The sequence below is a fragment of the Prosopis cineraria genome, unplaced genomic scaffold (assembly GCF_029017545.1).
Source record: "Prosopis cineraria cultivar Desert tree isolate PC_DT_omini unplaced genomic scaffold, ASM2901754v1 PC14, whole genome shotgun sequence".
NCBI classification, from domain to species: Eukaryota; Viridiplantae; Streptophyta; class Magnoliopsida; order Fabales; family Fabaceae; genus Prosopis; species Prosopis cineraria.
Window position 1 is genome coordinate 12,634,718 of NW_026555345.1, and position 72,089 is coordinate 12,706,806.

The 72,089-nt window shown below is 32.8% G+C and overlaps 3 protein-coding genes across 4 annotated transcripts; 2 read left to right on the forward strand and 1 right to left on the reverse strand.

Annotated features, from left to right (window-relative positions):
* The first annotated feature begins 6,087 nt into the window (after positions 1–6,087).
* On the forward strand, positions 6,088–10,826 carry LOC129293901 (protein NDL1-like). Of its 2 annotated transcripts, none has more exons than XM_054932024.1 (11): positions 6,088–6,380; positions 7,886–7,985; positions 8,088–8,185; positions 8,288–8,376; positions 8,635–8,695; positions 8,790–8,876; positions 8,960–9,037; positions 9,142–9,198; positions 9,341–9,396; positions 9,519–9,654; positions 10,257–10,826. In XM_054932024.1, the coding sequence occupies exons 1-11, from the start codon at positions 6,321–6,323 to the stop codon at positions 10,476–10,478; spliced, it is 1,044 nt and encodes a 347-aa protein (XP_054787999.1). In that variant the 5' UTR covers positions 6,088–6,320; the 3' UTR covers positions 10,479–10,826. The 2 variants fall into 2 exon arrangements, with proteins under 2 accessions (XP_054787999.1, XP_054788000.1); XM_054932025.1 differs by lacking the exon at positions 6,088–6,380 and adding an exon at positions 6,404–6,810.
* An 832-nt stretch (positions 10,827–11,658) lies between these two features.
* On the forward strand, positions 11,659–14,510 carry LOC129292121 (uncharacterized). The gene is made up of 7 exons (XM_054929643.1): positions 11,659–12,076; positions 12,194–12,304; positions 12,557–12,625; positions 12,811–12,942; positions 13,405–13,482; positions 13,724–13,837; positions 13,923–14,510. Exons 1-7 carry the CDS (start codon positions 11,879–11,881, stop codon positions 14,100–14,102), a joined length of 882 nt encoding a protein of 293 aa, XP_054785618.1. The 5' UTR covers positions 11,659–11,878; the 3' UTR covers positions 14,103–14,510.
* A 5,450-nt stretch (positions 14,511–19,960) lies between these two features.
* LOC129292674 (uncharacterized) lies at positions 19,961–50,831 on the reverse strand. The gene is made up of 16 exons (XM_054930271.1): positions 50,667–50,831; positions 50,519–50,568; positions 50,071–50,131; positions 49,197–49,292; positions 48,958–49,107; positions 48,590–48,721; positions 47,753–47,880; positions 43,179–43,222; positions 41,436–41,518; positions 30,305–30,346; positions 29,998–30,068; positions 27,170–27,223; positions 26,958–27,063; positions 26,173–26,241; positions 21,913–22,056; positions 19,961–20,258 (listed from the first exon to the last, which is right to left on the reverse strand). Exons 1-16 carry the CDS (start codon positions 50,802–50,804, stop codon positions 20,112–20,114), a joined length of 1,515 nt encoding a protein of 504 aa, XP_054786246.1. The 5' UTR covers positions 50,805–50,831; the 3' UTR covers positions 19,961–20,111.
* Between the last annotated feature and the right edge of the window lie 21,258 nt (positions 50,832–72,089).

Below are 72,089 nucleotides of genomic sequence, written 5' to 3' on the forward strand. Positions count from 1 at the left end.
GACTGAAAGGTAAAGAGAGAACCTAAATATAGAAAAATGAACATAAATAACTAGGCTAAGATAGTTTTAGAAACTTATGGTGACTTAAACTATAGTTTTACAGTTTAATTAGTTACTTGGGTATCGTGAGAATGAATTCAACGCTAATTAAAAAGGGACTAATAATTTGAGAGAATATTAGGATACTTTAAGAATAGTTATTATTATAATTGATTAAGGAATCAACTCAAAGGGTAAAAACTAGCAACCTATAGGATGAATCCTAAACCCCAATGCTTCAAGTAATTTTTTTTCATCATCATTGTTTTATTGATTTATTTTTAGTATATTTTCATCAAATTATCTATTTTATCTATTTTTCTTGAACTATTAATTATTTAAATTAGTAAAAGCACAACTTTCCTATGGGTTAGACAAATGGAATACTCCAGATAATTTATTACTATGATCTCGTACACTTGCGAGAGTGATCACTAAGGAGCGAAAATCTCCAACACTGTACCCTACATGGGCCTTAAGAAGATAATCTATAACGCTATACCTTACTTGGTACTAAGAAGATAAATGTCATATAGGCTTCCACTACTCCTTTCTACATATGAACTCCTACCCTCTATCATAATCATGCTCATGTTAGATATCGCAACACACCTAAGAGGGGGTAGATTGGATATTTAAGGAATTTTTGGTTCTTCGAAAACCTTTTTAGTAAAACTAGGTGTAAAGGAAAGTTTAGGCAAATTTGAGTTCTAAATTTATTTGTAAGAGTGCTAAAGTAATCTTCACAAGTTTAATATGTGTAAAATCAATTTATAAGTGGAAGTTTAAGTAAAAGCATGTAGATATATCAAAATTAAAATTTATATACTTAAATATAGCATTAACTAAGGTTGCTGAAAATATAAAAAATTAAGGAAAGAGAGAGTGCAAATTATGATTTATCCTGGTTCAGCTCAATCACTTAAGTTTACGTCCAGTCCCTAAGCAATCACTTGAGATTTCTCTACTATAACAATGTTTAAGTGGGTGCTTGCCATATTAGTATAACCACAAGTTTAGCTTAGGCATTTGTAAGCCTTCACAGCAACTCACTTTACCAGTAAGCTTTTTTGCCCAAAAGAACAACATTTCTTGATTACAAGAAAAATCTCTACCTTACCTTTACAATAATTTTGATTATGTAAATCAATCAATTGAAACTCTTCCTAAGAGTAATAATAAGTATAATGAAGTTTTAATATTCAAATGATGAAGATATATATGATATCGGCTCAAGAACAATTATTTTCATATAATAAGAGTAATATGAGCATGAATTTCATAACTTGATGATTTCTAAGGCTTATCACTTCTTAAGATAAATTTAAAATGTTATATTTATAGCCCATGGAGTGAAACAGGTGTTAGAGACTTAATATAACCATTTATAGCTGTTGCACAGTGATTATAGCTATTAGTAACGTTTCTCATGTGGAACAAAACTCATTCATACATGAAATAGACATTCCATATGCACAAGTGACAAATCTCACTTGAAACGTGATAAATCACGCTTGAAATGTCATGTGATATTGCCCAAGTGACAAATCACATATGGATAGAAAGTGATTCAGGCTTGATTTGGACCACAGAAGCTATTAGGTCAAAAAAAGACTTCTCGGTGACATTTCACAAGTGTATGGGAAGTGGTTCACGCATTAGTTAGACCATAGAAGCTATTTAGTGAAAAACAAGGCTTTTGGGAGATGTTTCACACATGTATGAGAAGTGATTTATGCATGATTTGAACATTAAGGTTTTTTAAGGATGCTTCACGCTTATGTCTTAGTTTCAATCACGCATGTTTTGGAGGTTGCCACTATGCAAAATTTCATAAGGCTCTAACTCACTCAATACAACTCTAAATATAATAAGTTATATATCATTGGAAAGCTCTTGAAGTTTAGTTTTCAATAAAAAAAAAAGTTCTAAACTTAAATTCAATGTAACGTTTAAGATATGATCAAACGAGTAAATGAAGGTCAACTTTAAATACTGTGCAAAATTAATATCCCAATACTCAATTTCTAAAATTCATATCTTTCTCAATAGAACTCTATTTTGAATAAATAAACTATTATTGAAAACCCATTAGAGACTATTTTCAAATGAGATATATTTCACATTAAAATAATCTATGTAATGAGAGATATGATAAAAAACATGATCAAAGGTCAAATATGATTGTTTGCACAATTGACATTTTAAAGCTTAAACTTCAAGTGTTCATAACTTTTTCAATTTAACACCATTTTGAGTGAATAGAACAATTTTAAAAACTTTATGAACTTAATAATCAAAATATTTCAAATTTTGTGAGATATATGTGATTAAAGATGAAAAATATAATTATAAAAAAATTATATCTTACTCTTTTTCTTAAGAGATAAAATGCATATTTTGATTTAAAATATCTTGAGTCAATATTTTATATCTAAATTAATGAGTTTAACACAAAGACTTCTACTCTAATGATATTATACCTAATAGGTCCAAGGTTTCCAAGATGTATCCAAGTTTGTATAAATGTCTTTAATCTTTTTAAACTCTTATTGAATTATCCTTCTCTCTATGTTCTCTCATCTTGAGTGTGGCATGCATGCTAATGAGTCTTTAGTTTCTTCCTCTTCATACTCGTTCTCATCTTCATGTTGAACAACCTTAAATGATATATCATGAATAAAATGGTTAATCCAAGTATCAATATATATCCAAGTTATGAAAGATGATGCAATGAACACTCTTAGATATATAATCAATTTAATATAAGAAAAAAATATAATAGTATAAAATAAATTTAATGCATACAAATTATTTTTTCAGATCTCATGTAATATGAAACAACATAAGTAAAAATACTTTAAAGCACTTATTCCATAATTATAATTAACTACTATAAATATATGAAAACAATTATGTATAAGTAGATAGTTAATTTTTTTTTATATTTTTCATCATCAAAATTTAAGCTAAATATAATATCACAAGTCATTATGTCCAACAATTCACACTTCTCATAGTTATCCCATACTCATACCAAAACTATAAATTACTCATATAAGAAATTTTCATAAATTCATTGTTTTAAAAATCATTTCAAATGTACAAAATCCTTCTTTTGCAATATGCAATACTTTCAAAATACACGTATACAAACTACATATTTACTCATAAACAGTTAAGTATTTAATCAAATAGAGTAAATTATTTCATTACAGCAACTCTTTTTATCACAAAAAGGGTTTTCATAGTCTAACATTTGCTTCACACGGTCCACAAGCACAACAATACTCAAGCAATACTAAATCTACATGATTAAGTGATAATTGTCAATTATCACTCTAATTAAACCTCGAAATTACTAAATTTTGGTACTTATTATACCTAAAGTCTCATTTTATCAACATCAACCCTTCCAACACATTTCATTAATCTCATTTAGCACCCAAACACACTAATATCACTAATTATTTACCCACATTGTTTCAAAACTCTCAATTTTCACATAAAGTTTGTCCAAACCCTAATCAAAAATTTTAAATCACTACAAAACTTATAAACCTAGGTTTAAAAACTTTATTTAACTCTCCAAGACCTTAACTAAACTAATGGATTTGGTCAAAACCTAAGGAGAGACAAAATCAAGCCCCAACTATACCCAAAACTGTTAAAATTCATATAAAAGAGAGAGGGAGATGTGTAGGAAGCTTACCCAATAATGTTCAAGTTCTAAATGCATTCAAGATGATGTTAAGGATTAGCCCTAGCAGCCCTCAATGTCTCCTTCATTGCCTCTCTCATTTCTCTCTTTTTTTTCTTTTGAAACAGACATGATTTCGTATGTGATTTAACCCAGATTTTGGCTGCGTGCCATGACACATGGCATAACAAGCGCCACATGCCATTTTGTCTTCCCATTCAAGCCTGATTATACCGTACACCATCTTAGCTCATTTTCAAGGATTTCCAAAGGTCTAATAACTTTATTAGTGTCTCAAAAACACCATCAATTTATAAATCAAATTTTTTTGACTAACTTACCTTTCTTAAATATTTAAAGTTTTAAGTTAAAAACTTAGGATGTTACAATTTTAAAGTTGTTGGGTCATACGCCACTTACTCAAACGTATATTTTAGCATAATCAATTATATTATGCATAAAAAAATTAAGATTAAGGTGTAAACCAGCCTATAAAGTAGTGAAGGGTGTCTGGTATCCTTAAATAAGGAAAAGAGCAATATCTTCCTCCAAGTTTCGAATATAGTACAATGTCATCCAATTTTAATGGACCCCAAATATTAACCATTAATTTGACTAAGTAATGCTTAGTTAGTGATCTATGTGGCATCCACCTCACTTTTTATTAGGGTTAAGATCAAATCTACCTCTAAAGTATTGCACTAAGGGTATCTGGTATTTTAATTGATCAAAAGTGTAATATCGCCCCTAAGCTTTTTAACACAATGCAATGTCATTCAAAGTTAACAGAATGATATTTTTGACCATTAGTAATGTCCATTAGTGACTTATATTTCACCATAAGGAGAGTCTCATTGGCAAGGTTTAGGTTATCCCATGATGTCTTGATTGAAAGCTTGAGGGTGGAGAGTCACTATTGAACCTTCCAGGTTAATTCCATCAATTTGGAGATATTGCTAACTTCATCACAACAATTAGGGATTCATTCAATAAGATGCTCTCGTTGAACACGAAGTTCATTTGGTTAACTTAAGATGTAGAAAATCTTTGAGATGCAGGCCTGAGGATATGCCTTGTTTTAGTGCTCTATGGTGGTTGTTGGAGGTTGTGTGGTTGTGGTCAATGGTTATTGAATTTGGCTTATATGATAACTTTTTTTTTTAAATTTTGAAAGGGGAATATTAGGCAACATTATTCTTTTTTTAAAAGATTGGTGACAATATTGCCCTTTTCATAAGTTAAGGACATTAGATGTTTTTGGTGCAATACTTCAAGGACAAATTTACACATTAACGAATGTAAGGTGGATGCCATGAGGGCATGCCACTTAGAGTCAGGTCAACTAATAGTGAACCATTTAAGTCTATTATAATTAGGCAACATTGCTTTGTTTTGAAAAAAATTATGACAACATTGCCCTTTTCTTTAGTTAAGGATACCCCCTTGCACCATGCTTTAAATGTAGATTTACACCTTAACTCTAAAAAATAATGTAAGATTTTTTTTAAAGTATATTTTAGTTATTAATTTAGTCCTTAAACTTACAACTTTTATGATGAAATCCTTATATTTTAAAAATACAATTTGTTCTTATGATTTGAAAAAGAAACAATAATTTAAGAACTAACAATTTATATGATTATGAAATTACATAAACTTGATTGATAAAAGATTAAATTTCTATAACTAAATTTATACTTAAAGCAAAGTTGAAGGACCAAGAGTTTTATTATTCAAAATAAATATTAAACATGGATTAATATAATTAATAAAAAATATAAAATTTTTAAAAGGCTTTTATAGATATATCCCATGTTATATAATTAAATCAAACAAATAACTTAATATTTATTATATTTTGCATTATTGTCGATTTATTATATTTGTCAATGTCAATTATATACTGTTGTATATCAATGATAAACAATTTATAAATTTTTAAATTTTTAATAATAAATTTTTTATATATCAATAATAAACCCTTAGTAATTAATGTGAATTAATTATACTTTTAATTTTTTTTTAAAAAATAATCCATTATTTTTTAGTACAAGAATTTTTCGGCTCATAAACTGCCATGTTTTTTAAAAAACCATGCACAATTTTTATTCTTTCAATTTATTTTATCAGTCTGTAATAAAAATTAGAAAGATAACTTTCCTTTAGAAAAAAAAAAATAAATGTATATTCAGTTTTTATTATTCATCTCCAAGGGAAAAAAGAAATGTAATATGCCCCGGGTTAATTGATTAGATCTGGTGTTGGTGTCAATGGAAGCGTCGGTGGTGGTTAACCGCATAAGAATATAAATATAATGAGTTTCTATGGGGAGAGAGAGGGAGGGAGGGAGGGAAAGACACAGGAAGGAAGGAAGGAAGGAAGGAGTCCTAATTCCTATATTGTGAGATAAAGAATCGCTTCTTACACAAGCCATTCGAATCCCACCATTCACCTTCCAATTCCATATCCATTTCACCATTTCTCGATTCTGGCCCAGACACCCACCACTGCACGCAGAGCTCTGTCTTAGGAGCCTTTTCCGGTTCTTGGGCTTCTAGACAATTCATAATAGCTTCCGGCCATGGCAGACTCAAATGATTCCATTCCTCTTCACTCCGAGAAGATCTATCTCGGTGGAAAGGTTCTCCCCCACCCCCCTGGGTCCCAGTTTGATCCTTTCGTGTCTTGGGATTTAATGGTTAAAGCTATGAAATGGATCGATTAATCCGTCTTTATTGTTGTTTTTAGTTTATTCTAGAATGATTGTGGAAAGTTTGTTACGTTGCATTTCAATTTCTGGGTAATGACATAAGTTTGCTGGAGAAAATAAGTGCAGAAATTAAGGGTAGTCAGTTTTCTACGTCACTTGGGCAGTTTGTCTTCATGTAACTTAACATTGATTGCGTAAGTTTTTTGATTTGCTATGTGATTTTCGACGTCAGGAAGAAAAAGAAACAGTTCATCCCAAAATAGGATTGGCGTTGGGTTCTTTTCCCCTTTGTTTTCTTGATCATCCTCTTTTTGGTAATATTTTTTCCTTCGCCAAGTTCTAGGGATTCTGAAGAAAAATGGTGGGTGACGGGGATCCTTATTTGCTAAATGTTATTTTCTTCTTCCATCATCCAATTGTTGAAATATTGATGTTGATTCTTTGCATTTCCATCCTCGTTATCTTTTCCGGTTTCGTGTTACTTTTTTTTCCTTTGTTTATTTTGGAATTCTGTTCTTAACTTCTGTTTTTCTTGCTTGCGATCTTCCTATACCAATGTCTCTCAGATGTACGTTTAGAGTCTTTATCATGTAAGGGTTGAAAATTGATTTAGTGAGTTTTAGAAGTACGGAAATTTGTCTTCACAGCTTTTGTTGCTTTTCGGGTGAAGGAATTTATCTCTTTTCTCTGCGACGATGAGGGAACTTTTGTCCCACCATACTTTGTTTTTGCTTTTACATTTTCGCCGTTTCTTATACGAAGTTCAAGATTATTAAAAAAAAAAAAAATTTGATTCCTTTGCTCTTTGGTTTATCTCTCTGTTTCTTTAGAAGCGTTTTACTTAGTTACGGTCTATTACTGGTGCCTGTATAATTACGTTCGGGTTTACACATCAGGTTGATTGGTTTCTAGATCAGCTAAAGTATTTCATGCTTTAAAAAAGTTGATTATTTTTTCCCTTTTCACCCAAGATAACTGGGCCAGGTTTAGTCTACCCGGATAGATAGGTGGTCTATGAGTCTAGAACGCTATAGTATTGCCAAGGGAACAGAACCTCCACCTCTGATGTGTTTGTATAGCTATTTCACATTAAATCAGTGTGCATCTCTTGGGAAGTTAATTCTACTGAAGATTTTCTCTGCTTTTACTGTTTTCTCCTTTCTTTCTTTCAAAAACTTATTTTGGAGCGTATGATGAATGTCATCTGGAGTTCTTGTTTAATTATCCTTTTTAAAATTGGCATTGTTATTGATATGCAGTTGCTTGTAACTTTGGTTTTCTAGAAAAAGGGTTAAGGCACATGGTATCCATGTTAGGGGATGATGATATCCGTTCCTTAAGGACAGGGTTTTCTTTCTTTCTTTTTCTTTTTGGGTGCCTTTCTCTCTAGTTTTTGTCCATGTCTGCTCCAAACTCACTTTGGATTTCTCTTTCAGGAGCATTGTATTCAAACTGGCTGTGGTTCGGTGTCTGTTATAGTATATGGGGATCAGGATAAGCCAGCACTTATCACTTATCCAGATTTAGCGCTAAATTGTAAGTGTGTTCAGCTTACTTTCAAATAATCAATTATTCTATTTTTTGAATTTGATATGAATTAACCTGTTTGAGAATTTATTGTCCTTTGTTTTGATGCAGACATGTCATGTTTCCAAGGATTATTTTTCTGTTCAGAGGCAGCATCTTTGCTACTTCACAACTTCTGCATATATCATATCAGTCCTCCTGGCCATGAGGTCTGTAAGTTAATTAATTTGATTGTTCATTTATTTCTCTCAGTTTGAAAAATTATTATTCACGAAATTTCTCCTCTGAAACTTTGACAAGATTTCTTGCAGTTGGGAGCTGCTGCACTTGGTCCTGATGATCCTGTGCTTTCTGTTGAAGATTTAGCAGATCAAATAATTGAAATTCTGAATTATTTCGGGTAACTACAATTTGATTCAATGTGCTATAGCTTTTCACATTTGGAATTTTCTATTTTATTGAACTCAAATTGAGCTTTCAAGATGGGCTATAGAAGACATTTCAATTGTTCTCTTGAGTAGCATCATCCAACTTAACACTGGCTCTAAACTAAGTGGGATTAGAATGGCATTTCCTTACTTTATTTTAGAAGCAAATCTAATGTTTATACCATAATTATTGTTAGTTTATTACTAATGGTATGAACACCTTTATCCAGGCTGGGTGCAGTGATGTGTATGGGGGTAACAGCTGGTGCTTATATACTTACTCTATTTGCTGTACGCACTCTAATTGGCTAATAAGTTGAGCCTTGTGCCTATATGAACTATGAACTCAGTCTTATTTCAGTTGATTTTTTATGGTTTGATACAGATGAAATATAGGGATCGAGTTCTTGGCCTAATACTTGTATCTCCTTTGTGCAAATCACCTTCCTGGACCGAATGGTTATATAACAAGGTTCGTTTTATTGGCCTGCCAACTAATTGATTCATGAGTTTAAAAAGCTCACCATTTTACCTGAGGTTATGTTTGATTTTTAGGTGATGTCAAATTTGCTTTATTTTTATGGCATGTGTGGTTTGCTGAAAGAGTGCTTGCTTAAACGATATTTCGGCGAGGTATAACAATGTAATGCCAGGTTGTTAGACCTGTAGCTTGCTTCTCTTTCTCTTGCATCTTTTATTTGGCTTGCTATGAATTATTGTTTGGAAATCCATTACAGGAAGTGCGTGGTAATGATGAAGTTCCAGAATCGGAGATAGTTCAAGCTTGCAGAAAAGTCAGTTCCATGCTAATTTAGTTACTAAATTGGCCTTGTATTGCCCTCTTACTTAATTCTGATTGCTATTTCAGTCTTTTTTGTTATTTATTTAATATTTTACTAAGGCTTACACCAGATTACTTGCATGCTTCTTTAACAGTTGCTCGATGAGAGGAAGAGCGCAAATGTCTTGCGGTTTCTTCAAGCAGTCAACCGGTAAAATCTACTAACAGAGCTGATTCTGATGTATTGTTTGTCTTCTGTGTGCCTTTGTTTTTCTTCACCCTGTGAATTGGCGGTCATATCGTGTGCATTAAGTCTGTTTTGTCAACTTGCAGGAGACCAGACCTTACGGAAGGATTGAAGAGACTACAATGCCGTACACTTATATTTGTTGGTGAAAATTCTCCTTTCCATGCCGAGTCTCTGCACATGACAGCGAAACTCGATCGGAGATTTAGTGCCTTGGTTGAGGTACGGAGTGTGAAAGTTCGTGTGAGGTTATAAATGCTCATACATTATAAAATTATAATGGAGTTTTCATGACTCTTTAGCTCCCGTGCAGTACATATAAAAGAACAAAATGGAAAAAAGAAATGAAATGGAGGAAATGATTTTGTATGAGAAATGCCCTTTCTATCATTGAATAAAAGATTAATGAAAACAGACTGTTACTATTGAATAATGATAATGTTGGTACGATAAATAAGTTGATTCAAGTGGTTTGGCCCTTGTTTCTTAAACAAGTTCTCAAGTTTTGAATCTTGTCCTCTGGAGAAAGAAGTTGCTAGGAGAGCTACATTCATGTGGTTGTATCAGACTTGTCAGGGCTTAATGTGGTTTCCAATGAAATCTTGCATAGCTGTATGGCTTGAGTAGATGACATCCTGGAGGCTTTACATGCATAATAGCATAATTACTATGTACATGTAACAAAGCCTTTTGGCCAAAAAAAAAAAAAATAGCCTTGTTCTTAGGTGGGGCCGGTGAGAACATAATTACTAGGTGAAGAGGATATATTCATGAATAAGCAGCAAGTTCAGGTATGAGAGTGGGGGCTGATTTTGATTTTGCAGGTCCAGGCTTGTGGATCAATGGTGACAGAGGAACAGCCACATGCAATGCTGATTCCGATGGAGTACTTCTTCATGGGCTATGGGCTTTGTCGGCCGTGTCAGCTCAGCGATAGCCCAAGGAGCCCACTCAGCCCGTCTTGCATCTCGCCGGAGCTCCTTTCTCCGGAAAGCATGGGGTTGAAGCTGAAGCCTATAAAGACCCGTGTTTCGCTCGGAGTTTAAGCCTACCAGAGAGATTTTTGTAATCTGAAGCTGACTTGTTTTGTGCTTCTTAATTTTTATTTTATTTTGTTAGTAATTGTTGAAAGGATAGAGGAGGAGGATTTGTAGATAAAAGGGGATTAATAAGTCAGAAGATATATATATATATATATACACACACACACACACAATAGGGTAGATGTTTGCATCATTCATTCATTTGGAGCTAGCCAGTCAGCCTCAGTCAAATGTCTCGTAGTGATGGAGGAAAAAGGTGTTAGAGGAGCTGTGTCTGTAAATTCATGTTGGATTTTTATTGATTTTTTTTGTGATACAAGTAATCAATAACCAAGAACTCCCAATTTATGATGTCGTGCATGCTCTTTTAAACCCCCTCCCCCAAAACAAAAAAAAAAAAAACTATTTTTTTAATTAAAAAAATTAGATAGAGAGGTGCCACAAACTGATAAAAAATGTGTGAACAAGTATTAGCAAAGAAACTGCTATATATTGCCATTGTTGTGGATCAATAATTAATTCCTTTATAATAATAATCAGTATATAATATTAATCAATATAGTACTATCTTCATCTTAATTTATAAAACATTTTTAGATACAATAATTTATATCAATAAAATTTATTAAAAAGTGCTTTATAAATTTATCTTTTCAAGAGAACAAATATAAAATTCTAAAAATGTTTTTATTTAAGTTCTATATGAAAGAATATTAAAAGAAGATAATATTAAAAATATTATTAATGAAATTTTATTTTAATTAAAGTATCCTATATTTTGATATGTCAGACTTTTTCAAAAGTATATTATACATTGGTAAGAAGAATATTAAATTTATAACATGTGTAAGTCATGATGTACTTTACTTTCTAGATTTCATGAATTATGTGTGTAAATATGTTCACTTATGGAGACCAAGATCTTAAATAAAAAAAAAAAAAAAAGGAAATGAAGAGAATCGTGTGATAACTATAAGGAATTCAGTGAATGAAATAAGGGTGTAATGACAAAACTGAAAGTTCCAAACACTGTTTCATTTATTCGCGGTCAATCGACAATCTGCAATATTTTCATAATGCGTAAAGACGACGATGGACGACCTACTACTTCATAATTTTCCGGGAAAACTCTTGAAATCAAAATCAAAGCGATACGACGTGTTATGTTGCACCTTATTGGTCGAAAAGAAGAAGGGACCCACTGTTCCCTCACCCGATTGCATGCAAGATTTGCGAGTATGATACATCTCCAACAAACTCGATCGTGATTATAAATTAAAATGCCTCGTCATAGCTTCAATTTGAAATATTCATTTGTCCAATTCAAAGGGTCTCTTCTGGGTGACTCGCTTTTCGTTCTTCAGTTTCAATAGAAGAAGAGACTTAGACTTACTCTGGAGAAGATGAAGGGATTGCTTTATGTTATCGTTGTCTCTGTCATAGTTTCAGCTTGCGTTCCAGTTTTGCAATGCTCCAAGAAGCCCGTGGGAAGCGCTAGAAAGGAAGACATTCCGTACATCAAATGCCGAGTCTGTGAAAAGCTCGCGAAGCAATTGTATCTGCAGGTTCAGAAAAAGCAAGTAGAGATCATCCCAAAGAAGGTATACTTTTTGCCCTCTGGCCTTGCCTCATTCAATCGCCTCATCGTGTCTTTCTGATTGATAGCATTTGGGTTTTTTCATTGTTTTTAACTAAACTTTGAATGATTTACGCTTTAGATATCAGAGTACCAGGTCATTGAGATAGCAGAGAATGTTTGCAACCTGAAAAAGGCAGGAGCAGATTGGATTTTGCATATAGATATTGTAGAAAAAGAAGATAGGTTAGAGGTGAGAGCATTGAACTTACCAAGTTGTTCTTTTTTATGATGCATCTTGAAAGTTGACAATGTTATGCTTTCTCGGTGTTTGCATTGCACTTTGATTGAATAAAAGTTAAGGTATAATTGTTGGTTGAAGTCATTTAAGTTTAACCCATACAAATGTGAAGAAATCAGAAGCACTAAATGCTACATTTTATATTAAATATTGATATTGATTAGCGATAGCCGGACATTTGCTTTCAACTTTTTCTCTTATCAGCTGGTGGAGCAAGAGTCTGAGGGACAATGCAATTCTGAATGCAAGACAATCGAGCGTGCTTGTCAAGAGGTATGACACTTTTTCGTCTGAACTCTATTGACTTATCTGAAACTTGGTCGATCATGTTTGTCTAAATTTTGCTTTCTCTGATGATTCGATATGCTTATCAGCTCATGTAATTTTACTATATAAGTCTATGAGCAGGATTGCAGGAACATGTACTATCTCATCACTTGCTAATTTGGAAATTGCAGGTAATTGGATATTATGATACAGATGTTGCTGAATATCTTTACAACTCCAAGCCTAATATTGATTCGCTGTTCAATTTCCTGTGTAAAGACATCACTAAAGCATGCAGTACCAAGCCACCTCCTGTCCCTATGGTAACTCCATTCTGAAGAGTAGCATTTTATGACTTGCTAGTGAATTATGATTACTGGTTCCACTTAGATTGTGATTCATCTTAACTTGGAGCCTCTTTTATCATATTGCGTCTAGCATCTTTTTTGAAGGAGTTATACTATCTTAGGTTTTTGACCTAGACTAATCTGGTCAACAGCTCGTGGCCAATCCTTTGAGAGGCTTGCTTCCTATTGAGAATTCAATAGCTGTAGCATACTCAAAGTTTAAACTCAAGGCCTTTGATTAAGCTAGATCAACTCTCTTACCAATTGATCCAAGTGCTTAATGGTTATTGAATTTGGCATCTGCTAGCATAGATTATCATACTTTTTTGTCAGAGCATATTCCCACTTGCATGAGGACTGGAATTTTAAGTGCCCCTAATATTTTTGTTGGAATAACTATATTCTTTACTTCTCATCAGATGATGATCTGTGATGCAGGACAGGAGTGCTGGAGAGCCCTTCATTCCAAAGTCGTCAAAGGAGGCTGAAATGGAAAAGCTACAAAAATCTATGGAGGTTTTCTTATTTCCATCTTACATGTACGCACGTGTGAGAGTGAGAGAGAGAGAGAGAGAGAGAGAGAGAGAGAGAGAGGAGAATATTACGTACAGATTGAACTTAACATGAACAAAACCATAGACCAGCCCTCCACCCTAACCTCTTTACCGCTTGAATTAAAGCCTGGGCTTGGGGGTCATAGCATTTAATTTCTAGCCATGGTTGTAACATTGTTCTTACTGTAATTCATTTGGTTCAGGGCATGCCAGGAGCACCGAGTTTGAAGATGTACTCAAGGGATGATTTGATGAACATGCAGAATTTTGGCGCTGATGATGACGATGATGACGAAGCAGATTTACCATTAAAATTGGTACTAACAATATATCCTAATTTCCCATTTTGCTTGCAACCTTTGTTTGGAATTACTGATCACTGAAGAAACCCATATCTTACAGGGAAAAGTTTTGAGGGATAAAGATGGTCCAAAAAATTACTGGAAACAGAAGCTAAGAAAAGGATTTGCAGAGGCAAGCATGACACTGAAGAAACATGCAAATAAGGTCTCCAATCGTATACGACCGTGGTGGAGGGGAAAAAAGACAACCTCTTCAAAGAAGGGCAAGTCGGAACTCTAATTCCCGCACTAATCACCTGATTGCCGAACCACTTTAGGCTTTCCTGATGATAAGTTGACAAAGCTTATTATAGGCCTCTGTTGTTTGTTCCCAGGATTGTCGAGTGGTTAGTGCAAAAGAAAGACTGAAAGAATGAAAGAAAGATTTTCGAGTGAACAAATAGAAAGGCAATCAAATTAATTCACCGAAAAAGAAAGGCAATCAAAGTAGAGTTTCACAAGTTCTACCTTAGCAGTGAAGACCTCTGTTGGCCTCTTAAAGAGTGCTTTGGTGGGTGATAGTAAAGTAACTGACCGAGACGAGAGAGAAAAATATAGTTTTTTTTTTCCCCCAAGCCTTTTGACTAAGATAAAGTATTTATTGTAGGCTTAATTGTAAACTATCAATGAGATTTCAAAGTTCTCTTCATTATTAGAGCTCTCACAGACAGTAGATTCTTTGAAAGAGAGGTAAGCACCGGCTGTTAAATTGTTGGGAAAACCCATCAACCCCATGTTTTTAAATGCGTTACAAATCGGCAAATTGCATGGTCCTGTTCCAATGAACTTGGCTCAGTGCGTCTCTTAAATGTTGAAGCTTTGAAACAACTGTTCAGTGTCGACCATGTAATGAAAAACTTGAGCATTATCTCAGTTCTCCATATTATGATTCTTTTTAATTGGAAACAGAAGCTGTACATTTCTTGTTCTTCCATATTTAATTAAGATCTCTTCTTAAATTCATCTTCTTAATCCTTTCTTCAGAAAGTCTTTTCTTTTTCAAATCATCTCTTTAACTTGGATAAATCTATGTGAACAAGTTCTGCTCCATATACAAGTTATTAGTTCAAGTAAGCATTATATAAATATTGATAGCATATAGGGGAACCAATATCATGCAAACTTTGTGCTCTACTATTTGGCATCAAAATGAGCGTATCGGTATTTTTTTTAAAAAAAAAAAATCCTTTAAAGAAAGCATAAAAAAAATATGAACACCTTGTTTATTTGAATAATCGTTCTACCCGTCATCTTTTAAAATTATTAGGTTAAATGGGTTTCCTTTTAATATTATTTTATTTTAAATCTCCATCTAAGAAAAAAAAAGTAGAAAATCAAAAATTGAAAGGAACAAATGAAAAGAAAATGAGGACTAAGAGTTTGGTTTGGGTGCTCATCATTGTGAGCACCATGGTGCTCATCACTATGATAAAATTTAGAGTATCTGGATGGTTCAAATTTAAGTCATCATTATATATTACATTTTTTAAAATAAAAATTTATAAAAATTATAGAATGATTTTAATAAATTTTTTATTTTTAATGTGATCTAGATTTAATTTGGAGGATCTAATTTAATATTAAAAATTTTATAATTACTATATATGGACTATTCAAATGTACTATGTATAGTCCAAATTAACACCTGATTAAATCTAAGCTATGCAGAGTACATTTAGATAGTTAATATATATCAATTATAAAAATTTTAATATTAAGTTAGACCCTTCAAATTAAATCTAAACTATATTAAAAATAAAAATTTATTACAATTATTTCATAAATTTTATAAATTTTTATTTTAAAAAATATAATACATATTAATAATAAAAATCTGTTTAAATGGTCCAGATCTCATCACAGTAAGAAGCCCTAGTGATGAGCATCCAAACCAGGTCCTATGACCAGGAAGGATACTGGCTAATTATCATGAGAAATGAAAATACTATATTTAATGAATGAAAAAAAAAATCTCAGAAATATGGATGGGTCAAAAATCTTTTTTGGAAGCCAATTTTTTTCTCATGTTCAGAAAATATTTTTAGAGAAACAAAATAAAAATAGTTTTATAGAATTTTCAAGTTGGTTGTCTTTTCCAAAGAAAGAGAGGCAAACAACAAATGATCATATGAATATTCTTTTTAAAAATACATATTTTAAAGAAAGTATAGAAAAATCTGAACAACTAGCAATCAGTCCTTTGTGTCACATTTTACCTTTTATATTAATTTTTACTAGAGGTGTTTATAGGACGGTATAGAATCAGGACATTTCCAAAATGAAAGCAAGACACCCTATGCTAAAAAATAATTGAGACTCAAATTTTGTCCGATTCAAAATGGGACTGGGATGTCCAGGTAACCTCCCTTTATTTGGCAAAATGATTCAGCTCACTCAAATTTGTCTTGTGCATTCCAGAAGTTAAAGTCCCTGCCGCAACTAATGGAATGTACAGTAAGGGAAAAAGCTAACCCTTTCTATTTGCCTATGGTAAACCTGTTCCCACTAATATACATAACATAAGGCATTTTCCAAACAATAATCTTTTTCAACAAAATACACACAATTAATTAAGGGTGAATGTTGGTCGGTTCAGTTCGATTCTTTCCTAAAATATATAGAACTGATTGATCAAATAACACTAAAAATAAAAACCGAATTGAACTAAACAAACTAATCAAACCGAACAAGGATTGAATCGAAATTTGATAATTCGGTTTGGTCGGTTAATTTAATTTTTTAGTTTCATATTGAGCTATTGAAATTGAGCCCATTTTTTTAAATATTAAAACAAACAACACTATAAAATTGAGCCTTTTTTCTATTCATTTTTTTTTTCAATATGAGCCCATTTTAATTACACTCATATGACATAAAGTCCAAATATTATAAAGGCATGGATAATCAAATAAATAACCACAAATAAATACCAATGATTAAATAATAGCCTCATAATTCAGTCATAATACCATAATCTAGTCACAGCCATGCTAAATATATAATTGTAATAAAACAGACACGTGAGTGATGAAAAATAAAAATAAAATAAAATAATTTATAAATTAGATATAATTTATAAATTAATAAATTATATGTAATTTGGTCGGTTCGGTTTATTCGATTTAAATTTTTACTAACCAAGTCGAATTGATCAACCGAAATATTTAAAATAAAAAAATTTAATCGAACCGAAAAATCAAATAGACCGAATCAAATAGATAAAATTCGATTCGATTCAGTTTCATTTTCAATTTGGATTCGATTTTGCTCACCCCTACAATTAATGACAAGACATACATACCATAACAAATTAATAAATGTTACCTTTGCTTCTAGTCATCAAAGTTCCTCAAGTAAGTAATTTCTCACTACCTATACTTTCAACACATTTATCTGCACATAACACAATACTAAGCATAATTAATATTTGTGCTTAGAACTAATCACACCTATTTAACCATCAAATATGTTTGAAATATTAATAAATTTAATCAAATATGAATCAAATTCTATTCTTATTTACTATCAAATGTGCATTTATAGTCAGGCTATTACCAATGGCCTTTTGTTTGCGGGGAAATGATGAAGACCAGACCAAACTCATCAAGCCCAAGCGAGTAATGAGTCCTAGCCCAAATGTGGAGATCATCTTGTAAAGTCCAGTAGGCTTGAAAATACGTAGTACAGATTCTTTATGTATTTTCTTTATATTCTTTATTCAATATTTGTTCGCGCTTATCAAGTTGCTCTCTCTTTCTTCTGACGTGTTGAGCTGTCAAAACAAACTCTATACGCTCCCTTCATCTTAAATTATAAAATATTTTTAAATAAAATTTTATATTTTAATAAATCTTATTGAATACACTTAATATCTTTATTTTTTAAAAAAAAATATAAACTTTTAAAAATATATATCATTTAATATATCAAAGAGAAAGAGAATGGAAACTAATTATAAAAAGAAAAAAGATAATATTAAAATTAGTATATTTAATGAAATATTAATCTATTTAAAATATCTTATATTTTGAGATAGAGAAACTTTTTTAAAAATATTTTATAATTTGAGACAAAAGTAATACTATAAATGACTATAGAGTCTATACTTCACCTCATCTATCATAAGAGTGATCATATTTTCTAAATATTCTATCTTGGTAAATTAATTAACATAGACCATGGAACAATGGGGAAAATAATGAAGAGCACGACGAGTCCATCGAGGGTGCATTATCAAGGTATGCTCTCCAAACATCTAGGCAGCATTTACCAGCTGAAATAGAACGTTGTCACCATTGAAGAATTGAAGACAAAATGGGAGGAACTCATAGAGCGAGAGGTAACATTATTGAAATTCCAAAATAGCAACAGTATACTTATCAAAGAAGAAACATAATCTGCACCAACAATTTGTGCCGACGGAAAAAGGGAAAACAAATAAGACAAGAATGGCAGGAATTAAAAGCATTCAAATCATTTGGAGGGAAACAAAATTGGGTTAACTAGCCAAAGTGAATTGTAACATGTAGCCGAAGACAAAGTCACCACTATTTATCCTAGCCATCATTGATCATCCTGGCAGTGAAATGTTTGAAAACGACTTAGCATCACATCACAAGTATTGATAAAAAAAACATTGATAATTTTTAGCAAACTTAACAGATAAATCATTATAAAATAAAGAAATGACAATTTAGTCTCCCTTTCAAGTTCCAAGAGATTTTATCTGTCAATAAATTTTAAGGTGAAATGACATTTTAATCATACAAATCTAATAAAAAATAATAATTTTCTAAATATAATAATTTTCTAAATTAATTTAATCATTTGTGGAGTCACACTTGCAAATTTGTATGTCAAACTTGTGAACAATATAAAATTAGTTAGACTTTATTGATTGAATTTTTTTATTTATAAAAAGTTGTAATTTTTTAAATTATTTTTATCATTGGTAGAACCACATTTATGAATACTTTTACCAAACTTATAAATAATATAAAATTAATTAGATTTTGTTGATTGAAGAAAAACGCTGATATCATTCACAAGAGCATAAACTAATTTTTAAAATTTATTATTTAAAATTTAATTTAAATTAATTAATTTTTTTAAAACCTCTATATATCATTCTCTGTAGATAAATCCCTCGTGGGCCTTGTGAAGGTTTATAAGAGCATAAGCTTTTGGAACTGGGCTCAAGAGGGAAAGATCGTTTTGAATTTCCTTCCACGCAGTGGAAAATTAGTTGGCTATCGTTCAACTTGTGAATGATTTTCATTTTTCTTGATATCGTTCATGAGCAGAGACAGAGTAAAAGTAACAATTTTGTTCTTCACCTACGGCGAACATTCAGGACACCCCCCCCCCCTTGATAGTTTTGATTTTGTTCTTCATTTAAATAAATAAAAGAAATAAAAAATTAAAAGGAACAGACGTGAACAAATGGCCACAGAATCTGGCAAATTACATTAGAAACAAAAATACTATTTAAAACGTGAAAAATTCTCGAAAGACAAAATAAATTGAGTGGGCAACGGATTTTTTTCCTGTTCGATATCTATCTTTGGAGAAATAAAATCAAAACAACTGTATAGAATTTAAAAATAGTTTTCTTTTCAAAAGGAGAGTATAAAATAATCATATGGATTTTTTTTAAATGTTATTTAAGAAAGCATAAAAAACCTGAACACCACCTTCTATAGAAATAAATCATCTTTGACAATTATTAGGCTAGATGACTCACCTTTTTGTACTATTTTATTTCAAACCTCCCATTTTAAAACCAAAAAAATTAAAAGAAAAAAAAAAATTAACCACAGAACCCAACAAATTACAATGAGCAATGAAAATATTATGTAGAGAAAATTTTCTTTTCTAGAGAAAGAGCAGGAATCAAATGATCATAAGGATGATAAAATATCATTTTAAAATTTTTCTGATTTAAAAGAGAAAAAAATCAATCCACCACCTTATTCATAGTAACCATCCTTTTAAAAATCATAATATTTCCAAAATCATTAGCTTAGACAAATCTTCCTTTAGGAAGAATTTGCATCTAAACAAACAAAGCTATGTTTTCAAAGTGCTGCACAAATAGCATAAACATAAGATTGGAGTAATTTTATTCTAATTTTTTTCCAACATCCATTCAGAAATTACATTATATGAAAAGAACACACAAGATTTGTTCTGTATCTATCAAAAAACTAGTAAGAGATGGGAGGGAGCCTGTTCACATCAATGAAGCTGATCAGATTAGCTCTTTAATGTTTAAGCTATTGCCTACATTCGTAGATGTGTTCTTTAGTGGCCATGGTGCTCCGGACATCACTGCCTCAATTTCATGTATTTCTCGTGGACAATTGGTCATATTCTTGCAACCATCGGCAGTAACAAGCTGATTACATCAGATTGAAATAAGTACAAATAACAGAGAAAGCCAGTAAGTATCAGGGGCCAAAAACAAAAAACAAAGAAAAAAAACTAGAGTACTGTCATAACATTTCTTTAAAAGGAAAATTAATCATTTGATTTTTTTAATTTTGAGTCAATTGTAATTTAATATCTAAATTTTAACTTGTAACTCAATTCTTATAGTTTTGACTCATTATATCTTAGTCTTTAAATTTTGATTTGACACAACTCACTAATATTGGTCCCAATATTTTTAAAAATAAAATTATATTAGACTAGGTTTAAAATAAATTTAATCATTATAATTTTATTTTCTAAAATATAGGGGCAAGTATTGTAAATGGTTAAAATTATGGAGAATATATTTCATCAAATTAAAGTTCAAAAAATGAGTTACAACTGAGTCAAAACTAAAAGAATTAAGACATTGAATTATAACAAGTCAAAGTTTAAAGACTAAATTACAACTGAGTCAAAATTATAGAGACTAGAAAATTAGTTTTTCCTTCTTTAAATAATTGGTAAAATTTCAAAGGTAAAAAAAAAAAAAAGTCCAAATGTCCCAACTACTGAACAATTTTTAACGAGTAAAAATGCTGAATTGAAGAAACCAACAGAGGGAGAGATTTCTGGAGGAAAAGGCAGCATAAGCACTCAAGCTATTTTCCAAATCAAATCTACGTGAATTTTAAATTTAAAATTACGGCATTCATAACAAGAGTTAGTTACAAAATAAGTGGTGTTAAAAACCACTTATTTTGTTTTGAATAAAAAAAAAAGAAAATGTGGAAAGTAAGACAATATAGTCCTAACACATGATCAATATATATAACAAAATCCAATGTCACTATTTTATTATTATTTATTTGGGATAATGAAATTTTCTGCCCTTCAAGTTTGCCTTAGTTCTTGATTTTGCTCCTCAAGTTTAAGTTTTATTAAACTAGTCCCTTAAATTTTCCTCGATTATCAATTTAGTCTTTATTGTTAAAAAAAAAAAAGAGCAACACTATTAAGATATACTGACACAGATAATAGAATATCAATAATAGCCATGTAGGTTAATAAAAATAAATGTAATTATTTAAGTAGGGGAAAACATACTCAATTTTTTTCTTCAAAAAAAGAATAAAATGTAACATAATGAGCTATATTGATAAAAATTAAAATGATTTAAAGACTAATTTGTTTTTATTTAATTATATATACATGCCAAGTCATCATTATACTTACACATTAGATTAATTTAAGAGTTAATTTGTGTTTTAAAATATAAGGGACTAATGTGATAATTTATGAAAATATAGATGTCCAAATCAATAAAAACTAAATTTAAGGAAGTAAATCAATAAATGAGACAAACTTGAGGGACAAAAAGTTTCATTTTCCCTATTTACAGAAATGAAAAATTTTTAAATGTCAAAAAATGTAATGCTCTTCCAGACTATGTGTTTAATTAAAAGAATTGAATACTTCCATGCAGACGGGTTTCTTGTTTAAGTCAGAGATGTGATGTGATTGCCAGAAACTTGTTTTTTAATAAACAAACAAGCATTGCTAATTTTAACATCTATAAGAACAGTGAAAGCTAAATTATAAATTTGGCTGCCCTCAAAAAAGTTAAGCAGACAAAATACCATATCGCTCTCGATTCGAACACCACCAAAACCTTGAAACCTTTTAATCACTCCCTGGTTGAAGAATTTTGAAGTTTCCGAACTATTCATGGCTGGAAGCAACAAAGCATCAATGAAGTAGCATCCAGGCTCCACCGTGATAACCTGAAAGTGTAAAAGATGCCAAATGTGACCCACATCATCATCTTGTTTTTATTTCTATATTGCAATAGTGATAGAAACTTTATAGGATACCAAATTCTACATTGAGTAATATGAAATGTTCAATAAGTTATTTAAGTGAGTTGGTTTGCCCACCTCAATCACTAGCTTTTGAGACAATGTTCCCCATCTTACTTAGGTATCATTAATTGATATCAAAGTTAGATCATTGGCAGTTCTAGAGAAGGCTACCTACAAAGGATTCTCACCAACAGAAAGCCGAATTAGGTGCTATAGAGTGCAACCGTTGAGACATTGGTTTTTCATGGGTAGGCAAATTAATGAAGACTTGATGGTATGGGATACCAAGTCCCACATTGAATAGTATAGGATGCTCAACAAAGTATTCAAGTGAGCTGGTTCTTTCAACTCAACAGCTAGCTTTTGGGATATGGTTCCCATCTCACTTAAGTACCATCAAATAGTAATTAGCAAGGGATGAGTAACCAGTGGAGCATCCAAGGCAAAGAACCAAGGCTAACCAAAACAACTAGCGGCTAACAAATAATTATAATTGTTTTGAATTCAAATTTCACCACTGCCATGGAAATTTGTGACACATGACCCCTATAAACATAATCATCTTGTGATGACATGCAGATACTAGACACAACTAGACCATTCAATACAAAGAGAAAGCTCCACTCATGAAGTGACCAAAGTTTTACGTGCATCATCACTGAGCCATCTCAGGGAAGGGGGAAAGCTAATGGAAGAGATGCGTAGATAGGATCCAACATAGACAAAGAAAAATGAAGAAAATAAATCTTCATTGAAATATGAAATAAAAATCTAACTTCATAAATTAATAAAGATTAAAGGAAAATATTTAACAGAAGATGAGCAACAACAACAACAACAACAACAACAACAACAAGCCTTTATCCCACTAGGTGGGGTTGGCTACATGGATTGCAAGACGCCATTGTGCTCTATCATTTATCAAACTTTTAGGAATATTATTAATTAAGAGATCGCGTTCAACAACTTCCAAGAGTGTTCTTTTAGGCCTTCCTCTACCTCTCTTAATCGGACTCAAAGTTATATGTTCCATTCTTCTCACTGGTGCCTCTCTTGGTCTTCTTTGTACATGCCCAAACCATCTCAACCGATTTTCTACCATTTTTTCCTCAATAGGAGCCACTCTCACTTTTTCGCATATGTGCTCATTTCGAATTTTATCTTTACGTGTATGTCCGCACATCCATCGTAACATTCTCATCTCTGCTACTCCAACTTTATGCTCTTGCTATCCCGTTAGAGCCCAGCATTCACTACTATATAACATTGCCGGTCTGATAGCAGTGCGATAAAACTTTCCTTTAAGTTTATTAGGCACCTTACGGTCACAAATAACTCCTTTAGCTTTTCTCCAATTAAACCACCCAGCTTGAATTCTATGTGAAATATCTCCACTGATTTCGTCATCATTTTGAATAATGGCTCCCAAATATCTAAACTTTTCCACTTGAGGTATAATTTGATCTCCCAATTTCATTTCCAAATTATTTTTGAATAGTCCTTTACCAAATTTACAATATAAATATTCTGTCTTACTTCTACTCAGACGAAAACCTTTCGGCTTCAATGTCCTCCTCCATAACTCAAGTTTGCAATTAACCTCTTCTCTTGTCTCTGCTATAAGAATTATATCATTCGCGAAGAGCATACATTTCGGGATTTCCTCTTGAATATGTTCCGTCAAAACATTTAAAATCAAGTTGAACAAATAAGGACTCAGAGATGATCCCTGATGTAGTCCAATCTTTATAGGAAAATCCTTTGTTTGACCACTAGGCGTTCTTATACTAGTTTTTACCCCCTCATACATATCTTGTATGGCTTTAATATAAGCAATCCGTACTTCCTTTTTTTCCAACGCTTTCCAAAGCACTTCTCTTGGTATACGGTCATAAGCTTTTTCCAAATCAATAAAAATCATGTGTAGATCTTTATTTTTACAACGATACTTTTCCATTAATCCCCTTAGTAGATAAATCAACTCTGTAGTTGATCTACCTGGCATAAAACCAAATTGATTCTCAGAAATACTTGTCTCCAATCTCAACCTGTGCTCAATTACTTTCTCCCACAATTTCATTGTGTGGCTCATGAGTTTAATCCCTCTATAGTTAGTACAATTCTGAATATCTCCTTTATTTTTATAAATAGGAATTAATGTACTTCTCCTCCACTCATCAGGCATTTTCTTAGACCGTAAAATCATATTAAATAACTTAGTTAACCATCTCACCCCTTCTTCACCTAAACATTTCCACGTTTCGATAGCTATACAATTAGGTCCGTTGGCTCTACTATTTGCCATTTTCTTAAGAGCTTCCTTTACCTCCTTATCACGTATTATTCGATAGAATGACAAATTTTGTTCTCCTTTACCAGTTATTAAATCCTCCAAGTTACTAGATGAATCCTCTCCATCATTGAAAAGTTTAGAAAAATAAGTCTCCCATCTATTTTTAATTTCATCATCTGTAACTAAAATTCTTCCCTCTTCATCTTTAATACACCTTACCTGTTCTAGATCTCTTGATTTTCTTTCCCTACTCTTGGCAATCTTATAAATATTTTGCTCTCCTTCCATTCTTCAAAAGCTTTAGAACGAGCTTCACCCACAGCTCTCTTAGTTTCCTTCTTAGCCATACGGTACCTCTCCCAATTTTTCTCATTGTTACACAAATGTATGGCTTTAAAACAGTTCTTCTTATACTTGATTTTGTCCTGTACACTATTATTCCACCACCAAGACTCCTTATCTCTCGGACTAGAACCTTTTGATTCTCCCAAAACTACTTTTGCAACCTCCCGTATCTTTTTCGCCATATCCTCCCATATGATGTTAGCACTTCCCTGAGAATCCCAAATTCCTTTATCCAAAAGATTTCGCTTGAAAATATCTTGCTTATCACCTTTTAATTGCCACCACCTAATCCTTGGTGTTACTACTTGTCGACGTTTTTGGATTTTACTCATAATACATACATCAAGGATTAGGACCCTATGTTGTGTCGTTACAGCATCTCCAGGGATCACCTTACAATTTTTACAAAGTTTTCTATCAGTGTTCCTAACCAAAAGAAAATCAATCTGTGACCTTGAGGCTCCACTTTTGTAAGTGATGAGATGCTCATCTCTCTTCTTGAAACAAGTGTTGGCAATCTTAAAATCATACGCCAATGAGAAATCAAGAAGAGTTTGTCCTTCATTGTTTAGCTCTCCAAAACCAAAACCACCATGCACCCTCGCATACTGACCAGCTTCCCTCCCGACATGCCCATTAAAGTCTCCTCCAATAAAAATCTTTTCACTATGTGGTATGTGTCAAATCAACCCCTCCAGATCCTCCCAAAATAATTCCTTAAGGCTGGCTTCTGTCCCGACTTGCGGCGCATAAGCGCTGACAATATTAACAGTCTCATGTCCAATTATCATTTTTAAAGAAATAATTCTGTCTCCAATTCTGCTAACTTCTACAACGTTCTTCTTCCACTCCTTATCTATAACAGAAGATGAGCAAGAATCTTAAATTCATACAACTAATAAAACCAAAGGAGAATCTCCACAGATAAAAATGATAATTTTACTTCTAGATGATTTCTACATGTTCCCCAATACTTATAAAATAACTAATAATTCCTAAAATACTCAACTAATCAATAACTCAGATAATGAGGCATAATTACTTGATAAAAAATAAATAAATAAAATGGCCAACATAATCTACAATACCCACTACTACTAAATTTAAGGACCACTCAACTAAACAGAAAAACAATCTATAAAATATTGTTAAACAGATAATATCTAAAATAACTTGAAAATAATAATTGTTCTTAATATTTCTTAATCTCCCCCACATCACCCAATATCACACACTATTCGGTACCCTATCATGTGTGCAGTTACATGTGATATCTGACATCACACAGAAAGAGAGAACATAAATTTCTAGTTGAGATTAATCCAATGTAAAATATAATCCAGCCAGTAAAACTCATGTTTGTCACTCAAATTTTGGTGACTGAGAAAGTTAGAACTGACCATTCTTTCCTCGAGCTCTCGGCATGTACGCAAGGACTTTAATCCAGGTTCCTTTTGTCTTTGCATCCCCTGCAGAAATGCCAAAATTTTAGAAGACATCACATGAAAGACAATTTGCAGGAGCTTATGATTAAATGGTCATTTAGAGAACACGAAGGAGGGGGCTTTAAATTGGAAAAATCAAGCTCAACGACTGCTGGAGGAGGTTATTTTCAGTAAAAGATCAACACATCCTGAAATTACACTGCAAGACTAGAGGACCAAATTGAAAATACGTTTAAATGAGAAAAAGTAACATCCTTGCTTCTTCTTGTTGTTGTTGTTGTTTAAATCTACCCTCCTGTCATTTCTGTCATTTTTTTAAACAGAAAAATCACAGAATCAAGAAAAATAATCAAGGATATTGCTGTCATTTCTCATGTAAACATATTTTTAATTTGGTCCTACAGTGTAATTTCATTGTAAACATATTACTATTATCATTATCATTATCATTATCATTATTATTATTATTATTAAAATCTACCCTCCTTTCATTTCTGTCATTTTTTTAAACATTAAAATGACAGAATGAAGAAAAATAACCAAGGATATTGCTGGATTTCTCATGTAAACGTATTTTTAATTTGGTCCCACAGTGTAATTTCATTGTAAACATACTTTCAATTTGGTCCTGCAGTGTAATTTCATAATGTGTTGGTCCTCTTTGAAAAATAACCTCCTCCAGCAGTCCTTGAGTGCAATTTTACCCTTTAAATTTGACTGCATGTGAATTTTTTTAAGACCTTCAAGTAGCCTCCAGGATCGTGTGTGTCGATACCAAGGAAATGTCCCAAGCCATGTGGCATAAAAACAGCACCCAAGCGTTTGGTCATCATATCATCAACATCACTATCCCAGAAGCCAGACACATATTATCATGGCACAGAAAAATAATCGTTATGTTTAAACAAATTGCAACTGAAACAAGAAATAATAGGGATAAAATAAATGTCACCCAATAAGGATTCCTCCTCTCTTCAGTGACTCCAGAATAACTTTTTCTGCTAATCTACAATTTTTTTAGAGAGGAAGTGAACGTCAATAATGCAAATCACTAGGCAGAAGATGGAAATAAACCATTAAAACAATCAAGACAATTTTTTTTTTAATGAATATAAGAAATTCTGACACATTTGATCTGGGTTAATTAAAAAACTCATACAGACTTGTAATTTTGGTCAAAAGTGCATTTCAATATGACTAATTTTCATGATCATAATACGTCACAAAGACTTTAGACAAGCGCTAAATCCAATGAAGAATCAGCTATGCACACTTGGTGCCACTTCCAGAGCAAATCAAGCTCATGGTTGAAGTTCTTAAAATATAAGGTGATGCAGGATAAGATAAAGATTTTGATTATCTTGTCATTTAAAAATATATAAAAATCAATGGAATTTTAACATTAGCCAGATTAGTAATCATATTAATTTTGATGTTCAGGCCTGGATTGTTATCCCTTCATTCATTTTAGGGAAAATGACTCGTAAGGATTTTAATTACTAAGAGGCCAAAATACTCCCAAATGCATTGGCAAAAGAAAATGACAATTTGGGTATGAGTTTAATATCAAGTTGTCATTTTCCTTTGTCAAGTTGTAATTGCACAATATTGGGGACTTGGCAGAAATTTGTACATTTCATGGGACTTTAAAATAATTGAAATCCTTGTGTAGGACTTTTCAGTAATTTTCCCTTTATTTTATTAGGACTAGGATTTTGATTAACTATTGCAGAAATTTATATTTCAATTTGATAGGGCCAAAACTTGTATATGCAACTCTGATTATTACAATACATTAAATAGTGCCCCAAGAGAGATTTAGAGCACAAACTAGGCTAGGCTAACTCAGAAGAATCAAAGTCCACCAATCAGTCACTAAGATCAGCTATGTTAACAACTAGGATTAATCTCATAATAACATTTGACTAGCTACGAAATAATAATTACAAGTAATTATAGGTTTACCCATGCTCAACTCAAGTTAAATCATAGATGTTATTCATGCCAACTAGCTCATGAAATCTTAGAACATAAATGAAAAGAAACCCTTTATTGAATATATCAGTGAATGTATCAACTATTTTTTATGGGAACATATGTTAGGTGTAACATACTAACATCCCATATTCTGAAGCCATAATTAAGGCCTGATCTTGTGTTTTAAGGCATAAACCAAGGGACGATTTTCTTAGGGGTGATCATTCGGTCTTGTTGAGAGTATAAGGCTTCTCTAGCTTTCCCTCTAGTGGTTTGGTCTTGTGTGAGGTGTAGGCTTTTCCTTGGACAGGGTAATCTTTTCACCACCCTTTTGTTCAAAATCATCTTTAGGAGTGTTAATACAGGGTTACATCAAGCATATCATCCCTTCTGCTATGTTCTCCCTGATGAAATGTTTATCCACTTCAACATGTTTGGTTCAATCACGTTGAACTACATTAGGGGATATTTTTATGGCAGCCTTGCAGTCCCAGTAGAGCATTTTAGGACGCTCCATGTGAATTTGTAGTTCTCCCATCAATATCTAAAGCTATAGCCCTTTGCATATTCCATGAGCAACTGCCCTAAATTCTATCTTTGCACTACTTCTGTCTATCACACTTAGTTTTTTACTTCTCCATATGACTAGATTTCCCCAAACAATATATAATTCTTTGAAGTAGATATTTCTTTTCATACACGGATCAAGCCCAATCAGTTTCTGCAAATACTTCAATGTTGGCTAGTTTTCCCGTTTGAAACCTCTTCTTGGGGTGCACTTCAAATATCTTAGGATCTTATAAACTACTTCTAGGTGTTTTTGTTTTGAGGGACAAAACATTTATTAAGGAATTATAAAAACTGAGTTGTACTGAGTCAAAAAACTATCTAGATCAAATTGTTCTAAGTCAAGAAAATATAAGAACTAAGTTATTTCGAGTCAAGAAACTATAGGGACAATGTTATTCTAAGTCAACATTTAGAGATTGAATCACTAATTCAGAAACAATTTAGGAACTAAAAGTTATATATTTTTCCAAACTTTTAATATCCTATTTTTATTATATTAGTCAACACTAAAATAACAAATTAGGGTTAGGAAGCTACCTTTAGATTTAATTCCTTTTATTATACAAAGATTTAATTCTAATTGTATTAACCAAGAGTGCTTAGATTAATTAGCAAGAGTTGTTCTAGCTTAGCCAGAGGTCTCAAGTTCGAGTTCTGAAAACGTAGCAGCGTAAGCCCACTCTTGTGCTGCTTATCATGCCTCGATCTAGATTAGTTTGAGCCCCTGTTAAGTCCTCATAGCTTGAGTGAGGCAAGGCCAGCATATCGGGTGCTCAAAAAAAAAAAAAAAATTCTGATTATATTGGAAATTCTCCTGGCCTCATTATTTTTTGTTAAGATCCTTGCTCATATTATCTAGTAAAGAATCCTTTCCTTCTTTTCAGTCTATAGATTCTACGAACCCTTCCATACTAGTACATCACATAGTCTAATGATCCCTTCTAACTAGATTCACCTTTAGATTCTGTCCCATAAAATGATAAAACAAGAAAATTGAATTCTCATTCACATACTGGTGACAATTAATCAAGGAAATACCAATACACATGCCCAAACTACCTAGGGCATGATTCTGCTATAGTCGAACTCATCCAACAAGCCATAAGATTTAGCATTTTATATCCAATAAATTAATAAATATAAACACGCATATGACTACTATTAAGAATTTAACAAAAAGCAGAGGCACAATTATAGTTACTGAAAGGAAACAATATCAGTGCACACTCATACTTGTGCATGTCAACCCAGCTTACTCCAGGTTTCATTGCAGCTATGACATCATTATGGGCATCAAGGACAGCCTGTGGAATGATGGAAGTAAAAAAATAAGAGCTGTTGAAACAAATTCTATAAAACATTAAGCTAAACAATTGTCTGCATCTCATGAATTATTTAAGCCGAACTTTGTGCAAGTGATTCTGCAGAAATGCACTTATAGTTTGAATGTTCATTTAGTTGCATGCTGATTGCTTCAAGTAAAAACAAATACACATTTTTATTCCATATGATAAATGAAGTTGCATGAAAGAGCACTTACATTATATATAAGGGATTGATCACTTGAAAACTTCCCATTTACCTGCAAAGAAAATCAAAAATTTAGCATAATTTGAATATTCCCTTAGAGAAGTGGTCTTTCCATTATCACAAGGACAATATTTGATAGGTGCTCAAAACTGAGAAAAAAAAAATAAGAAGAGCAATTCTATTAAGATAATATAGAACAAGTATCTCGCTATATACTTCTCTCAATAACCATGCTCAGAGGAATCTCCAAAGAGCTCAAAAGTATTAAAAGTCTGTTTTATTCATGATATGCCAGTTTCTGGGTCACTAAACATATTTTTAATGCCAAATACAATCCAAAATAATTGAATATATGAATAAAATCTAAGATATTTGGATAAATATCTAGGAATCTAAATAAAAACTAAATAATATTATTAAATAGAAAATATCTAAAATAAATTAAAAATAATATTTATTCCCAATATTTCTCTAACTTCCCAAATCACCTATTATCCCTCATTAATCGGTACCTCGTCAATACTCCTTCCTAGAAATTTGTCTTGTCCTAAAGCCAAGACATAGGCAATAACTTTCTTGGATGTTTGGAGGCTTAGATGGGAGCAACAAGGGCAGTATCTCCAATTTGGGCTCCAAAAGTAGAGTTGGGCCAAAAAAGAGACTCACTATTCACCAAATTTAGAACCTTGCACTCAAAGAAGGTCTTCTTAAGCTTCATTGTTTCTATAGCAGCTTTTCCTAAACCTGCAACAAAGGAAGGATTGGCATTTCTAGTACTATCTTGACTCCAGTGATGTCTTTCAGTGGAGAGATGAGTTCCTCACCATGTTCAAGCTCTAAAACAGAAACGTGCAAAGCTGAAGAAGGCATGGAGTTTGTTGGGTTCTCTAAGAGATGGAGAGAAGGTCGAATCTCTCAGCCTTATGAATAAATGTATTTCCAATCAATAGTGTTTCATTTTGACTAGGTTGTTGCACTCCTTTGGGATCACGAGTCACTATTTAACACTAAACTTAAGTGCTTGTACGCACTTTTAGGTTGAGAAGTTCTCCATTTGTGAATTTCCATATCTCCCTTAACTCCTAAATGAATATGGCTGGCTTTAATTCGTTTGCTAGTTGGCACAATTGGTGGTGCCCTAATTGTAGAAGTAAAGATGTCAAGGTGAGCTATGATGTAAAGGAATTGGTGTGTATCATAAGGTAAGGGAAAATGGTTAGATAAGGAATTGCATGCCGAAATAGGCAGTGAGAATGAAGGTTTAGGAAGGGTGTAAAGGTGGTAGGAACCTATTAAAGATCGGATGGCTCTAATTCTAAATGATAAATGTTCAAAATTGATAGAAAGAAATAAGAAGAGTAATTCTATTAAGATAATATAGAACAAGAATTTTGATCTATACTTCTCTCACTAGCCATGGTTAAAAGAAACTTCAAAGAACTCAAAAGTCTATTTTATTCAAAATATACTAGCTTTTGAGTCACTAAGCATATTTATAATGCTAAAAATAACCCAAAACAATTGAATATCTAAATAAAATCTAAAGAACTAGATATATAGATAAATATCTAAATAGAATCTAAATAACTAGATATCTATCTAGATAAATATCTAATAAATATCTGATAGAGCTGACAATTTTATTAAGACCTGTATGAGGAAATTAAGGGAGACCAAGATGGCAAAAAAAGAATTCACCACCGGTTCAAGCTTGAGGTAAACTAGACATTCTACCCATTCCCTCTGAGTGGTGTGGATGTTGTCCTGGGAGTTGAGTGGTTGAAATCATTGGGAGAAGTGAAGATGAACTAGAATCGGTTAACAATGAAGATTGGCAAAGGGAGAGACATGGTTTGTTTGCAGGGTGATCCTACCTTATCCAAAAATCAAACGACTCTCAAATCTCTCATAAGATTAGTGAAGAAAAAAGGGGAAGGGTATCTAATTGAATATAATGGCCTAGTCAGCGAAGAAGGGAGTGAGAAGAGTCTAATTCTTGAAGTTCAAGTGTTATTGAAAGAATTTCCAAAAGTTTGCCGAACCCTTAAGGGATTGCCTCCACCGCGATCTAAGGACCATGCAATTGAAATCAAGCCAGGGGAAAAACCATCGAACATTCGACCCTACCAATACCCTTACTTACAAAAAATGAAATAGAAAATATGGTCAAAGAGATGCTAAATGTTAGGATTATATAACCTAGCAACAGCCCCTACTCAAGCCCTGTCCTCTTGGTTAAAAAGAAGGATGGGAGTTGGCGATTTTGTGTCAATTACCAGGTGTTGAACAAAATTACGGTCCCAGACAAATTTCCTATCCCTGCCATTGATGAATTGCTAGATGAGTTGAAGGGAGCAACCATTATTTCAAAGTTGGACCTTAAATCTAGATGCCATCAGATTTGGATTAAAGCGGGAGATGAACACAAGACTACTTTCAAGACACATGAGGGTCATTATGAATTCAAGGTGATGCCTTTCAGTTTAACCAATATTCCCTCTACCTTCCAATCATTAATGAATGAGGTGTTCAAGGAGCAATTGCATAAGTTTGTGTTGGTATTCTTTGATGATATTCTCATATACAGCACTGATTTATCTTCACATTTGAAACATTTTGAAGTTGTACTAACTTGCTTGAAAGAAAGTCAGCTGGTGGTAAATTTAAAAAAATGCAGCTTTGCTCAACCGAAGATTGAGCAAAGGAAGGGGTCACATCATTTCAAAGGAAGGGGTCCAAGCTGATCCTACAAAGGTTGTGAGGATGCTGAAATGGCCTATGCCTAAGAATGTGAAGTCCTTGAGGAGATTCCTAGGGCTGACCAAGTACTACTGACAATTTGTCAAGAATTCTAGAAAAATAGTGAGTCTGCTTACTGACTTGCTTAAGAAAGATGCCTTCAAATTGACAACCAAAGCTAATGATGCTTTTGAACAACTCAAAACAGCGATGACTACACTACCGGTGTCATCAATGCCGGACTTTTCCGCCCCATTTGAACTAGAGATAGATGCATCCAGGGCTGGCGTTGGTGCAGTGTTAATGCAAGGTGGCCAACCTATTGCTTATTATAGTCAAAAACTTTCTAACAGGGCACAACAATGTTCTGTTTATGAGTGAGAACTTATGGTTATTGTGATGGCTGTTAAAAAGTGGAGGCACTACTTGTGGGGACAAAAATTTTCCATATGGACAGATCAAAAGGCTCTCAAATACTTGCTGGAACAACGAGTTCTAAAGGAGATTCAGCAGAAATGGGTTTCCAAAATTAATGAGATTTAAGTTTGACATATCTTACAAGCGGATGCTCTTTCTAGACAAGAAGAATCATTAGAAATGATGGGTTCTCACTATGGCAGCACCATGATATGGAAGAATGGGAGACAGAAGTGCAGAACGACCCTAAATTGAGCAAGATCTTGTAGCAGCTCAACACCAATCAAGAAGAAGTTGAAGGGTACAGCTTGGCTAAAGGGTGTTTGCATTACAAAGGATGCTTGGTACTTTCAAGGAATTCTGCACGCATTCCTCTATTATTAAAAGAATATCATGATTCCCTATGGCTGGGCATTCAGGGTATTTGCGCACATACAAAAGGTTGGCCAATGTTTGGGAGGGCATGAAGAGAGACACCTAGCATTATGTGGCTTGGTGTGATGTATGTCAGAAAAATAAATACCAAGCTTTGTCTCCTGCTGGACTTTTACAGCCCTTACCTATTCCTCAACAAGTATGGGAGGATATTAGCATGGATTTCATTACCAGGCTACCTAAATCCAAGAGGTATGACACTATTTTGGTGGCGGTAGATAGACTCACTAAATATGCCCATTTTTTGCCAGTATCACACCCTTTCACAGCCAAAGATATTGCTGAAAAATTTGTGCATAACATTGTGAAGTTGCCAAAGACCAGAGTATCCTATAGAGACAAGGTGTTTGTGAGTCAATTTTGACAAGACTTGTTTAAGCAAGCTGGTACACAACTTTGCCTTAGCTCTACTTACCATCCTGAATCCGATGGGCAAACAAAAGTATTAAATAGGAGACTAGAAACTTATTTGTGTTGCTTTGCAAATGAGAAGACGAACCAGTGGGTTCAATGGTTACCGTGGGTTGAATATTGTTATAACACCTCCTATCATAGCTCCACTAGAATGACACCATTTAGGGTTTGTTTGGTTTAAGGGGAGGGGAGGGCAGGTAAGGGGAGAGGAGGGAAGGGAGGGGGAGGGGAAGGAGGGGTTGGAGGGGGATGTTTTGGAGGGGAAAAATTTCCCCTCCCCTCCACCTAACCAAAGGAGGGGAAGGGAAGCACACCCTCAAGGCTGTGTATGGGAGAGGACCCCCCTCCTTTTTGAAGTTGAATGAAAAGCCATCTGCCATAGAGGAAGTGAATGATCAGATTCAGATTAGGAATCAAGTCATTGCAATCTTGAGGGAGAATTTGAATGTTGCACAAAGCAAGATGAAGCAGCAAGCTGACAAGCATCCAAGGGATGTACAATTAGAAGTTGGGGATTTGGTTTATATAAAACTCAGGCCCTATTGCTTCAAGACTATAGCTAAGAAGGTGAATGAGAAACTCAGCCCGTGCTTTTATGGCCCTTTTAAGATCATTGAAAGGGTTGGCCCAATAGCATACAAACTGGATCTTCCCCCCCACAGCTCGCATTCACTTGGTGTTTCACATTTCTTAGATAAAAAAAATCAATGCCGACGACTACAGTGAATCCCACAATACCCTCAACACTTTCTAGTGAGTCTGAACTTCAGGTTCAGCCTGAAGATATTCAAAAATTCAGACGGCTTGTGAACGGCCGGCCAGATGCTTGTGAAATGGAGCGACTTACCTAAGTCTAAGAATTCATGGGAGAAAGCTGACATTATCTCTACATAATTTCCAGATTTTCTCCTTAAGGGCAAGGTGAAGCTTTTAGGGGAGGATAATAATAGAGCTGACAAGTTTATTAAGACCTATACGAGGAAATCAAGGGAGACCAAGAGGGCAAAAAAAGAATTCACCACTGGTTCAAGCATTTAACCCATGGATCCTGATGACAAGAAAAAGTAATGCTAGGTCACTTATGGTTTTGGGGGCTACCTAGAGGTATAGCCTATGTTGGGGGATGTGTAAGTCGCTTTTTGGAGTCCTTAATTGTTAAGGGAAGAGAGAAGAAGGGAGAGAAGAGACTGATTTCATTCACAAAAATGTGCCAAGGACGTAGGATACAAGATATACCCTAAACCAAGACACGTATCCCAAAAGGTAAGGTCCTATACTGTCAATAACTAATCTGTAATGCAGAAATATATGAAAAGACAATAATAACCTATCAGCATAAAGACAATAAAGCCATCAAATAACTATAAAATAGCATAATGTGTAACAATACTCCCCCCTTAAAAAACATCCTTGTCCACAAGGATAGTGGTAGAAGCTGGAGCATCTGTCTTAAAGTGAGGAAACTGCTGTTTTATGGCTGAAAGATCTTCCCAAGTAGTGTCTTCAGGTTGAGAAAATTTCCAGCGAACCAACACTTGAGTCACCGGTAGATTATGGCGCTTAATGATTTTTCTACCCAGAAATTCCTCTAGTTCCAGCATAAATTGACCATGATCATCTACCAGGGGTAAGGTGGGGGTAGTGGGGACAGCCGTGCTAACATACTTTTTCAACATGGAAACATGAAAAATTGGGTGGACCTTAGTGTGAGGAGGCGAAGGTCTAGTTCATATGCAACTTCCCCAAGACGCCATAACACCTTGAATGGGCCAAAGTAACGAGCAGCTAGCTTATGCAAGGAAGAGTTGTTCAAGAGATTCTTTCTAAAAGGGTGTAGTTTGAGAAAAACCATGTCTCCTTCAATAAATTTTCGCTCAGACCGGTGCTTATTTGCTTGTTGAATCATCCTATGTTGAGCCTTCAATAGGTGTTGTTTCAGAAGCTGAATAGTAAGATCCCGTGAATTGCAAGTTCTATCAACCATTTCATTAGATGAATCACCAGCAATGTGAGGCAGATGAGTAGAAGGAGGCACCCCATAAACAGCTTCAAAGGGAGACATACCAATGGAAGAGTGGAAGGTAGTATTGTACCATAATTCAGCAAGTGGCAGCCACTTAACCCATTGTTTAGGAAAATCTCCTGACATGCAACGGAGGTAGTACTCCAAACAGCGGTTGAGTACCTCAATTTGGCCATCCGTTTAGGGGTGGTATGCTGAAGAATATTGTAATTTGACCCCATACAGCCGTGCGAGTTCCTTCCAGAATTTCCCACAAAAAATAGGATCCTGGTCAAAAACAATAGACTTAGGAAACCCATGCAACTTAACCACATTATCCATGAAGATATTGGCCACATCTACAGCAGTAAATGGGTGCTTGAGAGCCATGAAATGTGCAGCCTTAGATAAACGATCAACAACAACTAAAATAGTAGTCTTAGAATAAGATTTGGGAAGGCCACTAATAAAGTCCATTAAGAGCTCGGACCAAATATGTTCCGGAATAGGTAAGGGTTGGAGAAGACCAGGGGAGGCAATTAATTCTGGTTTAAAGCGCTGACATGTAGTGCATTGACGTACAAAATTGCAAACATCCTTTTCCATTCCTTTCCAATAAAAAAAAGAGGCAAGCTGTTTATAGGTGGGAATCATACCTGAATGGCCCCCAATGCCATCAGCATGAAAAAACTGAAGTAAAGACTCCCGAAGACCTCGATTAGCACCCACCACCAGCTTACTCTTTCATTTCAACAATTGGTGTTCCCAAGTGTACTTAGGATAAGAAAAGGGATTAGTTTCCAGACTTATAATCAGCTGCTGTAAATGGTCATCAAGAAGCCAAGAATCGCGTACCCTCTCATATAATGGAGAGATTGGCATTGAAATGGCCAAATAGTCCCCTTCGGAAGGCCTAGATAACGCATCAGCTGCAACGTTATCACATCCTTTGCGGTAAACGATTTCATAGTCGAGCCCCCAAAGTTTGTGCAACCACTTACACTGCTCTTGACTCAAGTCACGTTGCTCCATGAGATGCTTCAAAGGTAAATGGTCAGTACGGACGATGAATTTGCAACCCCAAAGATAAGAACGCCACTGCTTGATAACAAAAACAGACAATTGTCTCTTACGGTAAGAAAGTGCCTTACTAGCAAAAGCCAAAGGATGGCCATTTTGGGATAATATTGCGCCCAATCCATGCCCTAAAGCATCAGTTTCGATCACAAAGGTCTCATTAAAATTGGGAACAGCAAGCACCGGCAAGGAAGTCATGGAAGCCTTGAGGGATTCAAAAGCTGATTGAGCCTTAGGAGACCAAACGAAAGGCTCATTTTTCTTTAACAACTCAATTAGGGGACTGCTGAGAGAACCATACCCTTTAACAAAGCGTCGATAGTAACCCGTAAGACCGAGGAAGCCTCATAGGGCTTTAATGGAAGAAGGGATGGGCCAAGAAGCTATGGCCTCTAGTTTCTTCGGGTCTGCTTGAACCCTATCAACTGTGATGACATGACCAAGATAATCAATCTGTGTTGCTGCAAAAATGCATTTGGAGGCCTTAGCAAAAAGTTGATGCTGCCGCAAGAGTGATAAGGTTGCTCTCAAGTGCTCCAAATGGGCTGCCCAATGTTTGCTATAAACCAAGATATCATTAAAGAAAACTAGGATAAACTTCTGCAAGAAAGGTTTGAAAACCGAATTCATAAGGCTTTGAAAAGTAGAGGGCGCATTAGTGAGACCAAACGGCATGACCATGAATTCGTATAAGCCTTCATGTGTGCGAAAGGCTGTTTAAGCAATATCAGATTCATTCATTCAAATCTGGTGGTAACCGGCTCTTAAATCTAGCTTAGAGAAAAACTGTGCTCCAGTAAGTTCGTCCAAGAGCTCCTCGATAACTGGAATAGGAAATTTGTTCTTAACAGTGGCTTCATTTAATCTTCTATAATCAACACAAAAACGCCATGTGCCATCTTTTTTCTGCACTAGAACAACAGGGGCTGCAAAAGAACTATTGCTTTCCCGTATGATTCCATTATCAAGCATCTGCTGGACTTGCTGTTCAATCTCAGATTTTTGAACAGGTCCATATCGGTAAGGTCTACAACTCACAGGTTGGTCCACTTTAAGGGGAATGGAGTGGTCAAAAGAACGAGAAGGTGACAGGGTAGTGGGCTCAATAAAAACATCAGTGAAGGAGTCGAGTAAATTGTGCAATTGGTTTCGCTGATCAAAAGAAAGAGAAGAGTTGCAAGGTAACTGTACCTGCAAGTGTTGAGGAATATGAATAAGGTAGAGATGATCAGCCATGGTTTTATCACCATCAAAGAGAGTCATGTGCATAATGGGCTTTGGTATTCTGTAGCTCATCCCCTTTAGTGTAATTAATTGACCATTTTGATGAAATTCGAATAGATGCTCTGCCATGTCCATGGAGAAACGCCCTAAGGTTTTAAGCCATTGAGCACCCAAAATCATATCGAATGCCCCAACCTTCATGATTATAAAATCAGAAGAAAAGAAAGAAGCCCCCATTTCCCATTCCAGATTCGAACAGCATTTGGAGACTAATAGCTCCCGATTATCCGCAACACTAATTCGAATGCCATCCCGTTCTTGAACCTTCAATTTAAGCTGTTTAGCTACCCTTAAATCTAAGACATTATGTGTGCTTCCCATGTCAATTAGGATAATGATGCTCTAACGTTTTACGCGGCTAGCGAGATGCAGCGTAGACGTGCCTTCTTTGCCCTCAATTGCATTCACTGTTCCAATAAAGGGTAAAGGCTCGATCTCTTCTAATGCATCCTCAAAGAGTTCTGAATCATCTTCGACGATGAGGGCGAAGAGATAGGAATCTCGGCATCTATGGGTGCTGCTATATTGTTCATTACACCAATAACAAAGCCCCTTGCAACGTCGTTCGTCCATCTCTCGCTTGGAAAGCTGCTTAGTGGGTCTGGACGAAGCTGAACTGGATATACTGGTGGAGCTGAACGATTTGGGCTTATCAACAGTAAGGCCCGTAGACGGAAGGGGGTTGGGGTTCGGTTCGATCTTGTGGCCCAATAGAGAGGAAGGCAGAAATCAAGAAGCAGCTGATGCAAAAAACGTAGAGGAGGCGTGAAAAGGCTTACGCAGTGCTGGGGGGGAGCATTCTCGTGAATCGCCTTACTAGTTGCAACCTGACGCCTGGCCATTTTCATTGCACTGGCTAAAGATGTGGGTTGTAGACTAAGAACACTCTGCTGCACATCACTCCTAAGGCCACCTATATAACAATTCATGGCAGCAACTTCAGATAAGTCGACTTTGGTGAGTAACTCATCAAATTTCTCTTCATACTCTTCCACAGACTCTTGCATCTGGAGCTTCTTAATAGCAATCATGGGGTTTTCATCCTTAATATCCCCAAACTTAGCTTCCATCTCATGAAAATATTCATCCCAAGAGAGGTCCGACAAACGCCTCTGTTTTACAAAAGCGAGATGCCAACGCAAGGTGCATTTCTCTGAATGGATACTAAGAAGACGGATGCGATGCTCGACAGGTGTTTCGTCCATCTCAAAAAATTGGCGACACCTATAAGCCCATCCTCTGAAATCGGTACCATCAAATTTCGAAAACTCTACTCTGTTGTGCTTGGTTGGAATAGAGTGAGAAGGTTGAGAGGTGGGAATAAGTCCTTGGAACAAACCAAACTGAGGAGGTGGGGTTGATAGAGGAGGAGGAGGAGCTGTTGCGGAGGACGTGGTTGGTCTAGGAAATGAGGGTGGTGGAATATTGATTGGTAGGAGAGAGGCTGAAGCTGCCGGTCTAGGTGGTGTATTTGTCACGGCGGGAGCTTGGGAAGGTTCACCGGCTTCAAGGTTAGCAAAACGTGAAGGTTGATTAATAATCATTGAAAGCTTGGCATTAATGTCATTGAGCTGGGTAGAAAACTAGGATACAACGCGTTCAGTAGAGGACCGAGTCTCTGACAGAGCCATGGTTGAAGAGATGGCTCTGATACCAAAATGTTAAGGGAAGAGAGAAGAAGGGAGAGAAGAGACTGATTTCATTCACAAAAATGTGCCAAGGTCGTGGGATACAAGATATACCCTAAACCTAGACACGTGTCCCAAAAGGTAAGGTCTTATAATGTCAATAACTAATCTGTAATGCAAAAATATATGAAAAGACAATAATAACCTATCAGCATAAAGACAATAAAGCCATCAAATAACTGTAAAATAGCATAACGTGTAACATTAATGTCTTTCTACTGTGAGGAGGCATTCTATGGATTATTTTGTATTTTGAGTGTAGAAAGGAGAGTCTGGCCTCTCAAACGCCAGTAGCTGTGTGTTATTCTTGTGATTTATGTGCTGTGGCTTTGTTGATTTTTAGTTGCCATTGTTACAGGAGAATAGGGTTTCAATAGAATCAGTGGACTCTTATAACACTGATTCTGTTTCCAGCACATTTAAACAAAACCTCAGCATTTTCCCTCATTTATTCCATCTGTTGTCTTTTTTCTGGTGTTATCCTCTGTTATTTCAGCAGGGTTCTATCAATATCTAAATAAAATCTAAATAATATTATCAAGTAGAAAATATCTAAAATAAATTAAAAATAATATTTATTCTCAATATTTCTCTAACTTCCCAAATCACCCATTATCTCTCATTAATCAGTATTTTATCAGCTTTCAACTCCACTTTCCCTATGATGACTTTATTTCATTTCTCAACTTTCAATTAATTTTAGGCATTAGCTGCACATATAAGGCTATAGTATCACTCTTATTTCACATCAAAATCTGTTACAAACTGGCATGTCAATCAGACATTTCTCACGTAACAATGCAGACACACACACACACACACAATTGTTATCTAGATGCCAAAAAAATACTACTGCTAGTTACGTCTGGCATGCTCAAATCAAATGAATTCAAGTTCAAGTTGGTGCAACAATAATGATGACCAAAGCAGCATCATATGTCAATGTGCAGAAAAAGATGCGTAAAGCCTGAAGCAATTTGACAGACACTAATCTACTGATTCAGCTCCTTGACTCCAAATGTCACTGCATGTAAGGGGGAAACCAAGCAGAAAGACCACATGTGATTGTTATTAGATATACTCACAGGGAACGAACATGTTATGTCAGACCCATAAAAGTGATATTCAGCTCCCATATCAAGAAGTGCCATGTCTCCATCTTCCAAAGTCTATTAAAAAAAAACATTTAAAAATTTGAACAACAGAGGTAAATGGACAATAATCAGACAATTCAGAATATAACTTCATCTTATTTTGTCTCTCATTTACATTAATAAAGACATACTTCAATGTCTACCCAGAAGGGGGGAAATGTCATTCTTCAATACTTGATTTGATGATTAGGAAAGTCGCCAAATAATTCAGATCCGTGTTTTGTTTTCTCATGAGAAATGTTCATCGGCTTCATTATAATTTTTCCCATCTCTCTGAATTAAATTCTCATTTTCTACTTAAAAAAAAAATGAAGACAAGATTTTGCATTATTGTTACATGCAACTTGAAATATTGTAAGAATTTTTTATTTTTATTTTTTTTAAAGAGAGGAGTAGCTTCACTCCACCCATAAAACAACTGATTTATTCAATTTCCTTATCACTAAAGGGACTGTATAACTTACAAGCAATGCAATGATGAGAATCCCCCCATTTCTCTTTTTGTTATGCCTTATTATGATTTTTGATATTGATTATGCGAGGAGGAAGAAGGTGATCAAAGGAAAGGAAGAAGGGAAAGCTGCTATGAGGGAATTTCAATATTCTGATTTTTATAATTATTAAAATAAATATAAAAAATTATTATCTTTAACATTCCCAATGTCATACCAAACAAACTCATTATTACATTACATTCCTTACAATTAAATGAACCAAATGGGCTATCAGGCTGTGGGACAAGGCATATGCCAAGAGAGTCAAAATGGGTCAGGAAATCAAGGCCTGATGAGGATAACAGCCTTTTAAGATAGTGGATATTTTAGGGAAATGTATGACACAAAAGAAGAATGTGGTAGAAGTTAATAGAATTGGAGACAAGATTATTTCCTTAAAAATGATCATCCAATGGGAGATTATCAATATTGTTAGTGTTTATGCACCTCAAGTTGGGACAGAAGCCAATCTTAAAGAATTATTTTGGGAAGACTTGGAGGGATTGATCAAAAGCATATCACATAATGAAAAGATCTTTATTGGAGGAGATTTTAATGGACATATCGGGAGGGAGGTAAGTCATTATACGAGGGTGCATGGTGATTTGGGTTTTGGGGAACTAAATAATGAAGGACAACATATCCTTGATTTCTTTTTAGCATATGATTTCAAGATTGCTAATACTTGTTTCAAGAAGAGGGATGAGCATCTCATATAATTCGTGTAGCCGACCTCACCTAGTGGGACAAGGCTTGTTGTTGTTGATATTGTATAACACAAAAGGAAGGTATAGGGAAGAGAGCCAGAGCATGATATCGTGAGGGAGAGTCACTGGACTCTCAAACACCAGACCTTGGTAGCGAGGCCCTTTGTTTTCATTGTTTTCTTCCTTGCATTGAGTGTTATGTTGCTGTTATTACTAGTTCAATGTGTGAAAGTGTTATTTTCTCAGCAGCTATTTCACTTATCATTAGAGTGAGTGTTTTATCATTGTAACACGTCTTTCTTCTCACTAGAGAGGAGAGTACTTGCATTTAATGTGAACTAGTAACAAATTGAGGAAGAGCCAGGAACTTACTCCAGCAGGACTAGAACAACATTAGGGTATACATAGTTTACTTGAATGTAATAAACTGCTGGTAATAAACTTCAAGGGGAAAGAAATACAAATCTACCATATCCGGTCATTAGGAGCTGCTGCATGCCCATAATGAAGAACAGCACTGTGTTGATACAACATCAATGTCAGTGTGGAAATTTAGTGAGGAAAAATTATATATTCTCATTTCATAGTTTATTCATACATCTTAAGGGAATTTACACAGCAATGATGATAATTTACAATAAATGCAATAGAATAAATACAATAAATATGATGGAAACTGATATAATCAATCCCTAATTTTCCTATACATTCTTGATTCTCTTGTATCTAATGCAATTAATTCAGATTGTCCACACTCACCCTCAAGTTGAATCATAAATATTTATCATGTCCAACTTGCTTACGCATGCATCAAAGTTCTCTTTTGGGAAGCCCTTGGTAAGGACATCAGCAGCTTGCTTCTTTGATGGAACATATATTATGCATACTACTCTACTTTCAATCTTTTCTTTGATGAAATGTCTATCCATTTCAACATGCTTCGTTCTATCACATTGGACTATATTATGAGATATGCTTATGGCCGCTTTACTATTAGAATAGAGCTTAATAGGCAACTCTACACCAATCTATAGTTCTTTGAGAAGTATTTACAACCACAAGCCCTCACAAATCCCATGTGCCACAGCTCTAAACAAAGCTTCTACTGCACTCCAATACACCACATTCTACTTTTTACTCCTTCAAGTTACTAGATTACCCCAAACAAAGGTACGATACCCGGATGTAGATCTTCTATCCTCTAAGGCACCAGCCCAATCAATGTCAGTAAATATTTCTACATTAGGTTGCTCACCCCTTTTGAAGAATAAACCCTTTCCTGGAGTGCCTTTCAAGTACCTTATGATTCTATACACAGCTCGTAAGTGGATTTCCATTGACAAGTGGATATGCTAACTTACAAAGCTCACGACGAAGGCAATGTTAGGTCTCGTATGTGATAAATATATTAGCTTCCCTACCAAACTTTGATATTTATATTTCCTTTGTGAGATGCATATTCCTTTCTTCGACCTAGCTACTTCCATGCCCAAAAAATAACACATTTAGCCCAGATCTTTTGCTTCAAATTCAGAGGCTAGAACCTTCTTCAATCTCTCTATTTCCTCGAAGTCATCACCGGTTATGACCATATGATCTACATAGACAATAAGTATAGCCTATTTTCCTTCCCCGTGCTTAACAAAGAGCATATGATTAAATTGGCCTTGCTGATAGTTCTCCTTTTTTAGTACCTTTAAGAATCTATCAAACTATACTCTAGGTAATTGTTTTAGCCTGTAAAGAGATTTCTTCAACTTGTACACCTTGATTTTTTTTTTTTCAAAACCAGGGGGAAAGGTCATATAGACTTCTTCTGCTAAGTCACCATGGAGGAAAACATTCTTGATGTCTAATTGATGGAGTGGCCAATCAAGATTCATAGCCAAAGATAATAATACTCTGACTATGTTAAGTTTTGCAACGGGGGCAAATGTCTCAATGTCGTCTATGCTATAGGTCTAAGTGAATCCTTTTTAAACAAAACGAGCTTTGCATTTCTCCAAGGAACCATCAGCATTATACTTTGGTGTAAAAACCCATTGGCATCCAACAAGCTTCTTTCCTGTTGGTAAATCAACTTCTTCCCAAGTGTTGTTCCTTTTCTAGAGCTTTCATCTCTTCCATAACAACCTTTCTCCATTTTGGTATTTCAAATGCCTCACGAATATTGCTAGGTATTTTTTTCCTATCAATATTTGTTATGAAAGCATATAGTCTTGACGAAAGAGCCTTATAAGACACAAATTTCTCTATAGGATGATGAGTACATGGGCGAGGTTGTTTCCTTAGAGCAATAGGGTGATATATATTAGTAGATTTAGGACCATCTGGCTTATTGGATGAATGCATTTGGAAGTTCAGGAGTTCTCTCAGGCTCTATTTCCCTTGGTGCTTTAACTTAAAGAGCTACCTCTAGTTCTAACTCGTTTGGTGCTTTAGGCATTAATTGTTCACTATCTTTCGATTTGTTTTTTCGAGTGTAGACAAACAACTCTCTCTCTTGTGGTTCTCTTGCATCTCCCCCCATTTCGCTATTTTCCTCAGGTTCTGGCATAAGAGAAATTGTTGGTGATGGCAAAGCTGGAATTAGTTCAAGAGAGGAGGGTTCAAAGGCCTCAGGAGGTTCAAACAATGTAGGCACGTTGGAAATGGAATCTCTGTTGGGCCTTTCACTTTCTAAAGTCTGAAATTCATCTATACTCTTCCCCTGAATTGAGGACTGGGGATAGAATGGAGTATCTTCAAAAAAGGCAACATCAAGAGTAACGAAGAGACATTTAGAGATAGGATCATAACACTTGTAATCTTTTTGGGTGGGTAACCTAAAATTATACACTTAAGTGCATGAGCTTCAAGTTTAGGACTCTGGTGAAGGTGGACAAAAGAGGTACAACCAAAGACTCAAAGTGGAAGGTATGCACACAAGTACTTTGTTGGACAATGCCATGTTCTCAAAGAAACATACTCAAGGTCTAGTTAAAGTATTCCGTGCCATTGTTGGTATGCAAAATTTGAATACTGGACTGGAATTGGGTCTTAATCATAGCATCGAAGGTAGGGAACATAGATGAAACTTCAGACTTGTCTTTTAATAGATAGACCTAACAAAGATGGGTATGATCATCTATGAAAGTAACGAACCACTTACTATGGGTATGATTGGGAACCCAGTATGTCCCCACACGTCACTATGTATGGTTGTGAAGGGTTTGGAGGGTGTATATTAGGCTCTAGGAAAAGAAGTTTGATGCTATTTAGCTAGTTCACACACCTCACATTGGATTTCACACATATTTTGGTTTGGACAAATTAGGGAACAACCCCTTATGGTAATGAAAATTAAGATGACCCATCCCCTTATGCCATAAGAGAAACTCATTATTGTTGTGGACGATGCAGAGTTACTTACAAAAGGTGAGTGGTGATTAGTCACTCGAGTGACTTTGAAGTAGTATAACCCTTCATGCTCCTTAGCACTACCAATTGTCATACCAGTCAATAGATCCTAAAACACATAGTGTTATGGAAGAAATTTAGCAAAACAATTTGACTGTTTGGTCAATTGACTGATTGAAAGTAAATTACAATCAAATTTGGGCACATGAAGGACAGATTATAATACTATAGAATCTGAGATACAAATACTCCCTTTTTCAGCCATTGGGGCCAAGGAACTATCTACAATCTTCACTTTAACATTTTGAGTACACGAGATGTAAGTAGTAAACAACTTATGACAACTTGTCATATGATCTGATGCTCCTGAGTCAACAATCCATACTATGGATTCTCAAGATGTCTTAAGTGCCTAAAGAAACATCCCTCTTTTTGCTACTAATACAAGAGGTACAGATCTGCGTACATGTGGTTTGATGATCAGGAGTAACCACATTAACACTCCTACAGCCTCAAAAAAAAAAAAAAAATCTCTCATAATAGAGAGGAATCAAGCACGATAACCCTAAACACAGAAGGCTACAATGCAAAAAGAGGTACATATGATATGGACATTCAAATAGAGGGCTCCTCGAACTTAGGAAGCACCTGGATCTTGCTGGAAACAGCACGCTACTGCCAGAAAAGGAAGGCACGGTCCAACCAAAGGCTTCATACGCCCCCAAGCGTTGCCACCCTTCCACTACGTCAGACTCGCTAGGTGGCGCGTGTGAGCTATATGCACTACCATTTGCCGTGAGATTTCTGGGGTTGGCCAATCAACATCTCATTGGGACGGTGGTGAGAGTCAACAAGCTCTCTACCATCACACACATGACTAACCAAAGATGCCAAACTAAGGCCATTTTCCAAAAATGAGATGTTATCTCAACCTAGAGCTCTAACCCTAAGCAAAGAATTTTTTCAAACCCTCTTGGCTCTAATACCATGTGGAAATTTAGTGAGGAAAAATTGTATATTCTCATTTCATAGTTCATTCATACATCTTAGGGGAATTTATACAGCAATGATGATAATTTACAATAAATGCAATAGAATAAATACAATAAATATGATGGAAACTAGTGCAATCAATCCCTGATTTTCCTATATATTCTTGATTCTCCTATATTTGATGCAATTAATTCATATTTTCCACAGTTAGCTAACCATCCTTGTAATAAATATTATTAGTATCTAAAAGGAAAAAGCAACACAATAGCCTAATTCATGTTAGTTAAAAACAACATTTTCACTAAATAATGTATTTCACTAAATAATGTATAAGACCTTTCAACATGCTTAAGCCAAATTGACAATCATGAAATGGCACCAACAGATCAGATGCAAGACATCAAGAAATATCTTACATACGTGTATATATTAAAGGACAATTGGATGAAAATATCAAAGAACTGCTTTATTGTAACAAACATAAATAGAAGATTCCATGGTGCCAATTTTTCTGGCATACCCATTGTTGACAATTAGATTATGCACCTTCAATCAGCAGCCAATAATACAGATAGTGCACATTGTTTGGGGTTCCTAGAATATCGTGCAACCACAGAATTATCCGTATGATGTTTAAAGTTTCAGACGTTTGTACCTATTGTCACCAGTAGCACAAATACATGTGTAGGAGCAATGTCTACACCCACCATACATGTAGGAATGGTGAAGAAACATGCTTTCCAGCTGATATTCCTTCATGCCCACTTTAGTATTTCTCATAACCTGGTTCATTATAGTAACAAGCACAAAAGAATTATCACAAAATGCATAACTACAGCCAAACCCACTTCCACATTGGGATCACAGATCTACAAATTGAAAGTATTCCCATGTAAAATTAGAATTTAACAAATTCAATGTGATAAAATACAAAGTGAAAAAGAAGAGGAAGATGAATTGAACAAAGAAATAGAAAAATAGAAAATATTCCTTGGGGGAATATTTATGGGGGAAAAATACAGGAAAAAGTAATTTGCTTTTCAAACATCAGGTTATCTCTGTGTATGCATTAATAGAACACGGGGAAGAAAAAGAATGCCTTTCATTTGGTTTAGTCTTGTCCGCTCATATTCTGCCAAAAAGATGTTGCAAAAGCCCAAATGTACTTTCAAAAATATTTTCCTTCATAAGCAGTGCAAGCTGCCTCAAATTAGGAAGATTCTAAAACTAAAGTTATTTATTTTTAGATTGAGATAAACAAATCCTATTTCCTCTATTTTAAGTTGACTCCAAATCCATGAACCTATAGAAGTCATCACCAATGAAAACAAACTCCATGAAAAATGCCAGGGTAATCATCGAAATTCCAAAAACTACTCAAAAGATCAATTTTGTTTGTAATAATTGCTTACATGCCTACAAAACACATGCATATAAATTTGAACCTATACCCATGTAACAGGAAATAAGAGAACATGTTAGGAACAGTAACCTCAACATGAGCTTCAGAGCTTATATCATTGGCATACTGAATTAGAGCAATCTCCAACTCTGACTTGATAACACGGCATTCAGTCAATATAGGATGCAAGGTTTCCAGATCTATTTCAAACTCATCCAAGCCCTAGAAGGAAATAACATGATAAATGATAGATATATTAATTACTATAAGAAAGTGATTCCTGAAAAAGATAGCAGTATTATCATATCATCATGCATAAATACATAAAACAGGTGCCGCAAATCAGAAACAATACAAATACTACAAAAAAAAAAACTATTCTATTCACTGTCCTAATCTGTTCAACAGATAAGTGCATGCACGAGTGGCTCAAATGAATCATTATATTAAAGTTTAACCTCAAATTCTGCAGGTTTAGAAAATTTATTGCTATCTGTGTTAAGCCCATGCAAGAGAAACAGCAGAGGCTTCCCTGAACTCTGGTAATGGTCTTGCAAAACTCTTGCAATTTCATCTACAAAGTATACGATACTGACCATGTAATTTTCCTGCAACAGGATGTATAGATGTTAGCCACTAAGCATTCTTTAAATGTGAATCTTATCAATCCATCAAAACTAATTATTTAATCAATTACCTTCAAATAAGTTAGTGGCTTTATCTTTCCCAACCAAACAGCATATTCTGCGGGCAACCTAGGAGCAAACAGTATTGATTTTCCAGTTGAAATGTCCTTAAAAAAAAAATAAAGGAAGTAAAATTTGAGAATTTCATAGTGATATATAACTCGAACTAGCAGCCAAACATTCAAACAGGACACATTTACACACAGGACAGGATCAATGAATAAAGGACTCAAGAAGAAATACTAGATTGACTCTCTGATTCAAATGAGGCCAATCAGTCGACTTCTATGACACCATCTTATTTATACTGATTCAAGATTAATTAACCAAATTTGGTTCCATGCTAAAAAAACACTTAATATTCAATTTAACCACACAAACAGAAGTAGCTAACGTGGAATCATAATTAATTTTTTCATGTTGGTTTAGAGTGGTAGTGTAATACTTGGAGAACATGTCACATGAATCAGCCTTCAAGAGTCTTTGCCTCCAGAATAATGTTACCAAACATTATATAGCCTGGATTTTAGCCAGTAAACAAAGCTGAAACAATTAATTAATTGCTAAATCTATATATATATATAAGCTAACGTGAAACAATCATAAATTATTTAGGAACATAGTTTTTCTTTATCTATATGATCGTGGTATGAACCTATCAAAGCAAATGCCATTGTATATAAAATCATATGAGTAGTTTTGGCTATAAACCAAGCAAAGTATTCAATATAATTATCATAGTAGAGTTACCTAATAGGCTAACACCAAATGTCAGGATAAATTGAAATGAAAGAGAGCATAGGAATGAAAAGGAAGAATGCATGAAAGAGAAAGATGAGAAACAATGTAAAAGACAACTCAATCATTGAAATGAAACAAACGAACAATAGCTCCATAAAACCCAGGCTCCTTCACTCCAAACAAGTAGGCAAAGTAACTCTCCTGCCTGCAAAGTGCAAACCAAGCAGCCATCAATTTCCGGTTATTAAAACTGAGATGTGCACTTGTCACAATAAGTCTGAAAGATGTATGCATACTTAAGTACCAGAAAATAAGAAAAAATATGCAAGTTTACATTAAGGTGGTGATTTACTATAATAGTATAATTACCGGTCATACATTGCTACAGCCAGCTCCGGTCACCCCCGGGGAAATGAAAAAATAAATCGATCACGGAGCTTTAACTTGATTTAGATTAAATTTAACTAGGTAATTAAATTAACGTACATCCAATCAAACAAACAATACAGATGCTTCTCTTTAGCTTAGAACATAATTTTATCATTAAAAATTCTAAGGTAAAAAATCATCATCCAACGCACAAATCAGACACCTGAAGAGTTCGATGTGGTCCGTATCGTAACGTGTTTGCTCTTCGCCACCCTGGCGAAAAAGTAGATAATTTATTAGAGAGTTATAACTCAAAAGAACATGCACAAGTCATTTCTGTTTATCACAAATGCCCATGATGAAAGAAGAACCTGAAGAAGGACGAAGCCATGAAGACGACGGGAAGACTCAGCGAGGCGTTGGCGAAGTGACCTCAGGAGCTTTTCTCGATTGTTGGCATGAAGCTCCATCGGGACTTGAGGGGGCGACAGGCCAGAAGACGGCGACATATTTGGCTTCTGATGCCGTTTGGCTCATCCTTTATGATGCCGAAGCATTGTAGTCGTGGAACTTAAAAAAAAAAAAAAAGAAAATATTTGGTTAAAAATTATTTTTTTCTCCTCGACGTTTTTATCCCCCTAAATAATTTTTTTATGAACAAAATCACCTTTATATCATAAATTCATTCATTATCTTCTCTATTATCTTTTAATGTAGAATAGTTATAGAGCTTACGCATAATGATAGTAAGATATTATGGCTTATTTTGAACATTTAATATGGGTCAAGTGGGTTAAAAATGACGGTGACAATACAAGAATCGGGTTTTGTTTTAGTAGCAAAACAACAATGAAATGGGCTAGAATGCTTTGCTATTTTTATATGTGGGCCTTACAACTATTCCAACTATTTTATGTTCTCCTCAAAAAAATTTAGGAAAAATGATCTTTAATTCTAGAATAAAATCAGCACTTTAAATTATTATATTTAAATCAAGTTACTTTTAATTTTTAATTTTTAATATAAGTATATAGAGTTAAGAATACGGATCGAGCTTAATGGGCTTCTTGTTTAAGTCCATTTCTTTAAGGGCTCAAGCTTGAAAAATTAAAAAAATTTGATGTAATCAAGCTTCTAAGCTTGGCCCGTTTAGGCCCAGTAAAAGTAAGTTCAAACAGCATGTTTAGTCCTTTTTATATTTTGCCACTAAAAAATTAAATTTTAAATTTTTAAATTAAATTTATACTTTAAATATATTTTATGTTTTAAAATTAGAATTTTTATTATGTATTTTAATTTTTGAATATTATAACTTACATTTTAGAAAAAGAGCATAAAATATTATAATATAAAATTTAGGCCTTATGGGGTATTGGCCACATTGGTTTCAAATTAATGGACTAGATTAGAGTTTCTGTTACTATTAGTTGGTGAAATAAAAGCAAAAATAGAAAGAGTGAGAGGTCAAGAGAAAATGCGTAAAGCTCTACTAGGGTTCACTGTTAACAACATCTAAGTGGATGCCAGTTTGAGCTTTAAAAACATGAGGCAAGCTCTTGTACTCATTCTCCCATCACTACAAAAAATATGACTTTTGACGATGACTTTTAGCAGTAATTTTTTAAGTCACCGCCAAAAGTCGACTTTCGGCAACGATAAGTCGCCACCAAAACTATATTTTTAGCGGCAATAAATCAAAGTCATCGCCAAAATTTATCGCCGCTAAAAGTCCACTAAATGTTGCCGTCAAAAGTATTTTTATAAAAAATAAATTAAAAATTAAAAATAATTAATATAATTTACTCTTGACGGTGACAAAGTATTTTTATAAAAAAATAATTTAAAAATTTAAAATAATTAATATAATATTTGTTGCTGTCAAAAATATTTTTATAAAAAATTTAAAAATTAAAAATAATTAATATAATTTACTTTTGGTAGCGACAGATTATTGCCACCAAAAGTATTTTTATAAAAAATAAATTAAAAATTAAAAATAATTAATATAATTTATTTTTGTTGCCGCCAAAAATATTTTTATAAAAAATAATTTAAAAATTAAAAAATAATTAATATAATTTACTTTTGGCGGTGACAAAAGTATTATTATAAAAAATAATTTATATAATCTACTTTTGATGGTAATGTTTGTAAAATTATAATTTAGTTTTTTTAAAAAAATTATTAATTGTTTTAAAAATTTGAAATTAAATAAATTTATTCAAAATATATTTATAAAATTAAATTTCTTATTTTATGTATAGAATTAAAAATAAATTATATATAGGAATGTGAAACAAAAAAAAATAATAGTCAAAGTGTGCTAAGTTTAATTATTAATTTTTTTAATTTTATATAGCTCATATTTTTTTAAGAATTATGTTATTAAGCTAGTATTTTAATATGATAAATTAAAATCTTAATGGGTTATTACTTCAATTATAATTAGGTTAAATTATACATAAATTATTACTTATAATCAAATATATAAATGGCATTGGGAAATTAAAGTTGTAGAAATGTCGTGAGATGCAAATGATATTATAGATTACTTAGCATATTGCACACTTTATGCTTAACTTGATATACATATGGTATTTACTTCTTCTATTGAACTCTAATGACTTTTGGATAAGGATTTCATGTAATTTCTCCTAGTATATTTAGGTTTTCATTGCTATAATAACATTTTATAACTAATTATTACTAAGAATAATATGAATAACTACTCAAATCTATCTTGCTATGAGATTAAAGATGATTAGATATTAACTAGATTGATCACATATGAAATTCTTATAAGTATCATATATTGTAAAAGTTATTAGTATTCATTTTTAAAATTATTCAAAATGACTATTAACAAAATTTCTGTGGTTAAAATTAATTTTTTATTAAAATAATTTTTTAAGATATTGAAAAATTATCTATAAAATATATTTTTATTAAAAGAGGGGGAAATATTTAGCTATTTGAGAGAAGATAAAAATTTAATCATTTATTTTATCAATTTTTTAGAAAAATATGGAGAAGAAAAAAGTAAAACATATTTAACATGAAATAATATAATACATATTTATAAATAAATTATATACTTAATAATTTTCATTTAAAAAATAAAAATATAATTTAAAAATTTATTACAATGTATATAAGAATATTATTTAATATTTAAAAATTGTTTCTTTTAAGTTTATGTTTCTAAAAAATAATATTTACTGGTAAAAAATAATATTTTATTAAAATTATAATTTAAATATTCATAGAAATCATTTTGTCATATTAATAATTGAAAATAAAATATAATATATGTATATTTTTTTAATCATATATTATGTGATATATGTGTATGCAGTTACATCATATATATTTAATTTCGCATATAATAATTGCAGATGCATTTCAGTTCAACTGACAAAGAAGGGAGGTTTAAGGCTTGGAGAAGGGAGAGGTTAAAGGTTCAAACCTTAGTTTTGTCATATTTTGCAACAAATATATGACATGACATGTGGTGGTGACGTGGCATGTGAGGTGGTTTGAGAATGCACATACATGACAGGTGATGTGGCACGAGATAGTAGTGTGGCACATGAGGTAGCTTGAGGGGGCACACATGTGGCAGGTGACATGGCACGAGATGGTGGCGTGGCATATGAAGTGGTTTGAGGAAGTGTACACATGTCATGTGACATGGCATGAGATGGATAGGTGATGTGGCATTATCTGTTGAACATATGGACTGTAACATGGCACAAGATGGTAAGTGACATGGTATAATCTGTTGCATATATGGTAGATGACGTGGCATCACTTAATGCACACGTGGCAGAGTGATGTGGCATAAAACAAATTACTATTTCTTAAAAAAAGTTTAATTGTCACCGCTAAAAGTCTTTTTAGTAGTGACATTTGTTGCCGCTAAAAAGTCTATTTGCTTGTCACCACTAACATATACTTTTGGCGATGATAATATTTGTCACCGCCAAAAACTATTAGCGACGATTGTTATAGCGACGACTTTTAGCGACGGAAAGTTGCCACTAAAAACTTTTAGCAATGACTTTTAGACTTTTGGCAGCGGCAAAAGTCAATTTTTTTGTAGTGCATATATATATATATATATATTTGTAGGTTTTGGGTTGTTGGTTTAAGGTTCTAAAATAGGGGATAATTTCACCCCCTAATCTAACTTAGAGTGGCTAGGGATTTATTTAAGTCTAGTGATAGGAAATTAGTCGCTTATCCTCAAAATTACACTAAAGCTAACCCTAATGCAATATAGGGCCAACCCTAGGTCATCTCCCAAGGAATGGTTTTAAGTCTAATTGAAAGTTATCTAGTGAAATAAATCAACCAAAGTTTGTAGGAATTTAGTTACCTAGCTAATTATCTAAACTAATTACCTAATGTGCAAGTAATTAAAATGCTAGTGAAAGTGAGTGAAATGAACTTCCCTTTTTACAATAATGGAAACCTAGAGATTAGTTGATTTTGGACTCATTATCTTCTCATGATTAGGCTAAGTTTAGCTTCCCTTTCCTCTTGACTAAAGCTGTCATGACTTAAGAAAATTATCCTAAGCCAATTAACCTAATTAGCTAACCTCCCTAGGTCTTAGATTAAAGTCCCTAGTTCAATTAACCAATTGGTGAAGACATTAGCCAAGTGATTCACTCAAAATCCTCTCTCAACAGCCATGGTCAAACACATAAATTGAGCAACCACAAGATTATGTCAAGCTACTCAACAACACAAGCATTAACACCACAAGATTATGCAATATTAACACAAGAAATTCACTAATTGAAAAACACAAGATTATGTGCCAAACAAAGAGTGGCAAAATTCAGTCATGGCTGTCCAAGGGAGAAATAAAATGAAACAATCCTCTCTCTTTACATCAACATCAAATTCAAATTAGAATTTATAAGCTAAGATGATTAAACCCTATATTAAGAAATCTAACCATCTAGTAAAAAGAGAAGAGGATAGGAAACAAAAGAACTTAGCCAATTTGAAGCTCAAGACTCATCCTCCATCTTCATCTCTCTAGGATTCCACAAAGAAACTTAGCCAATCTTCATCTTCAAGAACCCTAGTGATTGCTTGTGAAGGCCAAACTCCATAGCTCTTGAATGATGGAAATGAGCTTCAATCCTTGTGAAAATGGAAAGGATGGAACGAAAATGAAGAGAGGAGAAGAATGGTATGAGTTTTGTGGAGGTTTGGTGGCTGAAAATGGAGGTTAGGGTGCTGGAAAATGAAGAACAGAAGAGAGAAAATGAAGAACACTATGAACAAGAGAGAGAGAATGTGGAAGATGAATGAGATATGTGTTGGATCCCATTTGGGGCTTAAAATGGCGTGCTCCTTGGTGTCTCCCATCAGCTGAAGCTTAATTAAAATAAGGAAAAAGAAATTAAAATGTAAATGGGAGCCTTGTCACACTTGCAAGGTGGCAACTTCCTATTGGTTTGTAGATGATTCCAATGTGTGCCTAATTTCCCATGTGTCATCCACATCATTTTAGCTGATTTAATCCCTCAAAATAATCATAATTCACGTGCAAACCATCAGCCATTGACCTCAAGGAGTGTTGACCTCAATTGCCCAATTGATGCACAAGTCACATGCCACCTATGTCACATAAATCACATAATTCAATTAAATAGCATATGATATAATAAAATATAATTCATGTCCAGATTTAAATTCATATTTAGAAGGGAGAATTTATTAAATTAACCAAGTTTCAGGCTGCACAAAATTATATAAAAATTTTCACACAAAGGCAAACCAAAAACTAGGACAAACTAAGACACTTAAGAAAGTGTTGACTTTTTTATTTAATTACTCCCAAATTAAAATGAATTTTAAAAATATAATTTCACCATTCATCAACTGGACATAAAATGCACTTTGTCAATTTTTCTTGTACATTTTCTCAAAAGTTCATTTTTTGGACCAAAATGCCCCTAGTGCACTGATCTTAGAAACTTAGGCAAAGTTCCAAATCTAATGCAATGTGTGCACTTGAAGGTGATAAATCATTAATAAAATGGTCCTAATTGACAAATAAAAGTGGGTAACAAATGTGTTCTATCATCTAGCCTTAGAGTTAGGCCATTAATGGTGATTTAGGGTGAAATGATAGGTTTAGAGTAAACCCTAAATCTAATTAAACAAGTTAAGGATAATGTAGGAGATTAATGGTATTGTTTAAACTAATGAGAGTCTAACTAAGCTAATCATGAAATGTGGGCTAGATGGGCTATGAGTTGTTGGTGTTAATATTGTGAAATGTGGGATTGGATTGGCTATGTATTGTTAATGTTAGTAAGATAAAATATGGGTTTGGATTGGCTATGTATCATTGACATTATTCTGATGGGTTGTTGTGATTATATTGTGTATAAGTTGTGATAAGCATATAAGTTCTAGTAATTATGAATGTGTTAGGTTACTATGATATGTATAAGTTAGATTTGCATATGTTGAATTGAACTTGTATGGTCATGAAGGATGAGAGTTCAACCTAAAGTGGTAGAAGGTTAAAATAGTAAATCCACGTGGTGTGACCTTCACTGAATTTGTGCACAGTAATTGGCATAAAATAAGTACTAATGTGATTAGTATTACCAACAACTTGTGGGTGTGACATGGGTTGAGTACGATGCTTAGTATCACCAATCACAGATCGAACGGTGTGGGTCAAGCACTTATGACACCTTAAGATTCAAGTAAGGGGAACCTATGATCTGAGAGTGGGAGTTGGAGCATTTGGCTAGGTGACTCTCACAATGGGAGAGCAAGGCCATTCTAGTAACATATGCTAGACCTATATGAATTAATAGTTTATGGGTTTAGCTAGATGATATAAAGAGGGATATAAAGTGATTGCATTGATCATATGACATACTATCTTGTGATAAGTTGTGATTAATGAGTGGATTTGTCTTATGTAAAACTAGTAAAGCACTTGTGCTTTGCACGAGTTTAATATTACAATTTTTATAAATAAGTGTTAATCTTGTAGGAAGATCTTTCTCAAAAGAACAACTTTACTACTGTATTTACTTGATCATCATGCTTATGGATCACCTTTTGGTGAAATGGGAGAATGATCCTTGAGAGTCCCGTCCTTGTGAGAGAGAAGGGAACCAATAGTTCGGTCAACCTCTTAGGGTGAGTAGAAGAAGAATACTGCATCAAGCATGTTGATGCTTGTTTATAGTAAAGTGCAATATACAACCACCTTGATCGACGGCCTAACTTTACTACCTTTTTATTTTAACCAAGACAAATTTCTTTCATTAACCCACCGGTGACTACCAAAGGAATCTTTAAAAGAAGACCTTTTAGTTTAGTAGTAAGGTCTTTTCCAAAATACCCTTGCTTTTCAGTAACGCTCGAAGTCATTGATGTATGAAAGTAGACTAGAATCTCAGAACCAAGCTCAAGAGGTAACACATTCCGGTATTGCCTATACAATCTTGTCTAGTAAGCTGCTAGAAAGATCAAGTGCAATTAATTAGGTACCTTCAAAACATATTGGATCATCTCGCTTGGCTTAGAAGACGGTTAAAGAATATATGACTAGTTAATAGATGGTAAGTCCTAAACCAATAAGTCATCATCTAAGTCTTGGGAGTAGGAAGAGGTGAAAAAGGCAAGGAACTAGGATCAGATGAAGGACCAATCTAAGAGGGAAAGTAACAAGGTATCCCATATGAATGAAGGATACCCAGAATTATGAGTGAATGTATGATTCTAGGCGAAAGCCTATCATTGAAAGAAAAAAAGCTCATTACCATATCATCCTATAAGTAGTAGGGCTATGCATTATCATCTTTAATCTTAAATATGCATACTAGAGTTAAGTAAATGATAAAAACTAAATACATATGGTGTGAATGGATACGATGAGAAGCAAATTAACAAAAATTCATAATTAATTAGATCAAATTATCGAAGACTTCCTTATAAATAACATTAAAAGTTCTGTTTGTGAATTGACCATCCTCATCAAAAACTAATATTTTTTAACCCTCCCTACTTCGAACACAAGAAACTGCAAAGTATAATTGGTTGTGCATGAAAACAATACGAGGCAAGTACAAATTGATATGACATAGGCTTTGGCCCTGACTCTTATTAATGGTCACTGTAATGGCCAACATACTGGAAAACTACATCCTTCTCATATTAAATGGTAACTTGGAATTGAATGGACATATATCAAAATACGATAGACATACTTTCATCCTTGTAATTGACTCGGACATTTCTTAAGCCTTAATCACATGCTTACTAGTTCGTGTAACTATGAGATGTGTATCATTGCACAACCCCATAGACTTATCAATGTTCTACATTAAAAATAATGTTTTCTCTAGATCCACCTAGAATAGTAGAAAGGATTTGCCTGAATTTTCAACAAAATACAACAACTTTTCCTCTAAATAAAAGATTGGCAGCTATTGAGTTTTTTAACTTTAAAATATCATCTAAGCACCTATCAAGAGGTTCAAAACAAAACTTGTACACCATTTGAGTCATATTCCATATAATCAATTATGTGTGAACAAAGTTACTCCTTTGTTTTATGCTATTTGCAATGTATTTCGTTAGAGAAAAAGGAATGCAAAATTCTGATTAAGCTATCTATCCTCCTGGAAGTAATAAATAAGCTATCTACTTGATGCCACATTGAGAACAATTTTATCTCTAGATCGTGATGAAGCAGATAGTGTCCTCCAAACATATTTCTTCCCAGTACCACCATATGAATACAGCAAAAAAACTACTCTTTTGCCATATACAACAACATCAATGATTTTATCATAAATTGTCATTTGCTTATAAGTCAGGGTCTAAAGCAACATACAATACAACCCTATTATAATTTAGTTTATTTCTTATTAATTTATACTCACTTGCATCCAAACTTGACATGCCGGGTAAAGGCACATTTTAATTCCTTTAAGGTAGACAAATTTTGTTAGAACTACGTATTAAATAGAGAGCTCAAATGGTTTTATATCATACCAATTCTTGAAAATAGTCTATGATAACTTTTAATTCCTTAAGTTAGTGGACTGGTGGACCTTTCAAAATGCTAGATAAATACAACCATTAGTTTATCTTTTTTCTTTTTTTCAAGAGTTACACTTACTATACAAATATATCATACTCTAGTCAAGCAACATACCCATACCACATGATTTCTAATTTGTTACTTGATATTATTAATTACATTATGTTGGCTACCAAAATGGCTTAATAGATTGACCTGGATTATTAACTTATCCTTTTTAAATTATAGCATTTAGAAAAATATCAATGTAATGTAATTACTAATATCCTTTGCTAGCCATCATTCTTGAAGGTATGACTAATTATGGAAAATCAATTTTTTTTAAGATACATGACTTTGATAATTTTTTTGCACCTTTAATTGGTTGATATTTTTTGAATCTTTAACTTAGTTACATATTTGGTTTTCATCACCCAATATTTAGTAATTTACTAAAATTATTAGTTAACAAAAATTTATAATTAAATTAATAAATACTATTGTTTCATCAAAAGATATAAAGAATATTATTTAATCAAAACATACCAATAATACTATATAAATGGTATATTATTAGTGTGGAATTAAATAGTCACGAATACCATTGATTTTTTTTTCCTAAACGAATACCATTAATTTATAACTGGTATAATAATTACATGGAAGGGAAATTCAAATTAAATTATCAATTTTATCTAATCACTAGATATTGAAACTTTAACTAACCAGGCTTAAAATATAGAATTTAAATTTAAAACCTTTTCATAATTATCTAATGCTAGAAATCCAAAATAACTGAATATATTGACTAAGATTATTAATTTATCCTAACTAAATTATAGTATTACAAAAATTTTAAATACTTCCAAAAGGTATGATTAATTCTAAAAAATCTTTTTTCTAAAGATATGTCTTTGAGAATCTTTTTTTTTTTAATACAAGGCCATGGCAAATCGTGCAGAGAGACTAAATCCTACTCATGTCTAACAGAAGGCTTTTACAGTCATCCGATGGTTCATTTAAGATCATAACATTAAATTTTTTCAAATAAGGTCTACAGCATAGGAAATTAGTGTAACTATTTGCTTTTTTATACATGTGATTAAATGTAATCACCCAATCTTTCATAGAGATCTCTGATTTCTTTGAGAATCTTTTATGCCCTTAACAAACCAATTTTTTACACCATTAACTTACATGGTTCAATAATTTCACTTTCAAATTTTATTATTCACTAATTAAATAAAATTATGAATTAACAAATGATTTTCATTAAATTGATGAATACTATTATTTAGTTAGCTAATATAAAGGACATTATTTAAGCACATAACATAAATAATATTATTTAATTGGTGTAATATATGTTGGAATGAAATAATAACCAATACTATTTATTTATAATTAAGATAGTATCTATGTGGAAATGAAATTTGAATTAAAATTGAAAATATTATCCAACAACGATATGTTGAATCTTTACTCTATTTAGCTTAAAATTGAAAATTTAAACCTAAATTTTTTTTATTATTAAGTACATTATATTGACAATTCAAAATAGTTGAGTATATTAATTAATATTATTAACTTAACATACCTAAATTGCAGTATTACCAAAATTTCAAATACTTCCTAAAGTTATGATCAACTTGGGAAAATCATTTTATCAAAATACATGACTATGATAATTATTTTCACCTTGATATTTTTTTGCACTTTTAATTTATCTTGATTATATATTTGAATTTCACATCTTAATATTTACTAATTAAATAAAATCATAAATAAAAAAACATCATTAAATTCATTAATACTATTTTTAATAAGAAAATATAAATAAAATTATTTAATTAGAAAATATAAATATTTTTAAATTTTAATTTAAATTAACAATACCGCATTTTTATCATGTTCTCTCACTTACTTTATTAATAATTTTTTCTATTTTTATTTGAATTATATATTTTTATATATTGTTATTATTTTTTTAATTTTTCATTTTTTAAGATATAAATATAAAATTTTAATTGAATTACGATGGGTTCAAGCATAACTTAATCATTAAATTTTTTATTTAAACATCCAACTCACACATCTAGGTGATAAAGTAGGGTTTGAACCCTAGACCTTATAGTCCAATAATTAATTAGACTTTTTTTAACATGTGAGTTATTCAAATCTTTAATACTTTAATAAAAACAAACACTACAAGAAACAAATAATATCTAGCATGAAGCAATTTAGTATATATAAAATATCTATAAAATAGAATGCCACTAAAGGTGGGTAATATCTTATTTAATCATATTATTCTACGCTAAGAATATATTAAATAAATATATTTATCAAACTATCAATGAAAATATCTTTTAACATAATATGTATTATATCAATTTAATGGTTGCATCAGGGACAAGATGTGTTTCGTAGCTTCCCTATTGCTAATTGAAATTTATAATTAATAGTCTCTATTTTATTATTTAAAACTACTAATTCATGTTAACATTATATTTTGATATTTTAGGAGGAAATAACCTAATTGCAGCATATATGTTTTTTTTTTATTTGGGTACAAAACTATAGTAGATATTGTGATCCATTAAACAACACAACTATAATTTACATGTGAGAGATTTAAAAAGGCAAAAATAAGTGAATTTATAATGAACCCTTAAATTTATAAAGAACAAAATAATTGTCATTATAGTAGTGGAAGTCACGCTAAAAATAAACTCTAATTAAATATCAGAAGTAAAGAAAATTCATCAAAACAAAATGCCTGTAATATATATATATATATATATATTATTTTAAACTGATGGTAAATTTATTTCAATAAGTTGTACATAAAACAAATTTTATCTATTTTAGTAAAATCATATTTTATTAATTTTACCTTGTAAATAACTAACTAAAAAAGTGTTGCTTAGTGTAACATCTTGAATTTTTAAATTTTGTGATTAGCTATTAATTGAGAGTAAAGGGGTAATTAGTATGGAATTAGAGATTTGAATGGTTATATGATGATTTGACTCAGTGGAATGTTGTATAAACAGATATAAGTGGAAAGAGTGTGTTTGGGTCACAGCAAATGCACCTAGCAAGAATAAATCTTACTTTACGACGCATGGACCAAAAAATGACCCCTTAAGTCATAAAATCTGGGTGATTTTCAAAAGGTAGAAATAAAAAATGCAGGAGAGGAGAAGAGAAGAAGGATTGAAGAGCTAGGAAAAGCTATTTCAGGTCATTAGAAGGTGCTTCTAATCAATAACTTAGTCGGTAAGCTACATATAACCCTTACTTTCAATTCTATACAAATTTATCTAAAAATGAGTTATAGAGAAATTGAATAAGTAAAATTTTAGGAGTTTGATTCTTGCCCAATAGTAATGAAAAGGTTATTAGAAGTTAAGTTAGAACTTTATGACTGGTTTAGAGTTGAACAATTGAGTTTTGAACTCGTAGGCTCAATTTGGCCTTAAGAGAGAGAGATTTTAGGGTGAAAATCCGATTTGAGTGAAATGAGACTTGTTGAGGTGATGTAAAGAAATAATCGAGTAGTAATGAATTTAGAATGGATATATAGAAAAGAATATACGGCTAAATATAGCCATAAGTAGTGATTTTATATTTTTGGTCAAAATGGACCAAATATCTAAAATGTGCCAAATGTGTTCAGATCGACATATTGGACGTATGAGTTGAGAAAGGAAGCTTGTGATAAGTTGTTGTGATAGTTGAAATTTATGGGTAACCTTTCTAGTCACAGAAGGGTTGAGGTAATCGAATAACTTCCTTTAACTATTCATCATAATTGTGTGTGACTATGCTATGTAGTGCGTAAAAGTATTTTGAACTAAGCTTGTTTTATAGCATTGTGTGATTATTGTATGAAAATGACTTTTGAGTAAAGAATTGAGTAAGGAAAATGTGATTTTAAATGGTATGTAATATCTATATATGTTATATATGAGAAAGTGTATAAAGTGATGATTTGGAACTTATATGGTTCAAAAAGTATGATCATAGGAGTGGGAGTTCACCTGAGTAGAGAGGTGGTGATAAGACCATATGGTATATTCTTTTTAGTGCCCGAAGTGGTGAAATGAGCGTAAAAGTGATGAAACGTTTGATATAAGTGTTGTTTGAGATGCTATATGTGATATAAATGTTATGTTAATAAGATTTGAATGATATATTATGCTTTATTTTCATATAGTTAATATGAGTGAGTTATTCTGTTGTTGAGATTTTATCTCATCCTTGTGGTTACATTTTTACAGGATATAGCAGCAATCAGGGCAAAGGAAAAGAGTCTGGGCCGGCTTAGAGTGTTGAAGCCATGTGAACTCAGAGTTTGTGTAATAAACTAATCTAGTGTGAATTTTATGTATATGAGTTGCCATAAAATTTTATGCATGTTTTGAGTTGTGATTTGTGAAATCTTAGCCCAATTGTGTATATATGTGATGAAATGAATCAAGGGCTAAGATTTGTATGAGTTTGTGTATATATGTGGTAAATGTTATAAATGTTGGTGAATCTTAAGCCCATGTGTGAAATTATAATGAAATGAGTAATTTAGGGCTAAGATTGAATTGTGAATATGTTATGGATGTGGTTTTATGTGAATTTGTGGAGAAAAGGGCCAAGTGGGCCAAGTTTTACCAAATTATAGAAAATTGTGTAAAATTTATGAAATGTGAAAATTGGCTAATACGGGGTCAGATTTTGATATATCTATATATATATATATATATATATATCAAAGTGATATATTGTGGTCAATCAAGTGAATTAGGTCCTTTTGGCCTTAATTCAAGGCTTTGTGTGGTCTAATGAGAGAAAGGGATTAATTTGAGCACTTGGATGCATAAATTTTTCAAAAAAAGTGTCCTTTTTGCATTTGGATGTCCAAAATTTGATCAAACTATTAGATCATATCCAAACCTATCTCATTAGCTAGCTTATGAGATAAGTTTCGTGTGGACGCTTAAATTACTCCGATCGAACATCATATTTGAAAATGGTGCATCTCGAAAGTTCATCATTTCGCTATCAAAATGACAGCAGAAATTTTAGATTGCATATCACGGCGCATGACACAAAAGGTTGGACATATGGCTTTGTACCACATGCATGGTGCACATACTGCACGCTGTAACGCATGGCCCATTTTCTAACTTGATATTATTAATTTAAGTGCTGCAATGATAGAGATGAATGTATATAATTTATTTCTGCTGCATATTGCTCTAATTACATTATGATTTTGTAAAATAAGTTTTTAGCCAAAGCTTTTCAAATAAATTGTTTAATTATTGATTCGTGTGTTTAAGTGGTGATTTTATTAATCTTATTTTATATTTGGAGGATATAGGAGAGGGTTACAGTTAGTACATAATTTTATTAAAATTTAGAATAAATTTATATATGAATTCAATTAAATTTTAATCTTATAGTTTTTTTAGTGTTGCAATGCAGTACAGTATCATGCTACAAATTAATTCATTGATAAAAAGTGCAAAGACTCCAATGTTTTATAAAAAAAATCAATGGTTTAAATTTTTTTTTTTCAAATCTCAAATTATATGATTAAACTTGTGTATATAAAAAAAATAAACACAATAAGAGGGTTCTAATTATTGTGAGAAGCTATGTTTAAGTAGAAGATGAAAGAGAATATCACAAACATAGTGCAATATTTTTCTAATCCAAAAAATATATTATTTTTCCAATTGCATCATCAATTTAGGATGCAATACGATCCAATTGCTCTTCATTTAGACCATGTAACCCAAATCCAATAAATATATATTTGACTGAAGGTCCCTTGACAAATTCAAATGTTAATATGTGCATCATAGATCCACAATGTAACCTGGAGTACTACAATATAAACCCTAAGCCTTCTTGCCTTAGCCATGCACCTAACCTCCCATTCCAACACTTAATAGGTGGAAGTTTGGAAGATAACATTCTGTACCATGAATAAAATATTATTAAATAAACTAACTAAAGCTAAATGAAATCTCATCATGAACCTTACCTCATCCAAGTGATTAAGAGTAATTTAATACCCACCTAAAAATAGATTCATGGATGTTATAGGAATTAATCAAATCTAGTCATGTAAAATGAAATAATAGCTAATACCATTTATTTATAATCAAATCCATAAGCTTTGAATGAAATAGTGACATTGAAGTGTTGATAGCATAAACATTCTTCTCCTTCATTTTATTTCACTAATAGCCTATGAAGTTTGGCTAGTCAATTGTTTTATGTCTCAGGAACCTAAAATGATGGATGGAACCTATCTCAAGAAGCAACTTTACAATATTAGATAACATGACGCTAATTTTGTAAGGATGATTCGTTGTCCAATACAATCTAGAACACTGGGAGACCCAAATTTTGAAATTTCATATATTTTAAAGGGCTACAATCTTTCTCCAAAACGTCTCACAAAATGCTTCTAAACAATTACAAGGATCTGATCATTAATGGGATCTAAATTGTAAAAAGAAAATACAAAAGTCATAAACACTTACTCCTGTATCTTAGAAGACCAATTTAACATTGTTGGATTCTTTAAATATATTTCAACCTGGTAATCTCTAAACATGAATCACCCAAACCACAATGCACCAATCCTTTTTCGTGTTGATGTTATGAATGGCATAGATATTAAATTTAGAAGTTGTAGGTAGTATGAATAATAGTCGAGAGGAGAATAAACCTAATGTGGTTACATGAGCGAGTCATACGTGAATGTGTGAAATGTGCTATTAGCCTGACTTAACAATTTATAATTGAATAAAGTTGAAATGGAAGGGAAAATGAAAGGGAGATTTTTAAAAATTAAGATAATAGATATTAAAAGTTTATTTATGAGGATAGATATTTAAGGTGATCCTAGATAATTTGAATTCAAAAATAAGTAATTATTGAGGATATGTGCTTTAGAAATTCTGCTCAAAATTAATATTTTTAAATAGTACAATACTAAATATATATACCGACCTACTGAAATTAATATTTTAAAGTGCAAGTAATTGATGGTATACAATTTTGTGAATAAAAAAAATGCATACTTTACTATTTTTGCTGTCATAATCATTTTAAAAAATTAAAAGCAGTATAAAATAAGTAGATATCTATCATCACAAAAATAAATAGATATCTATAATTATTATATTTATAATTTTTTTAAATTATGATAATAGATCTAAATACTCAAACATAGATTTTTTTTTCTAAATATTTGAATAGATATTAAGTTTCAAATATATATAGTCGATTATATGAACCTTGATTTTTGGCATATCTTTAAGATAAAGAGAAATTTTAAATAGATATATATTAATTTAAATTCAAATATAATCATATTTGAATTTCAAATAGATAAAACATGATTTTTATATACATATAAAAATTAACAATTCATCCCGCACCTAACTTCAAACTTCAATAATATATTTTATATACATATAAAAATAATAAACCATCCCAAACCTAACCCCAAAACTGACTCTAGAGTATAGAATAGCAGGAAAGATATCTCAGAGCACATAATTGCAACAAACCTAAAAATATATATATGTATATATATATATGTATAATGATAATTTTTGTACTTGATTGTAACTGTCACACTTTCATATGTTTTAATTAAATTTCTTGGTTGCTACGATTGTATAATTTCACTTCCATTTATTAACATTTTTTAAGGAAATGCTAAGAGTAAGGCTAATGGGAGAAGCAGTGGAGACTAGAGGCTCTTAACTTCACAAGTTAAGTCCCTAGCTAGTTATTTAGCTATGTAATTGAATATTTAATATTGCCAACGCTAGAGCTTGTATTGTTAATATACCTTGTCATTTACATGTAGCCTCATTTGTAGATAAGGGCATTTTTTATTTGAAGCCTCTTATGTTCTTTTAATTTAAGGCAAAATGTGCAAGTGTGCGATTAATTTATGATTGTCAAATGAATTAGCCTATTGAGAAGTTAAGCATGCATGATTTGATTGTGACTTATGTTGCTTATGGTTGTGATGACTAATGGCTATTTTTAGAGGAGAGACACTTGATTAATAAGTTGTAAATGTGACAAGCATGTTATAGTCCCAAGTGCTCTAGGATCCTCATTTGATACCAGCGAGAGCTGTGACTAGAGTCATTAGTTAGATTTCATAATTATATCCATATGGGTGCTTGGAGCATCTTAATCAAAGGTCAAGGTAAGTTATTAGGTGATTTAGGGAGTTTGGATTTCATGCTATTTAATTATATGCTGTTAAGAGGTTTCCACCACAGTGAATGTGTTATTAGTTGCAACAAACGTATCAGTAGGAATGTTATTAGTTGCAATACCATAGGCCATACCTTAGTTGTGACAAACTATCTCTTTAAGGTTAGTCACGATAGATGCACCTAGATTTCCATAATATCTAGTTTACCCTTATTTGAATTCATCTTAAATGCTTAACCAATTTTCCATGTTTTTGCAAACTCTTATACTTTGATTTTAAGTGTCTTTAGGAATGAATTCTTTTAAGCACACTTTTAAATAATTTTTGGAATTCTAATATTCTAAAATAGTTTTGAGGACTTGATTTAATTAATTGTAACCATGGTTGATCCTTCATTGCAAAGGTTGTTTAATTATTTTAATTTTAGTGTTAGTTAATGATAGAGGTCATTACAAACAATGTTTAATAAAAACATTTTGAAAATCACATCCCAACTTAAAGTCATATTTTCAAAATCTTTTAAGTTTAAACACACAACGAATTAAAGTTGTCTAACAACTTGAAGCATTGGGTAATCCTAAAATAGGATTATCCACCATATTAGAGATAAACAATCATTTGCTATGACTTAGGCATGTAACACTACTTGTCTTCACAAAAAAATTCATCAAGCATTTCAACTTTAAGAGTCAACACTCTAATTCAATTTCATCATTCATCTAAGATTAACAGCATCTAGAATCACATATCTACATCAACAGCTCTAGCCTAAACCATAAGCCCCATGAGCTAGATTTAAAAAATGACTAGGCAAACATGATTCAACAATATCATGACATAATTTCCCCACAATAAATACACACACACACACACATGTGTATATATACACATGTGTTTGTATACATATATGTAACATGTAGCATAAACCCTCTACACAAGATAACTTAAAGGCATTACAAATTAATCACAAATTGTTTGGCTCTAGTTCCTTCCCTTTGTCACTAATCGATCCCTTATGTGTAAAATATCAAAACCAAAGGGTGAAATAAACATTTTAGTAACTATGAAATCCTAACTTCAAATATATACAAGTATAAGTAGTAAGGCCTTTTAAAGAAGGTAAATACAAATATGCAGGATGTCATATATTGTTGGTGCTATAAACACTCCCAAAACAAGTATCCTCGACAGAGCCAGAATCACACCTAACTCCCATTGAAGTAGGTGCCATAGCTATGCAACACTAAGAGCTATCCAAGTGTTGACCATGCCACATAGTCTTTTGTATACTTTCTCCCTTTAGGGTGAACTTCTACCGTTTTATTTTACAATCATGCCATCATGTTCACAAGCACAATCATGCATAATAATATATTTCCATATGCCAATGTAATCATGCTTTTTGATCATCACACTCAATTTCATAAACATATGCATATTTCTCAAATTGAATTCTCATAATTCTCAAACGATTCTCATAACTTACAATATAGCATAATTTACTTGATTTAACTACATGTTTCAACAAATTATCTCATATCCACTTTACACATTTTTTAAAGCATCAAAAGAGAATTTTTACACATAAACATTCTTTCACAATTTCTTAATACCGAAAACACTTAAAATATGCAAATAATGAAATTTAGATTTCCAATTACCTCTACCCCTCTAGTCAATCAAAAAGGAAACTCATGGACAAAATCTAATTCCAAGCTCCCATTCACTCCAAGAGTTCAAGAGACTTAGTCTATAATTTAAACAACTTAGCAACATCAATTCACTATCAAAATCATAATTTTCTCAAATATCCCTTCCACTTAAAAATCCCAAAATTTATTTTACATATTTAGATTCCAATAAGCCTAACCAAACCAATTATTCACTTACTTAATCCCAATTTTCTCAACTTTGGGTTCTTCTAACTTTCTCAAAGTTAAAATTAAATTCAAACTAAAAATTCTAAACTAGCTAAATCTCAACTCCATCTCATATATAATCATAACTCTTAATTTAATTTTTACACAATTGAATTTTAATTAACCATCTCAAACATCCGTTTAATTACAAACCCTAACCTCAAATCTTTTAAATATGCAAATCTAACATCTAAACTAATTAAACACTTAATTTAACTCCAATAGCATATTTAAACTCAAATTAATTGGTTAGAACTATCCCAATTTCAAAATTATAGGAACCCTACTTCTCCCACTATTAAAGATTCATAAAATAAAGAAGAAAATATGCTTAAAAAATATTTAAGAAATTTACCTAGCCTCAAAAATTTTCAAATCATCCTCAAAGGATCATATAATAGCACCTATATCATCTTAAAAATTTAGAATAAGATTAATTAAATTGTTAAATTAATTAATCTAGGTCTTAAATAAATTAATTAGGATAAGTGGATGGCCTTTAGGTCCATTGGAACATATAGGAGTTATTGGGTGATTTTGGGCTCAAATTAATAGGCTTAAGTAAGGTTGCCATTTTAGGCAATCCATGCGACAGCTGGTGTTATGCATCATGGCAGACACTATGAAATTTAAATTTGTATAGAAGATTGAAACATGAGTATTAAGCGAGAGTGAGTTAGAGCTCTATTAGGGTCCGGCTTGGAGGGTGCTTGGAAGTGTTTTGGGGCCATTAACTCTTTGGGTAAGTTTCTTTTCTCCTTCTCTTGCCTTGTTTATGTGTTTTCTTCTGAGTTTCTAGGGTGTTAAGATTCTATCCAAACCTTTAATGAACATGCAATCATTTTAATGACTTCAATAGAGTCTGTGGGTGTTAAATGCTTCTAGACATGGATTTTGGTTGTTTGCAGCATTTAATGCCATTAATGGTGAGTTTAAAGTTAACTTTAATGTTAAATAATCAAGTTTAAGTAAAGAGTTTAGCTAACATGTTTATTAAACTTAATAGAAGTTAAATAAGCTAATAGAAGTGAGAAATGGAGTTGATTTTAGTTAATTATGCTTAATAAGGCTATTAGGCATTAATCATGATTAAGTATTAATTAATAACAATTAGTCATTAATGATGGCTGTTAATCTTATTCTATAGATTATTGTTTGTGGAGCTTGTGGCGGTAGGAAGCTCCCTCAGGAAATCCAAATTGTACTCTTATGGGTGGTAAACCCAAGAGTTGTGGTAATTGAAAATTTAATTTTTAGTATGTAATTGTGTTTGCGAGTAGTAATTTTTGTGTGTGTTTGTGTATTTTGATGGCATGGAATATGTAGTAGAAGCATGAATATGACTAATTGCTTTGATGGGTTGATATCTTGAGTTGTAAAGCTTGCCTTTATAGTGTTGAAGTTATTATCGGTGGGATTATGTGTCAGATGATTACATGAACATGGATTGATGAGTTTAAATTGAGTATGAGTTGTGTAAATACTGTATTTTGTTTAGGCATTTTTAAATGTAATAATAATAATAAATTTAACAAAAAAATAAAATTTTAATAATAAAGATAAAATGAAAAAATTAAAAATATTTTTAAATAGGGATTGATTTTATTTTAGCCTAGGTAATCTTCCATTGGCCAGGATTTTATTTCTTTTAGTTAGTTAAAAAAACTAAAAAAATATAAAAATTATAAAATTGAAATTTAATTCTTTTTAAGAGTTAATTTTCAAAAAATGATGAAACATAGAAAAAAGAAATATTAATTCTTCATAAGAATTATATTTCAAATAAATGAATAAATAAATATAAAAAGAATGAAATTTAATCCTTTTAAGGATTATTTTTCAAAGAAAAAATAAAGGAGATAAATAAATTTAATTTATCTTCAGAATCAATTTTGAAAATAGAAGAGAAAATATTGCTTAAATTTTTTAAAATCTCTTCACTAAATTATCTTACAATCAAAAAATTATGAGAATCAACTTCTTAAAAATTAAATCCTTTCAAATTCTTTTAAATATGGTTGGTTCCCTTAATATATATATATATATATATATATACTTACACCTAAAAAAATCTAAAAAGCAATTATAATTAATTTTTTTAAAAAGGGAATAATAAGGGATGGTAAAATGTGGTTTGCTCCAATGTTTCACTCAACCCTAAATTCTTCAATTTATTTAGGAGGAGCAGACTCACGTATGAATGAGAAGAGCAAGTAGAGCAAGTAGCCCAGGTCGTATCTCAGATTAGAACACAACACTTAGAGGCAAACATGCAAACAAGCTTTTGACCTTTTGGCCTCTTATACAAGCTGTAGACAAGGGATACCTTGTATCCATTTCTATGGATGTCGGCGATAAAGAAGGGTGACTCGGTTAATGAAAGACAATGCCGTGTGTTGAAGGAGAAGGTTGAATTAGGTCAGATTTCACAGATTTATGTATGGTATTCTTCATCTATATAAAGACTGAAGTGAGAAAGGGTTGGGGATGATCGATAAGCTTTGAGCATGAGAGAGATTTAGAGGGATCCAAATTGGAG

Bases quoted from the DNA above. Each gene is read 5' to 3' on its own strand.
- LOC129293901 (XM_054932024.1), top strand. From the start codon at position 6,321: ATGGCAGACTCAAATGATTCCATTCCTCTTCACTCCGAGAAGATCTAT. The intron at 8,696-8,789 runs GTACGCACTCTA...GGTTTGATACAG, and splicing joins ATATACTTACTCTATTTGCT to ATGAAATATAGGGATCGAGT. The intron at 9,655-10,256 runs GTACGGAGTGTG...TTGATTTTGCAG, and splicing joins GATTTAGTGCCTTGGTTGAG to GTCCAGGCTTGTGGATCAAT.
- LOC129292121 (XM_054929643.1), top strand. From the start codon at position 11,879: ATGAAGGGATTGCTTTATGTTATCGTTGTCTCTGTCATAGTTTCAGCT. The intron at 12,305-12,556 runs GTGAGAGCATTG...TTCTCTTATCAG, and splicing joins AAAAAGAAGATAGGTTAGAG to CTGGTGGAGCAAGAGTCTGA. The intron at 13,838-13,922 runs GTACTAACAATA...CATATCTTACAG, and splicing joins CAGATTTACCATTAAAATTG to GGAAAAGTTTTGAGGGATAA.
- LOC129292674 (XM_054930271.1), bottom strand. From the start codon at position 50,804: ATGTCGCCGTCTTCTGGCCTGTCGCCCCCTCAAGTCCCGATGGAGCTT. The intron at 48,722-48,957 runs GTTAAACTTTAA...ATTTCCTTCTAG, and splicing joins CTAAACCTGCAGAATTTGAG to GGCTTGGATGAGTTTGAAAT. The intron at 30,347-41,435 runs GTGAGTATATCT...TTTTCTTTGCAG, and splicing joins ACATAACATGTTCGTTCCCT to GTAAATGGGAAGTTTTCAAG.